Genomic DNA, 60948 nt, shown 5'->3' with positions numbered 1-60948 from the left:
AACGTAGATCGCGTTCACACGGACCAAAATGCTTCTCGACAGTTCCGGCAGCAAAGCGGTACCTCAGCCGTGTAAGCAACAGTTTAGTACATAATCATGAATGTTTTCAATTGTATTTGTCCCGGTACCCACTCGATATCGCGTTCACCCTGCGAAATACAACTTCGTGCGCCGACCTTTTAAGCAGCCTATTACAGCGCACATGGCTACAGCTGTCGTTTAATTATTTTTAACTGTTTCTTTAGATGGTCAGCACCACTAGCCACCAATAGACCATAGCGCAGCTGTGTACATTGAATGCGCGGTCGCCTATTTCAAACCTTCAAGGCGCTCGTTCAACATGTCTATTCCCTGCTGATTAATCTCGTCAAAGTATGGAAGCCCCGACTTGATTTTCTCGTAGTAGGCTTTCAGGTCAGGATACTTCTCCCTCCGAAGAGCTGGAAGCTGCGAAATAGAAAAGGCGACAAGTCGGTATAATATTCCAGAGAAGGAAAAATATTTCTCTGATCTAAATATGAATCTCGAAAAATATCTCTGTACACTAATTCTTGGCCGATTTCTATTATTATGCAGACCACAACAATGGCAATCATCTGCACACTGCCAAACAAAGTTATAAAGTCTACGCTGTTATCGACTGTACTGTTTTCATGTATCACACATTACGCTATAATAAATTGCAGTAATTTTGCAGCAATGCTTGTGCAGAGGGACTTTCTTAATAATGGGCAGCAACGCGGCGGCCATTAGCTTAGCATTGTGTGGAAAAGAATGATTTTTCATGCATTAGGACATGGCGTATGCATGTATAAGCACGGCCAGTATTCTGATTAGGATGTTGGCAAACCGCTAGCCAGATGTATGAAGAGTCTGACGACCATATCTTTGCCTGGGCATATGCAATTATGTGACCAATACAACCTGTAGTATTTGCTTACACAATTAAGTCACTGTTCCTCCGCACCCCCTCCCCCCCCCCTCCCCCCCCGAAGAGCTCACATAGTCGAGGCGAACTACATTTAGGAGCATCTATTGTAAGATTGATGACTGGTCGATCGGCCAATTCGTCTCGCTGCAAAGTCTACCTAGAAAGTATAATGAGGATATTGTCACCAACACACGTAGCAAGCAGCACAACAACCGAGCTGGCCCTTTTTTAATCAAGCGAAACTCGAGAGAGACGAGGATGACGCTTAGCCACGTGCCAAGACATTCGGCCACTTGGTGGCGCCAGAAGATGGTCAGCGGTGTGGCATTGCCCCCCTTCCAAGGGGCATCGACCCGATGCCGCAAGCGTAGGGGAATAGTAGAAAAGCCGGGCAAGTTATACGGGAAAGTCTCTGGCTCTGGTTCGGACCCTGAAATGGCTTAACGAATGTAATATGGCCTCATTCTGGCAACGTGAACTATTTAAGATTGTGGCTGCCGAGAGGAGCGGACAGTGCCTTGTGGTAGCACCTCGTAGTTCACCGCGCTGAGGCGGTGGAGCTCCTCGTAAGGTCCAAAGTATCGTCGCAGAAGCTTTTCAGAGCGCCCTCGCAACCGTATTGGACTCCATACCCAGACTTGGTCGCCGGGCGTGTAAGTCACCTCTCGGTGTCGCAGGTTGCAGCGCTGGGCGTCGTGTACTTGTTGGTGCCGATCGAATTCGCTGTCAGGCAAGCTGGCGTGCAGCTTCTGCGTCACGAATAAATTGGTCAGCCCCCACGATAGTGGAGGGAGCAGAATCTGGAAGAAGCATGGCATCCAGCATAGTGAAGGGTTCGCGTCCATGAACCAAATGAAATGGAGTGAAGCATGTTTCCTGGAGTGCAGTGTTGTATGCGAACGTGATGTATGGCAGAATTCGGTCCCAGTTCCCATGATCGTCATCTACATACATAGAAATCATATCGGCAATTGTCTTGTTAAGCCGCTCAGTCAGTCCATTAGTTTGAGGATGATAGGCCGTTGTCTTGCGGTGGGTGGTGCCACTGAGTCGAAGTACCTCACTAGTGAGTGCCGACGTAAACGGGGTTCCTCTGTAAGTTGAAGACGACTGTTGGCGCACCATGACGGAGTACAATGTTGTGAATGAAGAAATGCGCAACTTCATCTGCGGTACCACGGGGAATGGCCTTGGTCTCACAGTAGCGGCTGAGGTAGTCAGTGGCAACCGCTATGTACCTGTTACCCATGGAGGACTTCGGAAATGGACCGCGTAAGTGCATGCCGACCTGTTGAAATGGGAATTTCGGGAGATCGATAGACTGTAAGAGCCCAGCTGGTTTAATGGGTGGTGTCTTCCACCGCTGGCACTCACGGCAGGAACGGACGTAGCGGTGCACAACGGCAGCTAGCCTGGGCCAGTAGTAATTTCGGCGTATCCGTGCCAATGTGCGAGAAAACCCGAGATGGCCGGAAGAAAGGCCATCGTGGCACGCACGAAGAATTTTTCATGTAACGTTGTGGGTACTACAAGCAGATAGGCAGTTTCTGTTGGACCGTAGTTCTTTTTGTAGAGCACACCATCGCGCAGGCAAAATGACGACAGTCCGCGCCTGAAGAGCTGAGGAGGAGATGACATGGTTCCTTCGAGGTATTCAATGAGGGGCAAAAGTTCAGTCAACCCGCTGCTTTCGGGAAAAGGTGGACGTTGCAATAACACCGAGGAAAGCGGAATCGTCGTCGCAGCCGTCCGCGTGGCAGGGAGTAGGGGCGCGGGACAGACAGTCAGCATCACTGTGTTTCTTGCCGGACTTGTGCACGATTTTACCGTCAAATTCTTGCAACCGAAGGCTCCATCGAGCAAGCCGACCCGATTGATCTTTTAGGTTTGCCAGCCAATATAGAGAGTGATGGTCGCTCACGACACGAAACGGACGACCGTACAAGTGCGGACGAAATTTCATGACTGCTCACACAACAGCGAGGCACTCCTTTTCGGTAGTTGAATAATTAACTTCGGAACGGGACAAAGTGCGACTGGCGTAAGCAATGACACATTTTGCACCGTCCTGCCACTGAACAAGCACCGCACCGAGGCCAACGTTACTGGCATCCGTGTGCAGTTCCGTGGCGGCCTCTTCGTCGAAGCGGCCAAGTATTGGCGTACATTGGAGACGAGACTTGAGTTCCGTGAAAGCGTTTTCCTAGTCGGGGCCCCAAAAGAACGGCTCGGCGTCTTTTGTCAGGAGGGTCAGAGGCTCAGCAATCTTGCAGAAATTGTTAACAAAGCGACGATAGTACGCGCAGAGACCAAGAAATCGACACAAGCTTCGTTTATCCGCTGGTTTGGGGAATGAAGAGACAGCGGCCGTCTTCTCTGGGTCTGGGCTAACACCTCGAGCGCTGACAATGAGGCCGAGAAATTTCAGCTCGTTAAAAGCAAAGTGGCATTTTTCGGGTTTTAGAGAGAGACCGGCAGATCGGATGGCCTCGAAGACAGCGCGCAAACGTTTCAGGTGCTCGTCGAACGCGTCCGAGAAAATCACAACGTCGTCGAGATATACGAGGCATGCCTGCCACTTCAGACCAGAGAGTACAGTGTCCATCATTCGTTGAAATGTGGCAGGGGCCGAACACAGGCCAAACGGGAGCACTTTAAATTCATACAAATCGTCCGGCGTAATAAAAGCGGTCTTCTGACGGTCTCGCTCGTCAACCTCTATTTGCCAAAATCCACTGCGGAGGTCAAGGGACGAAAAGTAAGTGGCATGGCGAAGGGGATCGAGGGAATCGTCTATGTGTGGCAGGGGGTACGCATCCTTTTTCGTGACGTTGTTGAGGCGTCTGTAATCCACGCAGAACCTCAAGGTTCCATCCTTCTTCTCGACGAGGACAACAGGCGAAGACCAGGGGCTCGTCGACGGTTGGACATCGTCGTCCTGGAGCATTTCTGTTACTTGGCGGCGGATGGCATCACGTTCTTTTGAAGACACCCGGTAAGGACGCTGACATAGTGGACGTTGGTCATCGGCAAATATAATTAGGTGCTTCGTTAGTGGCGTCTGTCGGACCTTGGAGGTTGATGCAAAACAATCGCATAACGAATTGACAAGATTCTCTGTGCAGCGTTTCTCACTGGGCAAGAGATGCGGGTTCACATCAGTCTGAATGGCTGTAGACGTCGCATTGTCGAGGTCTGACATGTTGGATAAAGCGTACTGGCCCGTACATTCTCCAAGTTCTTCAAAATAGGCGACCGTCGTGTTTGCCGTCAAATGTTGGGGTTCACATGTGAAGTTTGTCACTAGCACTTCGGTTGGCCACGGACAAGTTCGACGAGGCCTCGAGCTACACAAACTTGTCGAGTTAGAAGCAGTGACATGTTAGCTTCAGCCATGCCACGCGTGCCGGTGCTGTGATCACATTCGACTGTGACGAACTTGCTCGCACGCGGAGAGATCGTTATATGGTCATCACAGACGCGCAACATCGTTTTCCGGAAGTCCGTGTTGCTATCAACGGTTCGCTTGGTTGAAAACGATACCATGAGCTGCTCCCGAAGGTCTATAACAGCACCATAGTCTTGAAGAAAATCCATGCCGAGAATCAGATCTTTGCAGCACTCTTGTAATACGGCGAATGTGCCAGTGAAATTAAAACCGCAGATCTCTATGCGGCAAGCGCACATGCCAATCGGCGTCATTACATGACCACCGGCGTTACGCACCATTGGCCCAGACCAAGGCATCAAAACCTTACGAAGTGTCGTGGCTAGCTGGCTGCTCATGACGGAGAAATCGGCGCCGGTATCCACGAATGCGGTCACATCACAACTGTCGGCGGTTACAAAAATTTTCCCGGAAACAATGCGTTCGCAGCACGTCGGTAAGTTCAACGGATCGGGTCGTCGCCGTTCAGGCCGTCGCGTCAAATCGTCGGGTGGAGGCTGTTTAATCTGAGACGTAGCGGCGGCCCCACCCCCGGAGGCCGCCGTGTTTAGTTTTCCCGGTGAGGGGACGTGCCTCTGAATTTCCCAGAGGAGGAGTACCGACTGGGCGAAGCAAAACGCCTCGGAGATATCGATCGCGACTGCCGTTGTGGTGACGTTGGGTGCATCTCGTTAGCAGCCAGGTACTCCTCAATCTCCTGTGGTCTTTCGTCATAGCGGGGTGGAGGCGCGTTTAGTGGAAATCCTCGCAAGCCTATTCTACGGTATGGGCAATTGCGAAGAATGTGACCAGGTTCGCTGCAGTGATAACAGAGCGGCCGTCTGTTCGGCGTGCGCCACAAGTGCGCCTTGCTGATAGCGGGACGCTGGTATTACTGCGGCTCGACGGGGCGCAGATCTTGTTGCTGCTCGACGGGGCGCATGTAGCGAGGCGGTGGTCCGACAACGGACGGAATGGGTCTGGCTCGGGGGCAGGTCGACGTAAGACAGCACTATAAGTCATAATGTATGGCTCCGGTTGTGGTGCTGCTAGTGGTGGTGGCTGCACCGCTCGCCGAATTTCATCACGGATGACGCCCCCGGTAGAATAATTATTTGCAGAATGAGCATTCAAGTGGAGGTTTTGCAGCTCTTCGCGGACAATGCTCCTCACAAGCTTCCGCAATGCCTCGTCCCTGGCTGCTGGCACGGACGCGCAGCAGGGTGTGGCCGCTACGCTTGCCTGACGGCCGTATTGGGTACTCCGTTCCTGCAGGGAACGTTCTATGCTGGTAGCTTCTCTCGCGAAATCTGCGACAGTTCTTGGGGGGTCTCGAATGAGGCCAGCGAACAACTGCTCCTTCCCCACACGCATGAGGTGCCGTACCGTCGTTGCCTCGGGCATGGTAGGGTCGGCCGGATTGAAAAGCCGCGTCATGTCCTCGACAAACATGGCCACACTCTCATTTGACTGTGAGACCTTGAACGAACTGCAATCTCTGCGTTTTCTTTGCGCGCACTCGAGCTGAATGTGGTAAGTAACTTACGGCGAAAGGCTGCCCAGTTGACAAAGGACGCCTCGTGGTTCTCAAAACACGTCATGGCCGTGTCTTGCAGCGCGAAGTACACATTCATTAGCTTCCGCTCGTCGCCCCATTGGTTAAATGCAGCCACACGGTCAAAACTGGCCAACCAGTCTTCCACATCCTCTAACCGGTCACCATAAAATGATGGCGGTGATCGCGGTGCGAGAAGGACGAACGGTGGGGCGTTGCTGGAAGGCTGACTTGTCTGGCTGCTCGTCGTGGATGTCATGGTTCGTAGCGGGGTGGACAGTGGTTCGAACTCAGGTTGTAGGCCTCGGAGGCGACGGCTGGCTTTATAAACAGGAGTCGCGTCCACGCGTTGATGAGCAACGTCAATATATATATATATATATATATATATATATATATATATTATGTATTGTGAAGAGGAAGAAGTACACGAGGAACATTCCAGGCAGTGACATCGTGATCGCTGCGCGTGTTGGACCTGACTGTGTTCGCTGTCGCTGTGCTCGCCGCTGATCTGCCAAGACCTGCTGATCGAGTTCTGCTGATCTGCTCAATAAACCCCCATCTTATATTTGGTGGAGCTGTCGTTTAAGATCTATCCTGTCGCCCTGGAACTCCGCAGCCGCACATTACCATCTCCTGCGATGCCTGAGGACGTTAACCACCAAGCCGTACAAGTTGGCTCGCCATGATCTGTCCCGGCACCCTCCGCCAGCGAGATCCCGCCGCCTTCAGCGGCACTGACGACCATGACGTCGAGGACAGGCTCACATCCCATGAGCGAGTGAGCACTTATAACAAATGGGACGCGGAAACGAAGTTATGCAACGTGATTTTCTACCTTACCGACGTAGCAAATCATGGTTTCGGAACCATGAAGCGATTCCATTATGGTCCGTGTTCAAAGTCAGCTTCTCTGAAGTTTTCGGCCGTCTGGCTGTGAGGAAACTCCGCTCTGAACAACGCTTGCGTGCGTGGTCTCAGCAGGTTGGCGAGAATTTCACGAGTTATATCGAGGACGTCGTCGACTTGTGCAAGCGCGTGAACGCACAGATGTGAGAGGCCGACAAGATCAAGCACATTCTGCAAGGCATTGATGACGACGCCTTCCAGATGCTGACTGCTCGAGATATCCGCACCGTCGCACAAGTGGTCCCACTGTGTCGAAGTTATGATGAACTGCGCAAACAAAGGGCCATGACTCGCGCGAACACCATGCACTCTGAGTCGCTTGCTGGCCTGACAGATGCAGCTGAATATTCTGCGCTGCTGACACAAATCACGAACTTCATTCGGGAAGAAGTTGCTCGACAGCTTTCCCTTATGTCCTGCCATGAAGAGCCTTCCTCACACTTAGCTCCCAGGTTGCGCCAGATTATTATGCAACGTGATTATTATGCAACAAGTAGCTGAATCTCTTCCTCCAGCCCCTCAATCCATGCTTGTCGCAGCCCCGTTTACAAATGCCGCTGTTGCTGCCCGATCACCACCTACATATGCTTCGCCGCAACCTGTCTACGTTCAGCCGCACCCAGTCCTGCTCGAGAATTTGCGCAGTTTATTCGACCGGCTCCAAGAGCGCGAAATCCCTGGCGCACGACAGATAACCGGCCAATTTGTTACACTTGCGGGCTTGCTGGATATATTTCTTGTTATTGTCGAAACCGTCTCCCAGTGTCGGCACCACCTACTCATGGTTCTGGGTGCTGGTTTTCGACGCCTCACTATTCCGCGCCTGCTGAGCCTCCAGTCAGCCGTCATTTTTCCCCAGACCGCTCAGCCATGTCCGACCGCCGTTCACCGTCGCCGCGACGCCGCTCTATCTCTCCGATGCGACGTCTACAGAACGCTTCACGTGAGGAAAACTAGAGGCCGCAGTTCCTGAGGCGAGAACTGTGACCCCGTCGAACTTCCCAAGTCCCCATCTGTCGCCGGCCAACCTTAGTGAAGTTTTCGTCGAAGGCGTTGCTGTCATGGCTCTAATTGGCACTGGTGCTGAGATGTCTGTTATGGACGCAAAACTATGTATCTCTTTAAAGAAAGTGAAGACGCCAATTGCAGGACGTTCGTTGCGAATGGCCAGCGCTTAGCATATCAAGCCTTTAGCAGCGTGCACCGCTCGAGTAGTTATCCAGAATTGCCTTTATACAATCGAGTTCGTAGTGCTGCCAAGTTGCTCCCACTGTAATTTTAGGCTGGGATTTCCTGTCGCGTCACGCTGCTATTATCGATTGTGCTCTAGCTGAAGTGGGGTTCTCGACTTTGCCCGATGCCTTACCAGACGCTGATCCACGAAATTCCTGTGCTAAAGCCCTCGTCGCCGAAGATATCGACCTTCCTCCCTGCTCTTCTGTGCTTGCTCGTGTCGCTTGTGCCTCTTTTAGCAATGAGACCGTTCTGTTCACACCAGCCCATACTTTCCTGCGCCGCAAGTGCCTTCCATTGCCCTACGCCGTGCTCGCTATTTCCACTGGTCTTTACACGTTATGGGTCTCTAACCCATTTAACTCCTCTTCTGCTTTGCGCCATGGTGAATGCCTCGGCAGCATCCAGCCAATCGCATCTCTTGTGATCTCTGAGGAACCCGGCGATGCGCCGAAATCTGCCGTGACTGCGCTCAGCCCCCCTTCACCTGTGCCCACTCCCCCCTCTACAGACTTGTTCCTCCGTTCCATCCACGGCGATCTTCCTCCAGCGCAGCGCACTCAGCTTTTGAACCTACTACATCAATTTCCCTCCTCTTTCGACTCTCATCAAAGTTATTTGGGTCAAACTTCTACAGTCACTCATGGCATCGACACCGGCACCCACGCACCACTGCGACAGCGCCCCTATCGTGTTTCTCCAACCGAACGCCAGGCGATTGAAGAGCAAGTCGACCTAATGATTCAGAAAGGCGTGATTCAGCCCTCAAGCAGCCCTTGGGCGGCACCTGTTGTCCTCGTAAAAAAGAAAGATGGTTCTATCCGCTTCTGTGTCGTTTATCGCCGCCTGAATAAGATTACGCGAGAGGACGTCTACCCTCTCCCACGCATCGACGACGCTCTCGATTGTTTGCAAGGCGCCGACCTCTTTTCTTCCCTGGATTTACGTTCCGGGTACTGGCAAGTTCCCCTGGCAGCGGCTGATCGCCCCAGAACTGGCTTTGTAACACCCGACGGCTTGTAGGAATTTACAGTTATGCCGTCTGGCCCTTGTAATGCTCCGGCAACATTTGAGCGGATGATGGACACCATTTTGCGTGGCCTAAAGTGGAAGACGTGCCTCTGCTTTCCCGACGACACTGTCGTCATTTCTCCTGACTTTTACATACAACTCTACCGTCTGAAGCACGTTTTTACCTGCCTATCTGATGCCGGACTTCAGCTGAATTTGAAAAAAAAACGCTATTTTGCCGCTCGCCAGCTCACCATTCTTGGCCACGTTGTCTCCAAAGAAGGTGTACCTCCATATCCTGCCAACCTTCGTGCCGTAGCAGCCTTTCCCAAACCGACTTCCATTAAAGATCTACGTAGCTTCCTCTGGCTGTGCTCTTACTTTCGCCGCTTTATTAGAAATTTTGCTTCAATTGCTGCTCTCTTGACCGACCTTCTGTCCTGCAGTTCCGACCTTTCGTCGTGGTCGCCAAAGTGCGACGATGCCTTCAATACTTTACGCCGCATCCTCACGGCACCGCCTGTCCTACGTCACTTCGATCCCACAGCGCCTACTCAGGTCCACCCGGACGCCAGTGGTATTGGTCTTGGCCCTGTGTTCGCTCAGCGCAAATCAGGTTATACTGAATACGTGGTTGCCTATGATAGCCGAACATTCACGAAGGCTGAATTCAATTACTTTGTCACTGAAAAAGAGTGCTTAGCGATTATTTGGGCTCTTACTAAATTCCGCCATTACCTCTATGGCTGCCCTTTTGACGTAGTGACGGACCACCATGCGCTTTGCTGGCTTTCTTCACTGAAAGATCCGTCCGGCAGACTGGCAAGATGGGCTCTTCGCCTTCGGGAATATGATATCGGCATTGTTTACCGCTCCGGCCGCAAGCATCACGACGCTGATGCACTTTCCCGCTGCCCCCTTACAGCTGAGGTCGCGAGCCTTTCCTCTTCCGACAATTCCCCGCTATCTCTTCACATCAACGACATGCCGTCAGGGCAGCTTCCAGATCCTTGGATAAATTCTCTCTAGATTTTATCTCCAATCCTACAGCTGCTTCTCCATCGCGTGCTCTCTGCCGCCATGCTTCCCACTTTGCCAATCGCAACTACTGCGCAGATGGCCGCAAGTGGTTGCTAGTTATTCCCCGGCAGCTACGTTCGCAAATATGTGGCTATTTCCACGCTGACCCACAATCCGGTCACGCGGGCGTCTTCAAGACATAAACTCTCTCCGGCTGCGTTACTACTGGCGGGGTATGTACACCTTCGTAAACAAGTACATTCGCTCATGCCTCACCAGTCAGCGTCGCAAGCCATCTGAACAACATTCCTCTGGAGAGTTGCTGCCGCTACCCAACCCACCACGCCCTTTCGACCGCGTCGGCATTGATTTGGACGGGCCGCTTCCCTACACTGCAGCCTGCAACCGCTGGGCTATTGTAGCCGTTTATCATCTGACGAGGTATGCAGAAACCGCCGCACTTCCATCTGCCACAGCGTCAGAAGTAGCTTCCTTCATTTTGCAGCGACTTGTTCTTCGCCATGGCGCATCTCGAGAGCTGCTCAGCGACAGAGGACACGTTTTTTTGAGTGACGTTGTGAAAGCCTTGCTCACCAAGTGCAACATTATTCATGGAACAACCTCTGCCTATCACCCCCGAATAATGACCTCACTGAGCGTTTCAATCATACCCTTGGCGACATGCGCTCTATATACGTCTCCTTCAACCACTCAAACTGGTACCTCGTCTTTCTGTATGTCACTTACGCTTACAATACCGCAACGCCGTCTACTACTGGCTTCTCTCCTTTTTTATTTCTTCTCTACGGCCGTCACCCCTCTGCTACAATTGACACCATACTCCCGTATCAGCCAGACATATCAGAGTACACTCCTGCGTCTCAGGCAGCCCAGCATGCGGAAGACTGTCGACAAATTGCCCGCGCATTCACGGCTAACACCAAATACCGCCATAAATCCAACCACGACAACCAACACTCAGCACCGGACTTCTCGTTTGGCACTCTTGTGTGGCTGTGGATACCATCCAATGCTCCTGGACTGTCTTTAAAATTTCTTGCTAAATACCATGGCCCATACCGAGTTCTGGAGCGCACCTCTCCGGTTAATTATGTGGTGGAACCTCTTACGCCGTGTCATGATCTACGCCGGCGCGGACGCGAGGTTGTTCACGCCCAGCGCCTTAAACCCTATTACAACCCTGCCGTCTTGCTCACGCCGTAAGTTGCCAGGATGTCTCCTCTTCGTCTCGCGGGTAATTGTGAAGCGGAAGGAGTGCAAGAGGAACATTCCAGGCAGTGGCATCGTGATCGCTGCGCGTGTTGGACCTGACTGTGTTCGCTGTCGCCGTGCTCGCCGCTGATCTGCCCAGTCCTGCTGCCCAGACAGGCTGATCCACCTGTCCAGTTGACGTGGCTGACTCACGCTTAGGAATGCAACAACTAACATTCATTTAGTTCCTGGTGATAATAATAAAGCGGGGATGGCTGTAACAGCTGCCGCTATTGTTTGTCAGTTAACCTAGTAAGCTGCGTTGCCCCACTGAAGACTGTGTCGGCCTCATATTATACAGCTTCACTGGGATAAACTTTTTATTTGGCTGACTTGCGCCCGCAAACAGCGAAAAACTGAGCAATCGTCGGCAGCGATAGCAGCAAGCGTGTTCGGCGGTAGTCGATCTACGAATTCCTGTAGCGCACGCCGCCAACGCCCAATTTAAAGGTGGCAAAAAAGCATCTAGAAAAAGCCGCAAACGGTGTCTAGAATAACATGGAACATTGTAGAAACACACGCGAGTGGCAGAAATCTTCTAGATTCCTCTCGACGCATCTTGTGCGACAAAGAAAACGATAAAGCGTCATCTCGCGGCAACGAGCATGAACAAACAAAGAATACAGAAACGATTCGCGTGATGGAATCACAACGATAAGGCCGCATGCCCGCGGCTATCGAAAAAGAATAAATAAAGATTTGAATAGTTCGCAACAATACATTTATTATGGGTTGTGTTTTTGTGCAGTCCTAACTGCTTTGAAGTAAACCTCCTCAAAAGACGCCTTCGTTTGATGTGTACGGCTATACAATCTGAGATATAGCCACATTTGCTATTTCTGTGATTTGGAAATTGCTTTACAGGTCTGCACACATAATCACTGGCTCATTCTAGATCAAGAGCAGAAGCCGTGAATTCCTTTTTTACAAATGTGCATATTGTTGGGCGTGTTGAATAATTTCTGAGCTTTGCTTCTAACAAGTCGAAAAGTTCTCGTCGCGAGTGAAGCAGGATTGTTCTACATTCGGCGCACCTCACGCGCTGGTTTCGGTATCGGCTTGTTTTCTACGGATATTCTAAGCTCAAGAGCTCGAGCTATGACGTCCACTGAGGAACCATAAAAATGAATCAGCCAATATTAGTGAAAGCCTTCAATACTAGTTCTATTATTCTCCCATGTAACCAAAAATAAAAGCGACTTTAATATAACTACTCCTCTTACCCACTTACTAAAACACGCGTAATATTCACCCTTCTGTTTATGTCTCCTCAGTGACCGAATTGTCATATTTTTAAGAACTTTTTAAATAATGTTTATCCATATTAAAAAAAATAATACTCGGACATCACGCGCGTGTGAGATGACAGGGACGACATTAGGGAAAACTGTTGTTGCGATGTTTCTGCAGCTTCAATATATATTTTGTCTCGGGATATTGGGCGCATCTGTTGCTGCGGAAATCGCAGGCACGTGGTTTCCCCAGCGCGCCTATTCTTTTACCGCTGCTGGGTAGCCGCGTCTCTCAACACTCTTTTGTCTGCACGTGGCAGTGAAAGTGGTGCGGATGAGGATGAATGTGCCGAGAAAGCTAAGAGAAAGCTAGCCGTGAGCTGCATTTCAGCATTAAACCTCCTAAACTTGACGTTCGTCTCTAGGCTCCAAAAGGCAATTCCTCCAGTAGCATCCCTTCTACCCTGTAAGCGCTCACGTACAGACAAAAGCGATATCTTCGGTGATGGCGTGGTAACCAATCGAGCACTCTTGGGAGGGGCCTTTTGGGACCAGTCCGATGACATTTACCTCAAAGGATCACTAAATAAAGCTTCCGTTAATTGTTGCCCCGAGTACAAATGTATTGTCTAACTCGTTAAAGTTGTCGTGATACTTGCCCGGGTGCAAAACAAGCAATTATTGACGAGACATTTGAACTTAAACGTCTCTCCGTCACTACAGTCAAACTTGTGGCTTCACTATACCAAAAACGATTGGTTGTCACCGCTTTGAAATGAATGCCAGTGCGGTTTAGAGCGACGGAAACTTTTTACCCAGAAATCTATAGGAGTAGTGGCGACACCAGTGCTTCATTGCTTTTGTCTTTTGTAGTACACATGCTTTCCATTCCGACTATAGGGGGTATTCACGTGACGTCACAGCTGACGTCAGTATGCAGTCGATGCCATATTTGTGTCCTGTTCGAACAAGTACTAGTACGGGGCGGCGGTTAGCTTAGCTGTTAGTGCGCGTCCGTTTGCTCTGCCTCATGCCAGCACCCTTGTTATGAAAACTCAATCGGTATTATGAGTGACAGTTTGATTTATCAGCAAAGTGTGCGCGATGCGGACAGAGACCTGTATGAAACAAAACTTTGGTACCTACCCGTGTGCAGTCGATATGCGCAACTGCACGGTAAGTGTCGGCCTGTGCCCACGCATAGATATGTGCGACATTCATGAATTCCTTGTCCTACGGACGAGCTTCGTCACAAGAAACCAATCGCAAGCCTACTGACCATTTGAAGAATGCAACTACGTTACAAGCGGCTGGGTTAACAGCCGCGGTTGAAGCAGGCGAACTCGCTCTTCGTGTAATTACGTGCGTGCCGTCCAACGTTTATAGCAACTAAACCGCCGAGTTTTTGTAGCTGATATTCTGCATAGAAATGGCATTTGGTAGTCAGTATCATTTATACAAAGCTAGTTTGGTGTATTTGCCTCAATTGATCAGAAGTCGGATGTTTGCATCGTCTGTGGCGGTAAGGAAGCAAAAGAAACCGCTGCCACAGGCCACAGCGATGACACCGGTGGCGCCACCTCGTTGCCTAGCGGGCTCGAAATAACTTTTTGCAACAAAACTCTTGAAATACAGCGCAGTTTTGGCCAAGTTAAACTTGATTTGTTATTAGAAATAAATAAGTTTGTAAAGTTCTTCAAACCTTCTGCAAAACAACTCTGCCCGCCTACGCTCCTTCGCCAAATCTGCATGCGGTCTGCTTTGATTAGCAGACGACACAGACGATGCGAACTTCTGATCGAATGAGGCAAGTACGACAAACACAAAGTTTAGCGAGCCCTCGTTGAAGGATTTTATTGCAGCAAAACACGGCGAGGAGGTGTTGGCGGCACGCTGCATGCATGCACATGACTGGAAGCGATACCGCGCTGCTCTTATACCGGGAATGTGTCGTCCGAGTGCGTGAAGAACAGTCGTGCACGGGTAGTGACAAGAGCTGGCTGCTGGGGCACATCCGGAAGATTCCAGTCCAGCCCATTTTGACATACATTTCTCATATTCCATGATACTTATTGTGCGGTTGAGCCGTGCCAGCCATACGTGACGTCGCATCTCGGTGAGGTATCTCGTTCGAGTGGAGTTGTTCGTGTGTACTTCCGGAACCTTAAAATGCCGAGGTCGTTCGCGCAGCTCTTCAGCTTCCTTTGTTTACACTGTGCACGCGTCTATTACAGTCTACGATAGCTCAATAAACAACATATTGCTGCGGATGCCACTGATTGTAGAACCGCACGACAGCACTTGATACGTACGTTCGCCCTGTTCGTTCCGTGGACACAAAAATGGCCGACTGCGCCTCAATTACCCACAATGCACCGCGCACAGCGCGTCAGTGAATACCCCTTATAATGTTGCTTTTGTTATCAAAGCGTGGTAGCATGTCGAAAAAGATAAAATTCTATTTCTTAAGGGTCACAGCAAATTGCTGGGAAAGATGGGTCTTTTCGGCAGCGTCAGAAGTGGCAACCGTGCAGTTATTGTAAGCGCTTTCCTTGTCTAGAGCAGATAAATAAAATATGGTGCAAGGTGAACACACCGAATGCAAAGGGTTCTACGGCGACAAGGGCAGCGCCAGTTCCATGGATCCCTCATCGATACTACGAATCAGTGAATGGGACTCGAAGTAACGAACTGCTCAAGTTACTATGGGCGCGAAGAGATCAATGTCCGCTCGTATTAGCTGGCAATAACCCCCTCCTGCAATATATACAAGTACCGTTGGAATGGAGAAATTGTCTCACCTCTAAACATATAGTGAGGTGGTCTACAAGGGAGAGGTCAGCCAGAGTTAGATTCTCTCCCACCGCGTAGCCTCCGTTCTTCCCGATGTGGCGGTTGAAGCTGGCCAACACGTTATCTTCGAACGCCGATATTTCTTGAGGCGTCGGCTTCTTGAGGTCGAAGAATCGTGGTTTCTGGGTAAAAGATGACCATCAGAGAACGCAAGTGGCTATAGAAAATGACACTTTTCCTCGCTATGATTTTTAATGCGGCTGCAAGATATCTGTAGTATCGGTGAGTTGAAAGCATATTTTCTTTCATTTACCTAATTTAAAGGCGTTAGCCTGAACGTAGGATAATCCATTCTATGTATTTACCACTGAAAGGAGTTCTATTTTATTCCTCTTGCAACTTGTAGCAGTCAGTGAAATGCTCTGTTCGCGTTAGCGTTACATCACTGCTCCTCTTGTTCCTTTAAAGACTGAAGCTTTAAAGATTTTTATCGCTTTTCTAATCTGCTAGCATGAGAGATGGAAATATGATAAAACTGACTAGCCCCTATAGTCGGCTGAAAGACTTTCCAGCAGAACCTACACGCTTTATTCTGAAATATGTGCGTGAACCAGCTATTTGATTAAACTCAGGAGCGTTTTTTTATTACAGATTTTTTAAATTCTGCCTCGCAATCCCTCCTAAGCACGTGCATGGCTTAACAGCGATGAGGACACCAGAAACGGCTATTTCGTCGCCGCTATTGAAAGTTACTTTCGCACTTATTCCTCAGAGAAGAAAGATAATTGTACTGTACAGACTCGCTGTAAGAGACTGTCACCGAAAGCTATATGAATTTCAGCCTACTCTCTAGACGAAGTATTGCAGAATAATTATAGATAACTTCACCGGGGTAAACCTTCATGGTAGGGTCCTTCCCTCGCTTCGTCAGAAATTCCCTAGGGGAAGTGAGGATGAGAGAGGACTGGCACAGAAAAAATTGTGAGTGTAAGAGAGAAGGGCAAAGATGGCAAAATGAGGGTGAGGGAAGGAAAATACTATGTTATTGAGCTTAACGGTGAGTCACAAAATTTGGGCCTGCCTAGGCCTCTCGTTATACTCGCCGCCTGGTACGCGCAGAATAAAAAAAAAAAAAAAAAAACAAGCGGACGACAACTGATCGAAAGCGACTAAACACAACACTATAGATTAAAGGTTAGGGCACAAACATATTTCACCGTTTTCAACTACTGTCTTAATCTGTTTTTTTTTTTTCCGTGTACAATTATTTTTTCCACCTCACCTTGCTATTCTATAACTTCAATTTTGTAACACTCTATGCATTTATATATCAATATTTAATGCGATAGGGTTAGAACCATAATGCACAGCATAATTGCTACGGCTTAGCACGGCAAGCGAAAGCTTTGCTATGTTTGGTTACGCTGAGCTGCTAAGCCAGGTTCGGCTCAAATAGAGAACCTAGTTTAAAGAGCAGAAGCCTGATTAACCATGGCTACATATTGTTGGCTGTGGTTTAACTCCAACATGACTGCATGCGAATGTCAAGGAAACAACTCCGGAGCACTGGTTCGAGTGCGCGACTCCTCCATGACTGTCTGCGCACTTCAAGGACACCACAGCCGGGTCTAGCCGGTACGAAGGTGTCGACGCCAGTTTAAAGGGAGAGGTTCCACCAGTAGGCGAGCCACATGTGCAGCGATGGCGGTGAGGAGGATGTGTGACATTGTCTGTCAACTGCGTCAAGCAGCACGAAGCAGAAGCATCGAGGCGTCAGCAGAACAGAAGGAAAACCGCTGCCGGTTCCGCGCGTTACACGTACGAATAAAGAACCTAGGGTCGAGGCTCCCTGCGCCACATCTGAGGTCAAGTTGCGGCACCTATGACCATGGCTCAACGAGGCCATTAAAATGTTCACTTTAAAACTTGGTGGTGCCAATGCATTCCCACTTTGGCCGAGATCTGCGAGAAACGTTTTTGGTTGGTCGATTGGACGACATCAGAAAGTCGCGTGGTCTGACTGAGATATGACTGGTCGCCAGAGGGTTTCACGTCATGAAACCTCGTGATATGGCTGCGAACGCATGTGCGCTCGCGTTTGAGAGGTCATGTTGTAATGAAGCCAAAATCGACGCCGCGTCTGGAAAGACAGTCTTAAGTAGCTGAGCTGCATTCACGATGTGCTACGCGTGCTAATAAAATATACAAAAGGACGTAGGACTGCAATGAGAGAAGCCTACAGCCACAAAGATGCTTCTGATGGTGTCTCCTTCCACTTTTATGACGGCTTAGGCACCCCAGTATATTTGTAGCTATCATACAAATACTAGTCATTTTTGGCCATCCCCCGTATTTGTTTATATTTTTGTAGCTTTAATTTCTTCATTTTTACAATACCAGTCCTCCTGCTTTCGACCAAGTTGTCGCTGCTACTCTGTGCATGGCAGTGTTTCGTTGGACCAGAATCAGAACAATGAGCTTTTCTATCCAGTATGCTTTGTGTCTTTCATGCCTTCGGCCTGCTGCTGTGAAGCAATCCGATTTTTTTTTTCACGCATGCTGTGTTGTAGTTTGTCGTACCAACCCTTCGAGGCCTTCCGAGTGTTCAGTGGTGGGCTGGCTCTTCCAATTAAATACTAGAGCGTCTGTCGTACGCTACTGATGAGGCTTCCTCGCCTGAAATTCTTCTTGCAACGGCCTCTGATTGAATACTTACGGGGCCATTCACGTTTTAGGTCGTGGGTTTTCCGGAACGGTCCCTCTTAGCCTCTTTCAGGAGAAATACCAGACTCCAAAATGCCCCTGTCTGCTACAGATGAATGCATTGCATCCCTTATTTTTGTGTCTATTGTTATCTTGAAAAACTTTGGAATACTATATGTAAACACATACAGCACACACGTGGTTTTAAGCAGCCCAACACGAACACAGTTACAAATAACTTGAGCTTATCAGAACTCAATAACAGCGATACCAACCGAGTATAAGAAAACATTTATATTGGGTGGAAACTTACGCTCGGCTTTCAAGGCTATACAGTGGCGATATTAACCGCTTCCATCTGCAAATCAACTTTCGGATCATCGTTCTCGTACATGCATTTCACAGCGTGAGTATTTAGCACTAATTCGCTTAATTAGTACATCTGTTACCTCACCGGTACTCGCTAGCAGACAGTTGTCAGCTGCCACATTATACGAACACCACACGACAAAGTTCGCTTTATATCATCATCAGCCTGACTATACCCACTGCGGGCGAAGGCCTCTCCCATATTTCTCGATTTAACCCGGTTCTGTGCTAGCTGCATCCACTTGACCCCTCGAACTACTTAACCTAATCCGCCCACATAACTTTCTGCCGCCCCCTGCTACGCTTTCCTTCCCTTGAAATCCCGTTTGTTACCCTAAGCGACCATCGGTTGTCCTCTCTTCGCACTACATGTCCTGCCCATGTCGATTTCTTCTTCTTAATGTCCACTAGAATGTCGGTAGCTTGAGTTATTTCTCTGACCCACTCTGCACGCTTCCTATCTGCTAATCTTACCCCTACCAGGTTTCGTTCCATAGTCCTCTGGGTTGTCCTCAACTTAAGTAGAACTTTCTCGGTTAGCCTCAACGTTTCAGCCCCACAGGTAAGATGCAACTGTTGTATACTTTCCTCTTGAGCGATACCGGTAAGCTGCTAGTCATAATCTGCGAGTGCTTGCCAAATGCGCTCCATACGATTCTTATTCTTCTTGCTGTTTCATTTTCATGCTCCGGATCTCCGGTTACTACCTGTCCTAAGTAGACATAATCGCCTACTACTTCCAGTGCTTGGCTACGTAATGTAAACTGCTGTTCCTTCTCGAGGCTGTTGAACATTACTTAGTCTTCTGCATATTGATTTTCAAGCCTACCTTTCTACCTTTCCTTTCTAGGTGATCAATAATTATTTGCAACTCATCCGCCGAGTTGCTTAGCAAGGCAATGTCATCAGCAAATCGCAGATTACTGAGGTACCCTCCATCTACCCTTATCCCTAACTGCTCCCATTCCAAGTCTCTGAATACTACCTCTAAGCAAGCTATGAATAGCACTGGGGAGATTGTGTCTGCTTGCTTAACACTTTTCTTTATGGGAATTTTGTTCCGTTATTTATGCAAAACTATGGTTGCTCAGCCACTATATATATCTTCCAGCAGTTTTACGTACGGCTTGTCTACCCCCTGATTTCGCAATGCCTGCATCACCGCCGAGGTTTCAACTGAGTCAAATGCTTTCTCGTAATCAATGAATGCTCTGTATAAGGCTGGTTATATTCCGAGCATTTTTATATCACCTGATTGATGGTATGGATATGATCGATAGTAGAGTACCGTTTCCGAAAACCTGCTTGATCCTTTGCTTGATTGCAGTCTAAGGTTGTCCTTATTCTATTAGCAATTACATTAGTAAATACCTTATATGTAACAGACAGTAAGCTGATTGGTCTGTAATTTTTAAGGTCCTTAGAGTCCCCTTTCTTATGAATGAGTATAATGTTTGCATTCTTCCATGGTTCCGGTAGCGTCGATGACACCAGTCACTGCGTATACAGGGTGGCCAGTTTTTCTAGCACGATACCCCCCGTCCTCCAGCATATCTGTAGTTGTCTGACCTTCTCCAGCTGATTTCTCCGTTTTCATAGTTTCTAATGCTTTCTTGACCTCGTCCTTCGTCACTGGTGGAACGTCTAACTGTTTTTCCCTAACGCCAATCTCGTCACGGTCCTGACTACTTTGGCTACTGTAGAGATCTTTAAAGAAATCCTCGTCTATTTTGACTATCGTGTCCATATTCGTGATGACGTTTCCCGCCTTGTCCCTTATCGCATAAATCTGGTTTTTGCCTATTCCCACTTTCGTCTTTACCGCTTTAAGGTTTCTCTGTTCTTTACAGCATGCTCAATTTTCTCCATGTGATACTTCCTTATATCGGCCACCTTGCGCTTATTGATTAGCTTTGATATCTTGGCCAGTTCGATCTGGTCTGTTGGATTGGAAGCTTTCATACTCTTGCGTTTTTTAATCAAATCTTTCGCCTCCTTAGACAGCTTACCGGTATCCTCTCTAACTCTCCTACCGCCTACTTCTACCACACACTCAGTAATGATATCTCTGAAATTATTGTTCATTGCTACCAGGGTAATGTCGCCATCCTCGTTTAGAACTGAATATCTATTCTGTAGTGAGATTCTGAACTCTTCTGCCTTCCCCTTCACTGCTAATTCGTTGATGGATTTCTTTCTTACTAATCTGTTGTGTTCTTTCTTCAGGTTTAGGCTAATTCGGGATCTCACAATCCTGTGGTCGCCGCATCGCACTTTCCCGATTACCTCTACATCTTGCATAATGACGAGGGTTGAACACATTGTGAAGTCAATTTCATTTTTAGTCTCCCCGTTAGGACTTTTACATGTCCATTTCCGGTTCTTCCATTTGCTGAAGAAGGTATTCATGATTCTTAAGCTATTGCGCTCTGCAAACTCAACTAGTCACCACTCCCACCCTGCTATACTCCTAGAACCCATGCCATAGACACCTGCTGCCTGGTCTCCTGTCTGCTTTTTTCCTACCTTGGCACTGAAGTCGCTCATTAGTACAGTATACTGCGTCTTTACTTTTCGCATTGCCGATTCTACATCTTCGTAGAAGCTTTCAACTGCCTGGTCATCATAACTACATGTAGGTGCGTATGCCTGTACAACCTTCAGTTTATACCGCTTATTAAGCCTAATTATGATGCCTGCCACCCTCTAAATAATACTATAGAATTCATCTATATTACCCGCTATATACGTATTGACAAGGAAACCTACTCCTAGTTGTCGTCTTTCTGGTAAACCTCGATAACACAGTGCATGCCCATCCTTCAGTACAGTATATGCCTCATTCGGCCTCCTAACCTCACTAAGCCCTATGGCATCCCATTTCATACCCTCTAGTTCCTCTAACAGAACTGCTAAACTAGCTTCACTAGCTAGGGTTCTAGCGTTAAACGTTGCCAGGTTGTAGTTTCCAATGGCGGCCTGTCCAGCGGAGACAGAGATTCTTAGCACCCCCTGTTGCGACACAGGTCTGACCGCCGCCGTGGTCAGTTGTTCCGCAGCCGTTGGTGACTGAGGGCCGGGGTTTTATGGAGTTTATCATGAGAGGTTGCGGCCAATTACTGCACCAGGGTGACCAACTCCTGGTAATGATTGAAACCAGCGGAAAGACGGAGACAAAGAGAGAAGCACACAACACAACGCTGGACTAACAACTGAGTTTATTGCTAAGAAACAGACATTCTTATATAGAGTCATATATACGTTTAATAGAGTCGAGGTTTCCTGTTCATGTAATTAAAGGGATCTCTGAAAAACTGCTGAAGGCAGTAAAGACGAAGCAAACGAAGCTGAAAGATAAAATAAAAAAAGCAAGATCGAAGTCATGCCTTATGTGCACACGCTTTCACACAACATAAAGAAGGTCGCCAATGGCCAAGGTGTGCAACTAGTTTATTCCGCTCCACTTAAATTGGCTAGTTTGTGCAGGAGAATTAGCAATAAGGCAAAGTCACAGTGCACGGTGAACCACGAGAAGTTTGTATCCTGTGAAACTCAAGTTGTTTACTGCATTCCATTATCATGCGGGAATATGTACGTCGGACAGACAGGTCGGTGCCTAAATGGCCGACTTCGTGAGCATGAAAGATCCCTACTTTCCGATGAACGGGCCAATTTGCCGAACGACTGCAGGAGCATAAATGCATAAACACCGGTCCTCTTGGATGCGAGGCGGCCTACAAAAGCCTACATAAGCCTAAATAAGGCCTGCAAAAGCGCCCATATGTGGCTCTGTAGCGGCCTGTGTCACACCAGATCCATAGTTCAAGTAGTGGCTGATTCCCATCTCTCGATTCAAGTGCAAAGAAGGTATCAGATTTCGCGGCTGCAGCAAATTCGGCCATCTCATCTGGCATAATGACGTCCACAGCGCTCCGACGAGTCACTGCCCGGGCATGTTGCCCGCCAGCTGTCATCTGCTTGAAGGCTGCTCGTGATTTTTCTTTTATCTCAAACATGAAAATATCGCCTGCGGCGGATTTTCCGGCCACCAAGGTGTTTAATCCGGACGCATCAATGACGCGATTGTTATAAGTGCTAATGTTACGAATGGAGGGTGTCGGGGGGGGGGGGGGGGGGCAGATAAGTTTACAAACGAAGCGTGAGGTTGGGAAAGGGCCAAAGATAGAAAGAGTTGGGCGAAGCGGAAAGGTGAAATTGAGGGAGTTTGTCCGTCTCTGCTGCAGATCGCTGGACGCATTAGTGCAAAGATATTTCTAGGAAATCATTGCGCATTAAGTAGAGGACAGAAGAGAGAAGAAATGCACCTACACGTGCGCAAACTTAGAATTACGAAACAGAAAAGCCACAGGCACCGAGTAAGAGCTGTGCCGATGTTTTTACAGCCATATTAAAATAGGCCTCGCCTGTGCGCTCAGGCCACCAAGGCGCTACATGATAAAAAAAAAAACTTATGACTCGAAGCATGAAACGAGATTAAATCCGCGTACTCTGAGTGTGGCGCATGATACATCCTAGCAGTGGCTCGAACAGGAGGGCATGCAAAGCCCTTCCTGAATGACATGATTAGGGGAGCGTCACAATTTTCTAGTCATTTACGTTGACTATTGGTCTTTGCATTGCAGAACACGGACACATAACAAGTAAAAGAAACAAAAATGACGTCATTTTCAGGGTTTTAGTGCAGTACCCAGGCATTATTATGACATGCTGGGGCTACCACAGAACGACGGTCAAGGGGAGAGAGCTGATGCAAGACGCTACCGACGTCGGACTGAACCTAATCACGGATCCGGCCTTTCCCACCAGGATCGGCACATCTGTTACGAGAGACACAACTCCGGACCTTACCTTCGTCAAAACTGACGGAGGATCAAGAGAAGCGAAATGGAGAAACACGGGCCAAGAGCTGGGCAGCGATCACTACATCGTGGAGGTCGCCGTACCGCTCGAAGGCCAAGGCAACACCGGCATAAGGAAGCATCGCATTACGGACTGGGACGCCTTTCGAAAGGCGCTATCCGCGGTGCAAGTGGACATTACGGACATCGAGCAATGGGCGGCCAACGTCGTTGAGACGACGGAAGGAGCCACCAAAGAGCTAGAGACGGACGAACGGATAGACAAGATTGACAGTCGGCTGGCCCACCTGATAGAAGCCAAGCAGTCCATAAAGGCGAGGTGGCAGAAGCGACGAACCAACCGAAGTCTAAGGAAGAAGATCGCCGAGCTCAACAGGCAGATCGAGGTCCACTGCAGGGTGCTATGCACCCAACAGTGGAACGAGGCCTGCAACGAAGCCGACGGACAGATGCACAAGGGCAAGACGTGGAACATGCTGCGGCACCTCCTCGACGAAACCAAGACCAAGGGCCACCAACACAACAACCTGGCCAGGATCCTACACAAGGCAATCTGCGAACACGGGGAAGACGAGGTCAAGCGGCGCTTGGACGCCAAGTACCTGCCGACCACCCCCACGGAAAGACACTCGGATTACCAAGGCAAAGAGAACGAGACGCTAGATCGCGACATCCAGACCTGGGAAGTCAGAGTTGCCCTGCAGGATCTCAATGGAAGGTCTGCCGCGGGTCCCGATCGAGTGACCAACAGAGCGCTCAAGAACCTCAACGAAGCGGCCATCGAAACGCTCACGAACTTCTACAACAAGTGCTGGCAAGAAGGAAGGCTACCCAAGCAATGGAAAGCAGCCAAGACGATCCTCATCCCCAAGCCTGGCAAGCCGCCCAACATAGAGAACCTCAGGCCGATCTCGCTCACTTCGTGCGTGGGAAAGGTCCTCGAGCACGTTCTCATGAACAGGTGGCAGCGTTACCTGGAAGAATCGGAGTTTTACCCAAATTTCATCATCGGGTTTCGGAACAAACTCGGGACGCAAGACGCCATGATCTTACTGAAGAACGAGATCATCGACGATACGACGGGCACCAAGGACAACAGAGCCGTACTCGGGCTGGACTTGCAGAGCACCTTTGATAAAGTGAGGCACTCGGCTATCCTGGCCCAAGTATCCAGGCTAAACATGGGCAGGAGGACATACCAGTACATCAAAGACTTCCTGACGGAACGGACCACCGAAATCTGTGCGGGAGACCTGCAGCTCGAAGAGAAGAAGCTGGGCAGCGTCGGAACTCCGCAGGGGTCGGTAATCTCCCCGCTACTCTTCAACCTCGTGATGATCGGGGTGGCCACCCGGCTAGAATGAGTAGCGGGAGTCCGGCACACCATCTACGCCGACGACGTTACGCTATGGGTACCGGGAGGAAGCGACGGACACATCGAGACAACGCTGCAAGAAGCGGTCAACGCCATCGAGGAGCAGCTGGACGGGTCTGGACTGGTTTGCTCTCCGGCCAGGTCAGAACTGCTGGTGATTCCCCCGAAAGGATCGGGCAGGAAAAGAAAGAATATGGAAGTCAAGTACGAGCGTCCCAAGATCACGGTCAAGACGGCGGGAGGACAAGTAATACCGGAGGTCGAGAAGATTCGAGTACTCGGGCTGCTCATCCAGCGAAACCGAGCCAACGGTGAAACGGTCAACAAGCTCACGGGCAAAGCGGCTGCAGCAATGAGACTCATCAAAAGGGTGTCCAACAGAAAAGCGGGGATGAAGGAGGAGAGCCTGACTAGGCTCGTTCAATCCTTCGCAGTTAGCCACATAACGTACGTGGCCGCTTTCCCCAACTGGAGGCCGAGTGAACGTAACAAGATAGACGCCACCATACGCAAGGAGTATAAGGCGGCACTCGGTCTCCTCGGGGGCACGAGCACCGAAAAATTCATGGCGCTGGGAGTCCACAACACGCTGGACGAAATAGCCGAAGCACAGAGAACGGCGCAACTCGAGCGTCTCTCTGAAACGAGAACCGGAAGACAGATACTGCGGGACCTTGGCCTCGAACCGAGGGAAGGCAAGCAGCAGAAAGACGTACCTATACCAGATAGCATCAACAGAAAGCTCAGGGTCTTCCCGATCCCGAAGAACGTGAACCCCGAGCACAACAGGGAGCGGAGGTTGGCGAGGGCCAGGGCTCTCGTAGACCTCCACGCCAGAGAAGAAGGCGCTGCCTACGTGGACGTGGCGGAGTATCGAGGGAACACCAACGCATACGCGGCGGTGGTTGTCGGGGCATCGACGGGTGCAACGAAGACCGCGGTGAGCGTCCGGACTCGAGAAGCGCACCGGGCGGAGGAAGTGGCCATCGCCTTGGCCGTTTCCGACCCCGGATGCACTACAGTGTTGTGTGACTCTAGAACGGCAGTGAAGAACTACGCCAAGGGTAGGGTATGTAGTGAGGCCGCGCGCATACTGCGCAAGGCCGAAGACATCGGACGCAAAAGTCCTGTGGTGATCAAGTGGTTTCCGGCCCCGCATGGGCAGTGACGTGTCGGAACGCGGAAACGTGAACCATAACGAGACGGCCAACTCGGCCACGCGCGGACTAACCAACCGCGCGGCTGCAAGCACGACCGACTCGGAGTCTTGGTCGCGCGCAGTGCCAAGGACACGATGACCACCTTCAACGAAATAGTGAAATGGTACAGACTGAACAGACAGACTATGCCGCCACCTCACCCGGGGCTTACCCGGAAGGAGGCAGTGTTATACAGACAGTTACAGACGGGGTCCCTGCTCACCCCGGTGCTAGCTAAGCACATGTGTCCGAGTGTGCACGCGAGCGACATGTGTAGACTGTGCGCGAAGGAGAGAGCCACCGCGACTCACATCCTTTGGGACTGTAGCGTAAATCCGCGCGAAGCCAGCGAGAAAACGACGATCCCGCCGCAGCTAGAGGCTGCAACGAGGAGCTGTGATCAAGAGACACAACTCAAGGCCGTCCAGCAGGTCTCGGCAGCTCTAGAGAGGCAGCGACCGAGCGAAACCGAGGAGAGGGGTCAGCACCCCCAAGAAGGGGGCGGCGGCCCTCTCGAACCCGCGGAAGTAGCGAGGGACGTAACAAGACCTCAAGGAGCACAACGCACGAGACTGACGTAGTGGCCGCGTCACGGTAAAAGCTTGTCCTCCCTGCTTGGAGGGAGCCTAACCTATTCTGCAGGCATTTTAAATAAAAGTTGTTCTCTCTCTCTCTGCCTAATGAGAAGGACTGATTTGAATTTCTAGAAGACTAAGGCCTCATTGGTGCTCATCAAGAGAGACATGAACCTTCTTAGCCCCGGATGACTGCCGTCATTCCTTGCTGCTGTGGTTTAGTTTTGTTTGTTTGGGTTTTGTCTTTAGTCGGTTACTTAATTTTTATGTCTGGCTGGATGTCTGATGTCTTTATTTTGTCTTTTTTTGGCACATGTATTGTGTAAACATTGACTTAGGATGTACTTATGTTTGCACACATGATTAGTGAACAACTATAGTTAAACCAAGCCCCAACAGTTTATCCTTCTGAACCTCGTTATTATGTATGCGGCTTTGTTATTTTTTGTTGTTATTCTTGTTGTTCGAGTGAATTCTATCTTCCTTTAGCACAGCCGCACATTTGTCATTATTTCATGTTTTCTCCCTCGCCTTCGCTGCATCGTCGGGCGGGAAATTTTACTTTAAGTACAACAAAACCCAGCTACAATTATTTTTAACCTTCGCCAACTTGATAAAAAATTTAAATTTCTCTGCCCCAAGAGAGGTAATTCCGCATTTCTCGAGGTCACAAACGCGGCTTTCGAAACAACGCTCACACCTATGCTTATATTTCACATACTTTAGACGCGAAAACTAGAATTCACGAAAGAACAGTGCGATCCTTTGGAAATCAGTGGAATAAAATACCAACCGACATAACATTAGCTAACCGTTGTGATCCCTTAGTGGTTAAAGCATCAAGCTGCTCAGTCCCAGAATGCGCGATCAAACACTGGCGCAGCGGCCGCTTTTCGATGGAAGCGAAAAGTAAGGCGCCCCTATGTCATTGGACGTTAAAGAACCCCAGGTGGCCGAAATTTCTGGAGTCCTCCACTACGGCGTCTCTCATAGCCTGAGTCGCTGTGGAGTGTAAGCTTCATTAACCAACGCAAATCCTTCCCAGGCCTCACAGAGCAAGGTTAGTATATTTGGGTGCATTCTGTGCTTTAATATTTCTAGCTCCATTGATGTCGGGCTCCCCATTCCAACCACTAGCACGCGATCATCTTTCCGCACAGGTCGGACGTAGCCGATCGAGCATGTTTTACTGTTCTTGCAAAGAACGGGAAACCAGCATAGCAACATCCCACGTATTCTTCAGAAGATATACGGATTCTACCGGCTAGTTTAGTATGCAGCTACGCCTTTAAACGCATGACGCTACAGCATTCACTCCTTCGGCCCGCTGCACCTCTTGCAAATCGCGGGGCGTGCACATGTTCTATTCTCAACAATGAATCCTTTAATTTGAGTCCCTATTATCTCACACCCATTAGCATACAGTCTACCCAATTAACTTCCTGCACGTTTATCCGGTCGACTGTATGCTAATGATACCCAATTAACGTGGCTGCATCCATGCGAGTCTGAGTCGGGATTCAATTGCCTTATGAACTCGATTTCATCATCAAATGCTTTATAGCTGGCAGCTCCCACCGTAATGTGCTCTCGTGACGTCACACAACCCACCCACCTGTGCGTGACCGGTCATGTCACCTTCCAACTACTGTTTGGGCGATCTGTGCTTGATATGTATAGCCGGCAACGCCGACGACACCGGCGACGCCGTATTTTCTGCACAAAGGGCTCTCACTGTAGAGTTAAAAAGACTAGGACACAATGGGACTGACCCAAACATACTCTGCGTGTCTCTTACGGCACACTAGTCTTAACACAGAGGAGTTAATGGCGGAAAATATGGCGTTGTCGTCTTTAAAGTCGCTAGAAAAAATTCACGAGCGTGATTCGTTGCGAGTGCAATTGGCAGGTAAGGTGGCCGAGCACTAACTGTTTTTCAAGTTCTTGGACCTCACAAAGACACATACAACGCAGATAATAGAAGCGTGCAATATGGGTATCTTCTATGAGGTAGGAGCAACTGCGGTGCCGTTGAATTCTGATTCAGATAAGCTAACTGTAGTCTACGGAGCCCTCTTTGTACGGCTACAGAAAGCCAGCCGTTATACCTCTGCGTGGCAGTACTGTACCTAATGTGGCAGCTTATGACTGATTGTAATGAGTATGCGTGACAGATAGAGGCATAAATTAAGAAATTAGTGTTTAAGCGATAGTAAGGTGCATATTTGCGAATAAGTATATGCAAAATAAGCTGCAGGCGGTAGATATTTACACTGTGGCGCCATGTCCTTGAACAAGAGCTTGAATCTTCTGAAACATTTTGGAGCTCTTCTTAAATTTTACTTTGCGTCATGCCGGTTTGCAGAGTTAAGGTAAGGTTTCAGATTCCATATTCAAGTAGCCACGAAAGTGTGCGCTACACACAGACGCGTCATGCCGCAGCCCCTGGAAGAGATAATTGGGCGGTTAAGGACCTGCACAGAGGACTTACGAAGAACCTGAAGAAGTGGGGCTGTATAGTGCTGGTCACGGTTGCCAGCACCTGGTCCATCTGGGCTCGCAACTTGGGGCAGGTTGGGTAGAGCGGAGACGATGGGGCATAATTGTTCAAGAGATAGACAATCGCTGAGCTGCGGTTTCACAAAGCTTGCTGAGAAATAACGGTGGCAATCGCAGTTATCATAGTTGTGCAGTAATAACGTTTGCAAAGGGCGAAACTTCAAAAAATGGATCGTAATAATGGGCCTTAACGACGAACTGAATAAAGCATGTGAACGTATTCAGCATCTTGACTACACCACGATGAGCATTTCATTCGCACACACTCAAAAGAACCAGTTTGCACCGTTACAAAAGTAACAAAAACAGGACCATAATGAGACATTATTGCAATAATTCACAAATAAAAAATGAGCATAGACAGTGATAATTTGCAACTGTTCTTCAACCGATTAAAGGATAACAAATATGCTACAACCATTTCATGAACTGGAAAAGTAGAAGGATAATAGAGAAATATATAGAACACCGGCGCTTATCGTAGCCACATTTTGTTGCCGATTTGTGTAGAAATATTTAAAGAAATGGTTTCTCAGTAGCGCGACGGATATTATTGTATAAATCTAAACTTTTCTGAACATTATGTTGTAATGCTTGCAGCTTGTAGTCAGTGCGAATAGGGTGAATCAGCCATGTGTCTCTGTTGAGAGTATCTACTAGGTGGTCATCTTGTTTAACAGCGCAGTAACGTCTACCATTGACCTGAACGATGAAGGCAAATAAAATGAAGTTACGGACTCAGACATACTCTGAATGTTTCAAAAGAATGTAATGAATTGCCTAAATACCAAATTATGACATTTCGGCAAACATCTTACTTTTGGGTTAGATATATATATTTTTGTTCTACATTGGTTTTAGTATTTGCGAGGAATACTAATGAACAGTAGTTTATTTGTGAAACAAATAACGCTTTGCAAGTAGGAAGCCTTATTTTAGTGGGAGGAAACGTGCGACATAGGTCATTGCACCTGCCACCGAAGGAGATTATTAGCTCTCAGGTATGCGCCTATTACATATGGTCCTGTGGAGAAAATGGCACATGGTTTTAAAAGCGGAACAGAGTAAGGTTAGGTTTGTTTCGCATGCCTCCAATGCCGCCGTTTCAATGTTTTTAACTAGTGCTCTGCGTGAAAAATGGATCCGTACAATTTGAGGCGATAGTCGAGTTCATGATGAGCGGCGAATGACGCAACCTTGAGAAATGAAAGAGGCTATCAGTAGTGGTAATAATGGAAAAGCATTAAATATAATCTCAATTCGCACAGGCAACTTCGTAGGCATTCAAGTCTACAAACACAGCGCCCTAATGTTATCTCTTGGTTGAACATTTACGGAGTTTTATTCCGTAATAGACTTGGTGCGAAGAAATACTAAGGAGAGCGACGTGTCCGCCAGGACCGACACCAAGATTTGAGTATGTAAAAGCGTTACTGAAAGCTAGCAACAACTACCACGCTTAATTAAATAATTCAAATGAAAACTTCAGGCTCGATCCATGAACACATTTCACAAAATGAAATTCACGTGGAAAACACAACATCTTATCTTTGAGCCCGAATACATTTATAAAATGCCCGTCGGTAACATTCCGACGGGAATTCGAAGAAGACATCAGACCCACCACATGCCCGAAGTGTTCCTCACCATCTTCAGAAGTGGATGTTCTCCACCTGCTGTGGACTTGTGCAGGGACAAGAGCATCAAGGATAAAGATACTGCCGAAAGAGGCAGGATACCGCAACAAGGGAAGAGAACTTCTCCAAATGGCTCACTGACAACAATAAGAGCAGAAGCCCTCTCCGGTTCCTGACGGGCAATAATTTACACGGGTTTTTATATTATGCCTTATGGCAAGCTTGCGTAATAAAAAAATAATAATAATAATTCTACCATCACCTTTCGTAAAGGATGAAGCCATCGTCGTCAATGGTCGGCGCCTTATGGTAAGGGTTGAGCTGTGGAGAAATTAGTATGCTGTATTTAGTGACCCCAGCTTATTCCGAGCTGTTTAAGACAATAATAAACTTCTAGTAGTCAATTCATCCGCAGTTTCGTCACATTTATTTCAAATATCTCTGCCGATAAAACAAATACGGACAGAACTGTTTATGAGACGGCTAAAAAAGACTAAGGCAACCCGGCAAAACGTTTTATACTGTCACTTGGTCCTAGGGATGACATAACTGCAGTCTTCTAATAAAAGTCGAATAGATTGAAAATGACATAACTTATTTCCTTTTTTGCTATTGCACATTCTCTCAAGTACAACTCCACCCTTACAAAAATGGATATTGAATTTCTGTTACCCACGTAATGTGTTTTTGACGAGTCATCAACCACTCAAAGGAGATTCAAGATTAGATGTGTTTTAACATCATATCCGCAGCAGACTTTCCTTTGAGATCACACATGAAGTTTTGTGCTTGGAAAACGCAACAGTATTTTTGGGTAGGATCTAATGTGGAAATACATTGACTTTATCAAATGAGGAAATGTATACATCACTAAGTGAATATATATTATTTCTTTGTAAACTGCACACTTTCAGAGCCCTATGTTTTCATTTCTGATTAGCATATGTAGGATGTTGCCTAAGAAACAATTTTTATCTGTTTTAACATGAGATCCGCAACAGACTTTCATTTGAGATTACGCAAGAAGTTTTGTACTTGGAAAACAAAACAGTATTTTTGTATAGGAGCTAATGTGGAAATACATTGACTTTCTCAAATGAGGAAAATTATACATCACTAAGCGAATGTATATTCTTTACTATGTTTTCATTTCTGTTTAGCATGCACTGTAAAAACAAAAACAACTTTTTGGACATTTGTTTCATTCAAAACAAGCTTACACCCTGAGTCTTGGGTGTTTGTGCCATTGCAAATCACTTCTTGCGAAGCGAAGGGGTGCTATGTTTGGACAGTATGCTTTAGGGTGTTACGGGCAAGGATATTGTTGTGTACGCGAACCGACGCAATGCCACACCGCCTCCAAGCAAACGGACCCACGGCCGCTCCATTTCCAATGCCTCCTTGCACCTGCGAGCAGGCCGCTTCGGAAAGACCAGCAGGGGTACCCTGCCTGCGCCGACGACGACGCGCGAACGTAACCAGAGCCGTGCGTTGCCTCGGAACTGGACCGTCCTGGGAGCATGTGCGCGACCAGAGCACAAGAAGCAATGCCTTCTTTATAATGCATGATATTTTGCGTGTTTCTTAAGCTTTAGAGCTCCTTCTTGCTCTGCGTATAGATTAGCCGAGCCCTCAGTCATCGCAACGCTTCCCGAAATGTTTAGATACAAATAAGATTTAGTTACCAGTAAAATAGTGTTGGCGCTGCTGCGCTTGCCGGTATTGAAGCTTGCTCGCACTTTTTTTCCTTAAAGGTTCGTGCTACAGCTCCGTGTTCAGCGAAAATTACGCCCAAGGTAGCAACCACCGAAGAGCCAGCGCTGATAAATTTGCCAGCGATGCCAAACTCAACATGTTAAAATGACTGCAGTGGACAAAATAGTGCGCATAGGTATCTAGAACATTAGATGAAAGTTCTAATGGTCAAGAAGTTGTAATTGTTAGAGCAGCCGCAATGGCCTGTACACTTCGAAACATGCTTCGAAACATTGTCCCAATCTTATGAATGCAGTCCAGACATAAGAAGCAAATACGTTACAGACATTACCAGTTCCCCGAGTGGCCGAGTGGTTAGAGTAGAAAGCTACGGAGTAAGAGGTACCGAGTTCGAATCGCGCCAGAGGTGCAGTTTTTTTTTCGCTTAGTTTTAATTTTTTTTTTATTTTTTAGCTTTTTTTAATGTAGTTGAGGTGCTTCGCTACGTTTTAGCTTTTACTTTTTATCCAAAAGTGCTCATTCGTCAACACTCATGAATAACACACAAGAAATGCACACATTAGGTACCAACCAGAAACACGGTGGCCAACTTTCTTGTGAAACTCATCAAAAACGCATCAAGAAAATGTATATAAATGTTAATGTGCATGATGAGGAATGTAATTACCATTTAATCAGAAACTCATTAAGCTTTTTTGTAAGGGCATGACAACCCCACCAGGGTGGCGAAGTGGTTAGGGCGTTCGACTAGTGTGCCCTAGGGCGCGGGATCGAATCCCGGCCTAGGCGGCCGCTTTTCTGTGGGAACAAAAAGCTAACCGCGCCTGTGCTGTTCGATGTCAATGTACATTAAAAAAACCCAGGTGGTCTAAATTTCCGGAGCCCTCCACTACGGCGTCTCTTATAGCCTGAGTCACTTTGGGACGTTAAGCCCCTCAAACCAAACCAAACCAAATAACCACATGACAGAATTTTAGCCGCGAAAACAAAAATGACTTGCAAACACATAGATCGCTACGATGATGATGCTGTAATGAAAAAAGGCGACAGTCGCTAGGCATCACATACTCAAGAGCTCTAAAGAAAAGGTTTGCCGCGTGAAAGCTAGAATGGCGAGTTGGCACATGACTTAAACGAAACCCGCGTGCTACGAACTGTCTGTAGAGTAGAAGACGCATACACACATGGAAGATTTTATTGCATCTCCTTACTCTTCAGGAAGACAAAAGTTATAGAAAAATGAGAAAACAGTAAAAAAAGGAACAAAACGAAAAGAAAAGCAAAATCTGGGACAAAAAGAAAACGAAAACACTTTTATCTTGTCATATGCCAAGGTGCGACATGCGTGCGCACCCCATTGATGGCGCTGACGACGAAAACTTCGGAATATTTAAGCTCATTATGGCAAGATGTGAGAAACAGAACTTTTCCTCGCTTTCTCTTCCTTCTTGGTATTTGTTTCCTGCTTTCTTCGGTTTCCCTTTGGTTTATTTTTTTTTCTGATTCAACAAGAATTTAGTAGTTAGCGTTGCTTGTGTGTGTGTGTGTGCTTACGTGCTTGCGGGCGTGTGTGTGTGTGTGTGTGCCTGAGTGCGGGTGTGCGTGTGCGTGTGTGAGATAGAGAGAGAGAAAGAGGGAGAGAGGCTGACACAGCCCTGGAAACTAGTCAGGATTTCTATATTGAAGGCCAGTCGCAACAGTATAACAGGTCCAGCACGACCCCCACAGAATATCTGCTCAGGCGACAGATTCTTTGCGTTAGCACCACGTAGGTATGTTGTTAAATGAATGAATAGAAACCACGTTATTTAGGAGAAAAACATCCTGGTCACCCTTACCTGTGAAGAAGTCCACGGAGTTACGGAGTTCGCTATTAAAATAAAGGCTCCAAACATTATTTTCCGGCAGGGGTAACAAAATGCAGATATGTAAACAAAGCTTTTCTTCAGAGTACGGAGCTCTGCCGTACTCATAAATGACAAACAGTTTTCTTTGTGGAAAAGTAAGATATATGACATAAGTTCACAACAAGCACCTAATGAGTGCAATAAAACATGCGCTCTGAAATTCATTCCTGTCCTTATAGAAACGACTGCGCGCGCCCCTAAGTGTTAAATCAATATCAAGAAGCATGAGAAGAATTTTACCACAATTGTTTGCTCAAAGCATTATCGCTGCAACTGCGGTTAGCAAGGTGCCGAGGCTTGAGGCAGGAAAGAGAAGGCTAGCTGACCAGTGAACCTTTTACCTACAAATATTTTTATTCGTCACGAAAAATACTCATGTTAATACCAGTCATGTCAGCAGACGTTCTCCATTCCTGTATTGACCACACAAAAGTGTGGGATCACGGCTGTGTTGCTTTACGCTGCCGTCCGTTGCAAACGGTTTAAATCCCCCACGCCACTGGAAAGAACGGAGACGCTGACTGTAACTTCTACAACAGACTGTACACACATTGCACGCATAGCTACGTCGCAAAGCACACTTGGTTGCCGCGTGATTCCGTTCTTTAAACGGTGAGGTCCTCTGAGCAGCGTCACCCGGCGAGCGACAGATAGCGGACATAATGTAAAAATGAATTAGAGCACATTTTTAAAGCATGTCATTCTAGTTGGATTGACAATAATTACCTGAGCACTGAGCAAATAAAACATCTGTTCGAGTCCCGTTATGCACCTTTATTTATAATTTTTTTTAGCGCAACGTTAAAATAAGCTACGAAGATCTTTCCTGGTTGGGTGTTCCCATGTTGCATTATGTGATGTTTTTAATTCTTAATAACCGCAAAAACCAGCCATGAACACAGTCACTAGGTGACGGCAGGACAACGGTAACACTATTAAATTATCTTCACCGTAATCATTCTTTGCCTTCAGTGAGTGTATATTGCCTTTAGGTTGCGTACAGAGACACCTCTCGGTAACAACGCCTTTTAACCCGCTGAGAGGCAACCAGTGAGGAGAAAGAAGTTGCGGGACCCTAACATTGAGAAAACGGAATTACGCCTGGTTGTCGGCCTGGAACAAAACCTTATGTTTGCTTGGTTATTTATTCTTGCGGGGCTACGTCTGCATAATTAGGTTTGGATTGAGGGATTTAGTTTCAAAGCGACGCAGGCTATGCTACAGATGCCGCAGTGAACGGCTGCTGAAATTTCGATCACCTGGGGTTCTTTAACGTGCAGTAACATCGTGCAGGACACTGGCGAGTTCCTTTTCGCCTCCATAGAACCGCGGCCGCTGCAGCCGGGACTCGATCCTGCACAGTCTTCACAAATTAAATCGGTTTGCGGCCGCAATGTCTGGACGTTTTGAAGAAACTCACGTCGTATAAATGAAGGGTGGCCATTCATGTCTTCTATGATTCGCAAGGCGTCGATCATCTATCTTCCAGCCCGCGAGGAACCTCTGTCTATTATTCGAGTGCTCATCAAACCGATGCAATCTAGCCACAAGCCACGGGCATACCTTGATTGGCCTTTGCCAAGACATTAAGAAAATTCGCTATCTTCCCCTTGCCCAGCCACAAAAAAGTTCTCAAATTTTCCGCCTTAACAATCGGCCAGAACATTAAATCGGCTGCAACAAACTCCACGTCTTGTGCTTTGTATACTGAAAAAGAGGCGGCTGTTTGTATATTGCGACAGCTATTAACTTGACCTGAATGACGGTCAAGTTAATAGCTACAAAACGCCTCTACTACTGGCACTAACAACATAGAAGAGAAAATGATATCTGTGCATTCGTTAGGACCGTCTTACTAATGTTCTCTTAAATTATGCGATGCGTAGAAAACGTATTTTTGAAGCTCCTAATCACCGACGCATTCCTTTGGGTAATCGTGTCTCACCTTCAGGTACTCTGGTGCCAGGTGGTCCCAGTAGTACATGTTCAAGTTGCGCAGCTCCAGGTCGACACCCACATGCCTGGCAACCATGCGCACGAATCCGCATGGCGGGCTGCCAGTATGGTTGTACAACGCCACCGGCATAGCGCCGCCGTCAACGAGCAGTAGTCCGATAGAATAACAGGCAGGGGATCTGAATCCACTGAATCCGCCTCTGCACAGCTGTGAACGCGTAACACTTATTTTCACTTCGGGTTGAAATTGATCAAACTCTCGTCATGTAGATAGATCCTTTTTAGTTGCTTCAAGACCCAATTCTAGCTCCTGCGCCAAGACTGCTCGTCCCGACTACTGCGGTTTCCAAACACACAAGTACAGGTTTTCCCTCTGACTTTAATCCTAGCGCCAGCGGAAATAATCTGAGCACCGACTGATATAATCTAAGCGCCATGTAATTTAATTCGAATGCCAAGCATTTCATTATAGCACCAGCACATTTAATCCAAGCGCCAACTCGAATAATGTCCGCGCCAACCAATTTAATCCGAGTGCCAACGCAATTAATACAAGCGCCAGCGAATTTAATCCGGGTGCCAAGCAATTTAATCCACATGTGGAAAATGAATGTGGTGGAGGGCTCCAAAGCATGAAACATGAATTCCAGAAATAAATAGAAATTGAGATCACATTCCAGACCATGCGACGAGTAAGCGAAGCGTTAGCTTATGGGATGACTTTCGTCAATAATATGACAAACCCACAATATCGGCACTGAAATACTGAAGGGTCCCAGAGCTGTGGCTTACTGGCTCTATATTCCAAGAGGACAATTTATCCCACAAATGTGCGCACTGCTGATTACAGAATATATACAGAATTAAAATGTCTTCGATGAAACACAATTATTTTATCACACAAATAAAAAATGTTTTAATCAACCGTATCTAATTTAGCTATATGTAATTTCATCAGCCAAACGTTACACAGCCAATGCCAAAAAGTTCCAAAGCAGAGGGCAAGTTTTCCGCCTCCGTTTGCTCGGTGCCGAATTGACGTCTGTTTTTGCGCTATGCTAGGAGGATGGATGAAAGCACAGACACGTGAATTCACTATTAGAAATAGGTGTACTTTATTTTGCAAGAAATAGAAATGTTTTCTCAAGAGCATAAAACAAAAACTGCTAGAAACGCAGAAGACAAGAGATTTCAAAGCAGGCGCCAATCTTAACGTTTCCGTTGTGTGTGCCGCGTTGTCGTCTGGATTTGCACGACGGAGTAGAGCCGGACGGTGGTGGTGCGTACTCGTATATTATAGGCAGGTGGTAGTCTGCGTGTTTTCATTAATTTTGCATGAACTTTAACGCGCATTATTTTCTTCCATGGAAGCTGATGAGCAGTGCCCTGACATCCTAGTCGGGCACCGAAAACGGGGACCGCCGTTCAAGCCTCCAGGTGCACCAAGAAGAAAGAACAGCGAAGTCTCCGAGCATGACAGGGCCAGAATTCTCGAAGTGTCGAGGCGTGGAGGAGATGTGAAAAAATTGGCAGACACGCTGGGCATCAATTTAAAGACGGCGAGATCCATTGCAGCGAGCGATAGAGAAGCGTTGAAGAAAGGCGGAACATCGAAGAAATTCGGAAATGAGGAAGTAATGGCTCTAAAGATTATTGTGGATAACAACCCTGCTTTCACGCTAAAGCAAATAAAGCAAGCAGTGGAAGAAGAATTGCCGGGAATCGCCATCAGCACAAGTAGCATTGATCGCCTACTGGATTCGCACGGTTACGCTATGAAGTTGATGACTCAGAGGCCGATTGACAGCAACAGGGACGACGTGAAACGCAGCCGCAAAACATACGCGCAATGGTTGCAGTGTGAAGGACCTCGCTTGTGCAGGTTTTACATCGATGAGACCAACTATAACATATGGTGTTCAAGGAGCTTCGGCCGCGCAGTGAAGGGACAGCCTGCGATGCAGACGACGACTGGCACCAAAGGAGCAAACCTTAACATTCTCGCCTGCATGTGCGCAAATGGTGTCATTCATTGGACGGCCGTAGACAATGTTCGCTGGGTCGTTTTCAATGAATTTTTGAGCGACATATCAGCCCGTGTCGAAAGTGAAGAACCTGGTTCTGAAGTGGTTTTTATTTTTGACAACGCTCCAGCTCACAGTTGTGCAGCACAGGCGGGCCTGGCCAGTCAGACGCACTTGATCAAGCGGCTGCCTCCTTACAGTCCATTTTTCAACCCTATAGAGGAAGTCTTTTCGAAGTTCAAGTCGGAAGTCAAAGCTTTCCTTAGCGAGCGGAGAGACCTGGTGCTAAATACTCCTCCCGGAATGACTAAAAAGGACCATCGGCGCAGTTTGTTGCTCGACGCTGCCCGACACTCTATGCAGCAAATACAAAGGGTAAAGTGTGCTGCTTTTGACCGCCATAACTTTTCTTTTATACGGGCAGCTTTGCATGAAGACGATATGTAAAACGTTCTGAGTTACACTTAGACCTGCCTAGTGTCTCCTAGAAAATAAAATTGTATTTCAGTCGGCTACTTCAGTGCTTGTACGTGCTTATAGTTTTTTGGCAACCTACGCTGCTAGGATTGCCGCCCAGGCAAATTAAGTACTGCTGCTAAGGTGACCATGCATAGTGAGAAGCCAGTAGCTATTCCTGGCCTTGGTTGTAAGCTCCGCTGTACATAGTTTCATTCACTCTACCGTCGCTGCCAGACTGAAAGTAGGGGCGCGCTCTCTCTTTCCATGGTAACGTTACTCTAAGTCTTCACGCCGAAACCAACTGTGCGTTACACTGATCCTTTTCTGCTAGTGGTGTTAAATCATGATTAGAAACCCAAATACATTTCTGCACCGGTTGCGATTTATAAAAACAGCCGGCTGTTGTGTGAAGACCGCACTTGCCATCAGCATGCTGATTCAGTGCATAAGGCAACCCATGATAAGCAGTGCTTAACCAAACAATTAGAAGATGAGAGGTATATTTATTCACTTGCCATGCGTCTAAGCTAAAAGCTGCAAGAGACGTGTCACAAACCGCATTTTTTTTTTTTCAGCTGCACATATGGTTCTTGGTTGTTGCAAAAATATAAGAACAAAGCGAAATAGTGCATGCAGATGTGACGCTTACTCGTCGCATGGTCTGGAATGTGATCTCAATTACTATTTATTTCTGGAATTCATGTTATGTGCTTTGGAGCCCTCCACCACATTCATTTTCCACATGTGGATTAAATTGGTTGGCACCCGGATTAAATTCGCTGGCGCTTGTATTAATTGCGTTGGCACTCGGATTAAATTGGTTGGCGCGGACATTATTCGAGTCGGCGCTTGGATTAAATATGCTGGCGCTATGATTAGATACTTGGCACTCGAATTATATTGCATGGCGCTTAGATTATATCAGTCGGCACTCAGATTATTTCCGCTGGCGCTAGGATTAAATTCAGAAGGAAAACCTGTAGTTGTTTTGAAAACAGCTGCCTGCAGAGAGAGACTCCATGTCGCAACTAGGGAGCGAGCGACCGGCATTCCGCGAAAGAAACGGCCGCTGGACATCCTCACCTGCTTCCTCTCCCTTTCCCTCAAGCCGACTAGATTGACTAGATTGCGAACTGCACCGTTCGCACAGCCCTCGTGACCAGCGCTGTCGCAGAGAGCAACGTTACTTTGGCCGAGAGTGCGTAACTACATACAGGCGAGGCGGAACCTGGGCGTTACACTTGGCGGCCCCAGCTGCACTCCGACCCCGTTTTTTCGCATCGGACAAAGAGAAATAAAGCGTCCTAGTTGTCGGCTTTCAGTGCAGTACCTGGAGGCTATATGCAAAGCAAAATGCATGCGTACGACATTCTCACTTCTGGAAGCAAACTTATCGTTCTCGTGAGGCACGAAAATGTTACATACGAACAGCGGTTTAATACGTACGCGTTGCTAACATTACGGAAATATTCGACCTAGAGGTGCCGTCGCTCCGATAGTAGGAATCGGCAGGCAGCGGCGCTCAAGCACGCGGCGTATGTCTGCTTCCGAGTTTATGCTGGGTTTGTTGGCGATGAAAACGTGCCTTATGCAATGCATTAGCGATTTACTGTTTAGAGTGTTCCAATATTGCAGAAAAAAAATCCGTAAATTTCGCCAATGCAGCAAAAAAAGATATATATATATATATATATATATATATATATATATATATATATATATATATATATATATATATATATATATATATATATTGTGTAAGAAGGCCACGTCGAGACGGCAAGGTCGAGACGCCAAGGCAACGGATGCCGTGTCTGGCGTTTTATTCCGATGGACAGAACCCAAGCGCGTGCCGGAGCCAGCGCCGCGGGACGATGACGATGGTATATACAAGAGGAAGAAGAAGATCATGGTATGTACAAATGAACGAAGATCCGTGAAGGGCTCACACAATCTGCCCGGGGGGTCGGAAGCGGCCAGCCTGGCCGCTCCTAATCAACCGATGTACCGCGGCGCACAAACGGCTTCAAGCGAGATACATGAACAATTTCAGCTCCACGGTGGCGTCGGTCGGCGGGGGGATCAACAGGTGTGACTTGGCAGTTTACTGGGGACGTTTGGTTGATGACCTTGTAGGGACCAACATAGCGGCGCTGAAATTTATCACTAAGGCGAGGGGTGCGCAGTGGTGTATAGAGCAGTACTTCGTCACCAGGACGAAAAGAGACCACGCGATGCTTCGAATCGTAGTGACTCTTGCGGTCTTGCTGGCACGCTTTTGTGTTGAGGCGGGCAAGATGACGGGATCGGGTCACACGGGATAAGAACTGGGCTGGTAATGATGAGGAGTAATCGGGCGTAGAGAAGAAGGAAGTGTCGAGGATTGTAGTGGGAGGACGGCCGAAAACTAGAAAAAAATGGGGAGTAACCGGTAGTCCGCTGTACTGCAGTATTATAGGCGAATGTGACGAATGGTAGAACAGTATCCCAATTTCGATGATCCGGTGTCATGTACATGGATATCATGTTCGATAGGGTGCGATGAAATCGCTCAGTCAGTCCGTTAGTCTGGGGATGGTAGCTTGAGGTTTTCTTATGGAGGGTGGATGAGGCCCGAAGAACTTCGGATACGACTGTCGATAAGAAGGCCGTCCCGCGGTCACTTAGAAGCACCCGAGGAGCGCCATGACGCAATACAATTGACCGCAAAAAGAAATTAGCTACTTCTTCAGCGGAACCAGTCGGTACAGGGGCCGTCTCAGCATAGCTTGTAAGGTGGTCGACAGCTGTTATAATCCAATGGTTACCCCCGTCGGAGAGAGGTAGGGGGCCATATAAGTCGATGCCGACTACGTCGAATAGCGTGGCGGGACATGGAAGAGGCTGTAGGAGGCCAGCGGGCGGAGAAGTCGGCCGCTTGCGACGTTGGCACAGATGGCAGGAAGCGACGTATTTAGCTATGGTAGAAGATAGGCCAGGCCAAAAGAATCGTCTTTTCACGCAGTCATATGTTTTGTTAAAACCAAGGTGACCGGCAGTGGCGTCATCGTGGAAAGCCGCCAGTATACGTGGGCGAAGCGCACGCGGCACGACTGGGAGCCAACGAGTTCCATCAGGGCAATATACGTAGCGGCGTAGTATGCCATCTTCGAGCTTGAAATTGCGAAGCTGTCGGCGAAGCCTAGCATTGGGCGGGTTCGAAGCGCCGATAAGCCGGTCGATGATGGGCCGGCAGTAGCAATCAGCTAATTGCTGCGAGCGGAGTGCGTGTTTGTGCTCAGAATCGTCAAAAGAAACTGCTGTGATATGCGTCGGGGGAAGAGATGGTCGGCTGTGGTCAGAGGTAGAAATGCTTTGCGAAGAAAAACAGCAGGCTGATTCCGTAAGTGGGCAGCGAGAAAGAGCGTCGGCGTCTTGGTGTTGGCGACCCGATTTATAAACGACGTCGAAACTGTATTCTTGCAGGCGTAGAGTCCAGCGGCCAAGTCGGCCTGTCAAATTTTTCAGTGAAGACAACCAGCAAAGAGCATGGTGATCGGTCACAACTGTAAAGTGCCGACCATAGAGGTAGGGGCGAAACTTTTGAACAGCCCAGACGACGGCAAGACATTCCTGTTCGGTAATGGTGTAGTTTTTCTCAGCTGGAGTCAAGGTCCGACTGGCGAAGGCAATCACTTTCTCACGCGAAGTTGCATCGCGCTGCAGAAGGACAGCGCCAAGACCGTGACCACTGGCATCAGTGTGCAGGATGGTAGGAGCGCTGTCGCTGAAGTGGCCAAGAACGGGATCTGATGTGAGGGCGTGCTTTAGGTCGGTAAAAGCAGTGTTGCACTGTTCAGTCCACACGAAAGAGCTTCGCGCTTTAAGTAGTTCATGAAGTGGCGCCGCAATAGTTGCGAAATGCCTTATGAAATGCCGGAAATATGACGCCAGGCCGAGGAAACTACGCAAATCTGTAGTCCGTTGTGGGCGAGGAAAGTTCAAGACCGCGCTGATTTTATCAGGGTCTGGACGAATGCCATCATGGCTAACCAGATGTCCGAATATTTTAATTTCCTTTTGTGCAAAGTGGCACTTCTTGGTGTTGAGCTGAAGGCCCGCTGAAGAAAGACACGTCAGGACTTCATTCAGGCGCGTGAGATGGTCGTTAAAAGTTGCCGAAAAGATAACAATGTCGCCCAAGTAACATAAACAGGTTCTCCATTTTAGGCCACGAAGTACCATATCAATCATTCTTTCAAATGTCGCTGGTGCGTTACACAGGCCGAAGGGCATAACATTAAACTCATAAAGTCCATCGGGAGTTGCGAAAGCGGTTTTTTCTTTGTCGCTCTCATGCATAGGTATTTGCCAATAACCTGAGCGGAGATCCAAGGTCGAAAAATATTCGGCGCCTTGTAGAGAGTCAAGGGCGTCATCTATTCGCGGCATATGGTAGACATCTTTACGGGTAATTTTGTTGAGTGCGCGATAATCAACACAAAATCGTACCAATCCGTCCTTTTTTTTAACTAATACTACTGGGGAGGACCATGGGCTTGTTGACGGATGAATAATATCGCGACGGAGCATGTCATTCACATTTTCTTCGATTACTTTTCGTTCCGAGAGAGAAACCCGATAAGGTCGTCGGCGTACGATCGAGTTACCTTCAGTAATGATGCGGTGGTGTGCAACACTAGTCCGTCCCAGTGGTGGGGAAGTGGCGTCAAAAATGGCTTGATGGGCTTGAAGCAATTCCAGCAATTCTTTGCGTTGGTGCGGCATGAGGTCCGGACTGATTGTCTTCGACAGCATGAGAAGAGAGACGTGCGATGAATCACGTTGCTGAGGTAGCGGGGCGGTGAGCACCATCATGGACATAGGGTGAGCATCCACTATGCATGGCAGGGAAGTTCCTTTGGTCAGCACGAGGGATTCACGGGATGTGTTCGTGGCAGCTACTATCGCTGAGCCGCTGCGGAATCGTACAAGACTTGATGGGAAGGCAATTCCACGTGCAAGATGACGATGAGATGGTGCGATGAGTACATCCCCGTCAGTGATGTGTTCTGACACAACGGTAACAAGCTTTTCGCACTGTGGAGGCAATACAGTATCAACTGCGGCAATGAGGGAATGACGTCCTTCAGAAATGTCAGATGAAAAATCACTGTCTGTCATATGAATGACACGGTCGCCACAAGAAATTAACGCTGAAGCGGTCGACAAAAAATCCCATCCAAAAATCATCTGATGCGCACACGGTGAAAGCACAGCAAACTGCACATGGTGGCGGACGCCGTCTATAACAATTCGAACTGTACACTTTGCTGAAGGATGTAGAGGGACGTCATTTGCTCCACGAAGTTGAGGTCCATCGTATGGTGTCGTTACCTTCCGCAAACGGTGGCACAAATCAGCGCGAATAACAGAAATTGCAGCCCCTGTGTCAATCAAAGCTTCGACCGGTCATCCTTCAGCTGAAACGTAAATCATATTGTACGGGCGATGAGGAGGACTTTTGGTTAGTTCGCAGAGTGCAGTTTCACCTCCGGAAACTGCATCGCTTAGTTTTCCGAGTGACGGATAGGAACAGTTGTTGCTGGTCGAAGTGGAGAGACAGAGCGGCGGTATGGGGAAAGGGACCGGCGTCGGGATACATGGGCACCACTTGGTTCAGACGAGGATACCGGCGGTGGAGAGGATCGACGAGGTGGGCCGGGATTAGGTCGTCGCTGATAATATGAGGGTACGTCACTTTCGAAGGCGCCGTAACCACGCCGCTCGTTCTGAATGCGTCGACGACAGAAGCGGGATATATGTCCTCGTATTCCACAGTAGTAGCACACTGGGCGAGAGGGGCGCCAAGGTGCGTAGTAGGGTGGCATAGGCTGAGCCGTCGTCACGGCGTGATGTGGTTGTAGGGCGATGCCAGTTGGGGCGGCGGAACAAAAGGAGGGGGTGATGCTGTGACGTGCGCGTAAGTCGATGCTGGGCGGGGTGCAGGAGGGTCGGACGCCATAGGTCGGGTGATGGTTGCAAGCTCCTCTTTAATGATGTTGCGGAGACCGGCGTCATTAGAAGGTACGGAAGAATGATCGCACCCATGTCGACAGACAGGCTTGAGGGCTTGGATGATGGCTCCAAGCCCTCCCGGATGATGGCTCGAATCAGTGCCCGTAGATCCAGGTCAGCAGAGGTCGGGCCAGCAGCAATGCCGGGCTGCAATCGGGAGGACTGCAGCTGGTCGATGCGTTGGCAGGTCGCAATAATGGCGTCAACAGTGGAAGGATTCTGGGCAATCAGGGTATTATAAGCCACAGAATTAATTCCTTTGAAGATGTGGTGTACGCGTTCAGGTTCCGGCATGGTGGGACTAATACGCCGGCAAAGTGCAAGTATGGCCTCTATGTAAGACGCGTACGGCTCATCGGGACCTTGGAGGCGAGAGGCGAGCTTGTTCTTCGCGACCTCAGTCCTAACTGCTGGGTCCGCGAAATATTGGCGGAACTGCTGCTTGAATGTGGTCCAGTTAGTGGTGTGGGGTTCGCGGTTAATAAACCAGGTTCTGGCGACCTCAATGAGGTAGAAAGAAACGTTCAGAAATTTTAGAGCATCGTCCCACCGGTTGTAGTTACTGCATCGTTCATAGGTGTCCAGCCAGTCATCGACGTCTTCATCGCGACGACCAGCGAACAGCGGCGGGTCGCGTTGTCGTGTGGGCACAGTCGGAGGGGGTGGTGCAGCCGAGGTAGAGGGTCCTGCTGATTCGTGGGTACTCTCGGTAGACATAACGATGGTGGCAGGTGGTAAGCAGCGACCGGAACGCAGCTCCAGCGAGAGGCAGGGCACAAAACGGCAAGGGGATCAAGTCTTACCTCCACCACTTGTGGAAGAAGGCCACGTCGAGACGGCAAGGCAACGGATGCCGTGTCTGGCGTTTTATTCCGATGGACAGAACCCAAGCGCGTGCCGAAGCCAGCGCCGCGGGACGATGATGATGGTATATACAAGAGGAAGAAGAAGATCATGGTATGTACAAATGAAAGAAGATCCGTGGAGGGCTCACAATATATATATATATATATATATATATATATATATATATATATATATATATATATATATATATATATATATATATATATATATATATATATAAATAAAGGAAAGAAGCCAACAGTCGGCGAGGCCAAGGAAGCGTTGGGGATGGTACTTAATGTCTTTTTTTAATGTTTATTTGGATAATCACAGAAATTAGTATTGTAACCTGTTTAGGGGAAGATAATTAAACACAAAGTAGAAGAAAAAACAACGTGCCGATGGTGGGAACCGAACCCATGACCTCCGAATAACGCGTCCGGTGCTCTATATATATGCGAGGATTTTAGGAAAACAAGGCAAGAAACCACCCGTCTTTTAGATTTACTGGCATCTCTTGGCAGGCGTTTTGCGTTGTACGGCTCCCACAGGCCTGAACACGACATATCTTATCGTCTTTGCAACAGCGTGCGCATGTCTTATACGAATGACGCAAGCAATTTTAGTGTCAAGCCCACGGAGATACAAGGTTCGTGCTCGGACCTGCAGTACTTTAGAATGAATCGAGGCAGCATGGTTTATTATATTGTACTTGACTCGAAGATTAGGCAGGTTAAATTTAGCACTGGCAGCGTACTGCCCAGCTGGTTGCCGTAGACTGAGTGGACATCAACACTGCCTAGACAACCAGGTACAAGTATTCCCCAATTTTTACGCCGACATTGACAGGAAACCTCGCCGCAGAGGAAAGCTGACTGCTCACGTGTAGAGCGGTGAGAGGATTGAGTTTGCCGACGTCACAACAAGGCGGATGCTTCTTGCGGCAGATAATCTGGCGTTGCAGTGTGAAATGACGCTAAAACCGAGGAAAGTATAAGGAATTTCAGGTGTGTGTGATGTTTATAAATGGTAGATTAGTAGTGTAATTATTTTTCTTCAATGATAATAAATTTTACCATGGGAGAGAACGTTTACACACTTGGCAAAATTTAGGACTATCAGAGAAAGTGCATGCTACGAATCAGTAGCTGCGAAGAATTTGTAAACACTGCGCTTGGTCGCTGTCATGTTCTGGCAAGGAATTTTGAAGGCTGAAGATTTCTTTGTTATTGTGAATAATGTTGAGCAGTGATTCAATCTTATGCGAAGCAAAACATTGGGGTTACTTCCAGGACAGGTTCCGGATATAAAACTAACCTGAACAAAACTGAATACATCTTATAATGCGACTATAAATATGTATTTATTCCCTAAATAAACACGGATGGTTAAGCCCGTACAAAGGTCTTTTACTCCCCTTGCCTGAAACAACGAGTTTGCTCGAAATACAGCACAGACGAAACGAGATTCTGTAAATTTTAATGAGCTACCAGTGTATGTACATTGATCTATGAGTAATATTTAGTGTAACAGGTGCTTCGAAGATTTGTTTCCGAAACATTCGAGCAATTCTCTAAAACGAAATGTGCCTATTACCAATGTTACGAATGCGTAGAATCCTTCAACAGAAAAAAAAAGAAGAAATGAAATACATATGTGGATTTAATGCGCCATGCGACATCGGCTAAATGACGGATGATGTAGGGGCGGGCCTCGGTGTCGTTGACCACGTGGGATTGTTTGACGTGCAGTCAAATCCCACAGCCGAGGAGCGGCTTTCGAAACGGCCGGGATCGAACCCCCGTTCTCGAAATCAGCAGTCGAGCGCCCGACCACTGAAACACCGTGAGAGAGGCTTAACATCAAAAAACATACAAAAACAGAACTACTCAGACAACTTTATCAGGAATACAGAAGTAACTTGTTCAAACTAGATTTTTCTATGCAAATTCAACCGTCGCATATTTCGGCAGTTGCGGTATTCCAAACAGAAACGGAAATATACGATTTTTGAGCGTTTGCATTAGGTTGTATTGACGGCACCAACCTGTTTTGCTTTGACACGGCGCCTAAGGATAGCAGAGCTTCGTTTGAGACACCGCTTGTTGAAGAATCTCAAGCGCCGAAAACCGCGACTTATGATCTCCTCAGCATTATTCACAGCTTACTTAGAGGAAGTATTCAGAGACTTAGAATGGGAGCAGTTAGGGATAAGAGTAGATGGAGAATACCTCAGTAATCTGCGATTTGCTGATGACATTGCCTTGCTAAGTAACTCGGGGGATGAACTGCAAATAATGTTTGATGACCTGGACAGGAAAAGTAGAAAGGTAGGCTTAAAAATCAATATGCAGAAAACTAAGGCAGTGTTCAACAGCCTCGGGAAGGAACAGCAGCTTACATTAGGTAGCGAAATACTGGAAGTAGTAGGCGAATATGTCTACTTAGGACAGGTAGTAACCGCAAATCCGGACCATGAAAAGGAAATAACAAGAAGAATAAGATTGGGATGGAGCGCATTTGGCAAGTACTCGCAGATTATGACTAGCAGCTTACCGGTATTGCTCAAGAGGAAAGTATACAACAGTTGCATCTTACCTGTACTCACCGATGGGGCTGAAACGTGGAGGCTAACCAAGAGAGTTCTACTTAAGTTGAGGACAACCCAGAGGGCTATGGAACGAAAAATGGCAGGGGTAACATTAAGAGATAGAAAGCGTGCAGAGTAGGTCAGAGAAATAACTCAAGTTACCGACGTTCTAGCGGAAATTAAGAAGAAAAAATGGACATGGACAGGACATGTAGTGCGAGGAGAGGATAACCGATGGTCGCTTAGGGTAACAAACTGGATTCCAAGGGAAGGAAAGCGTAGCAGGGGGTTGCAGAAAGTTAGGTGGGCGGATGAGGTTAAGAAGTTCGCAAGGATCAAGTGGATGCAGCTAGCACAGAAGCGGGTTAAGTGGAGAAATATGGGAGAGGCCTTCGCCCCTCAGTGGGTATAGTCAGGCTGATGATGATGGTGACGTCCTATCGTTATGTAAAACCTTCTCAGGTCTAGAGTTCAAACAACTCAAAACGTCCAGGTGCCTAATATAACATTCGCGAAGACCACAAGCAGGAAGAGATCATATCCTGCTGTTCTAGGCCGGCGCAGGAAAGCTGGCAACGAACGCTTTGCATAAGGAACAGAAGGCGAAAACAGAAAAAAATAGAACAACGCTCCTCGTCGGAGAATCAAATCCCGGTCTCCCGTGTGACAGGCAAAAATGCCGGCCACCACACTAACGATTTTGTTTCTTTATTGCATGGATGTACATCAAGCCCGATATAACCAGGTCGCATCCCTCAACCTGTCATACACAGTAGCACCAGCATCGAGATCTCACTTTGCCCACAAATAAAAATTCCGGGAGTCATATAAATGCATCGAGTAAAGGGTACAGGCTGGAGGTCAATCGTGCGCAGCGTATACCCCCCGCTCCATAGCACACTGTTCTCTGAGTAGAGACTTCGATGAGCGTGGTTGCTCTGCGTGGCGATCTGTCATGCGGCTCTTCCACAGGCTAACAAGTCCCATGAGCACAAAAAGATCACGTGAAACCTCAGATTTCTTTATTGCCAATTTCAAAACCTGATTTTGAACTAAGCAATTGAACAAACACAGAACATTGCTTAACAAATCACGCCACCTCAGGCTGCGTGGTCCATTAAAATTTGAGCATGCGTAACAGCGCTTTCAATTTCGGAAGCCACACAGTTCCTGGGTCTTGCGTCTTGAAACCAGCAATATCCCTACCAAGGGATTCTCGAAAATACTGCCTCATTTTTCTGGCATCAATGTCTCCATGGCTGAAAGGCATTCTGAATCGCCAAATACAGGGCGGGCACAAAACCATGATCATGTCCAGAAGCAGTCCAATCATCGCTTTCAATTAGCTAAAATCTAATTCCGAATGCATTCATGGGTAGGTATTTTTATTCGTTGATTGTAGAATGTCCCAAATAAAATAGGCTTCCAAGCAGTCTAATAAAAAATGTGCGATAGATTCCGGCTTGTTGATAGTGAAGCAGTGATTTTCTCAAGGTAAAAAAGATCAATCCTAAGTATAAAAACCCAAGTAACTTCTAGTATATTGCTATGGAGTTTGAAAAATAAAGGTTTGCTCCCCCTGGCACAGGCATATGTTTTACTCGTTTAAGGACTGAATTCCATGGACTTGCACAATACAACGATCTGTACGATGCGATAGGAAGAAAGACATCGCACAAGTCCTTATTAAGTTTCTTGATACAGGACATGAATATTCTAACGAAAATCACCATCATAATAATTTTATTGCCTATTACGCTACCGAGCCTTGTTTTTTTTTTCTTTATTGCCGACTTGGAAAAAATTACGCTAATGATTTTTTCTTTATTACCCGTTGATGTAACGCACGAATAAAACACGCAGAAGACTTTATCACTTTAAAGTCAACTCAAGGATATGTACTTGGCGACTTTTTAAAAGGGGTGCTGATTTGCTATCAAACCCTGGCAACCGGGGGCTCACTCAAGGCCTTGTACACTTCTCGGACATAGACATGTTTTCTACAAAGTACTTTGCAGGTGTGGCATGAATATCTGCATTTCAAACCGCCATTCTGGTCTTCTATATACTACGCATTCAAAGCAACAATATACCTGATCACACGACACATCACCTGTACCATGAAATGGCAGGAACCGAATTCCAAAAGGCATTAAAGGAAAGAGTGTTCGGTGCTCACTTTATGACGCCCCAGAAGACTGTGTCCAGCAATCGAGCAAAATATGCTGAATTGTTGCTAGCTTGCTGCATATATAGAAATATATAGCTTAATCACTGGTCAAGTCTTAATCACGGCTTAACGCGGTTATAGGCGAGTCGATGAGGCATGGTAAGGTACAATGCTGCAGACTCCACAGGACGGAGCCAAGGAGGCAACACATACAACCCATGCCTTAACAGGGAGTATGCAAAAGGAACATTTTTGCAGCTGCGGTAACGTGCGTACTCTTCACTCTCTTCAACGCATTTTGTTTCGTGCCTAATGCAGATACTAAGCGATATACGGGAATTCATTGAGTACTATAAATCAACCAGACCATTTGCGATTACTTCCTCGGGGCGGTAGTAAGAGAGCCAAACGAAACATGGGACCCAAGTGAACGAAAAGTTTCCACGACTTCCCGTAAAACTAACAGTCCTACCGCCTTTGGTAAGACAAGAAATGAAACATTATAATCGGGCATTATGTCACGCGGTGGTACTACATTCGTCGTCCGCAATAAACTATCCCTCTATTCTTTGACAAGGATAAACCTTAACACTATCTGCTTGAGAAACGAACGTGAAAGGTCGCGACATCCGGTTCGAAGCTCATGAAACAAATTTATGCGACTTGTGTGCTCCCATCCCGATTCCTAGATAAAAACAGCGAAACTTCTGTGCAGTTTCTGCATAAACATCCGGCACATAGACAACATTTGCAATGTACAGAACATATTCGGGAACCAAGGCAAGTTAGGCCGTGTCTATTGAGCAAAGATGGAAAAATCGCGTCCTTAATACCTCATCGCTTGTGTCCTAACCCTTCCTGTTTCCGTTGCCCCGTGTGCTTTTGTATCGCGATAGTGCTCCAGCGGGACTCCTAAGTACTTGTTAACCGTGCCAATTACTCTAATTTATTCTATCTGACCTGGCTCAGATTCCCATTCATCATGCCAGAAACCTAAGCATTTGTTCTAGCATATGTTCATGCCAGTCCCCATATAGAAAGACTTGTGTATTTCGTGTCTTTCATCCTCTGTTCATCAGAACAAAACACTGAAACGTCACCAGCGCATGATCTCTCTTTCACTTCGGAAGTGAAGAAACAAAAAAATGGCGGTGGTTTAGCTTCGGTCGAACCTAGTGTGAAGCGACAGCTGAAGCATGGTTACATATGGAATCGATGCAAGTTGCGCCCGCTGTTTTTTTTCGTTCATTTTTGCGGCTGTCGGTGTTGACGCAGAAGTAGCGGCGCACCTATGACCTATGACCTTGACCTTTGTTGGGAATATAGCTACCCAAAGTGGTTGTGGCTTAAGTTCCGATTTGACCTCGAAGCTGTTGAAAAGTCATCAGAAGCACACGATGACCTTTCATTACCTCACGTAGTGAAGCTATCGCTTCAAAACTCGCTGATATTTTCGACTCGCATAACCTTTAAACAGAATGGCTCAAGGTATATCGCACACAGCAAAGCAGACGTTTTGCAGCCTTGTCGAAGAGATGATATAACTGCTATATACATACTTAGTTTTTTCTTGATAGTTAGCGAGTAGAACAGTTCGCGTAAGCTATTTTACTCAACAACTAAGTATTCTTTTCATATTATTGTATTAAACTTTTGTAATAAGGATACTGCGGGCCACCCTGTCTCAATCCCTTTCAAGAATAAATTGAAGCACTTCGATTCGTCCATACATCCTGTCACAGCGTTCTATAGAACCCGAGCTGCATGAATGTTGGTTTAATAATATCCCGCATGCCTGATCCGGCTCTAGTGTAATAACCTTATTACCGATTGAAGGCATTTAGCAAGCACATTCATAAACATCTTGTAGTCAACGCTATTGCCTGATATGCTTCTGTAGAAAGTACATCTTTACGTCATCAGGTATTGTGGTGAGCACAACATGGCTCTCCATGAAAGACAGCTGCACTTGTTTACGTTCATAAATTTCAGTTATAACACGGTGAATGTATAATGTTATTTCTTGCGTAAACAAAAAAAAAACGTTTTAAAGGACGCACCCATACCATTAGGTCCAGGGGCTTTTCCAGCAGTCAAGTCGTTGATGGCGTTTTCTATTTCACAAGCAGTAGTAGAAGTTTCAAGCCGTTCTTTCTCGATTTCTGCCAGTCTTGGCAGCAGCAGAGGGAAGCCCGCCATGAACCCTTTAAAGCCTCTGCATCAGTGTTCAGTAACACTCAGCAAACGCTTTTCTATTTTTTCCTGTTCCTTCGTGATTGCTACTTCGAATCGCGTTAATTTTATTTTATGCCTAACGCCTTTCGTCACTGACCGCGTGCTCGTTCGGCCAGCCAAGGCCACTCAGCTGGGGTTCTTATCACTGCTCCTTCATTTCTTTCAGGGACAAAAGCCCCAAGTTCACTTTTTACTTTTTTAATGTTTTTAGTAAACAGCCCGGGTATCGTACACTCTGCGATTACAAGATAGTAAAATATAATTTCAATCTCACGCTTCCATTGTTTGAATTTGTACTGTATCGCGCACGCCTCATCGTTTGCGCATAGACTAATATAAAATTAAAACTTGTCCCAAAAAATAACGCTGCTCACAGGGATTTACTTTTTCATTATTCGCTTTTACAGTACTTCATTTTAGATAATTTCATCTTGAACTTCCATGACAGCCGACTGAATTTTGAATTTTTACGTTTGGTGGCGAGTACAAACATAACTAGGTTATGTTCACCAAAACTCACATATTTAACAGTACAATTATCATATAGTGGCACCAGTCCAACGGAGACATAGATATAGTATAATCTCGTGTGACAATCTCCCTCAAATTGTGTAAATTGGGCGGCGTTTCCGCTAAGTCCATTGCCAACATTGTCTAAGTCATGCTTCTGCATATGATTGCAAATTTTCAACGTGCTTTTATCCCACCCAGGTACTATTTGACGGTATCTTCTGGTATGCATATACAGTTGAAGTCACCAAGTAGCACTGCATTTCTCTCACATTGTAGAAAATTTTCACCTAAATCAAAAACGTTTTACGTTAGCAAGCTTTGTTCGGAGAATGGACCACATATATCTCCAGAGTGACGTAAGGCGTTGAATGCGACGGTTCCGATGCCTTTTAGCAATATGGCGAACGCGTTCAGACTCCATCGGTAAGAGAAGAGAGGACAGCTGTAAGAAAGAAAAAAGGATAGTGAAAGATTGAGGGGAGGACAGGAAAGGGCGACTGCCGATTTACCTCGGGTGGGTCAGTGTGGGCCAAAGTGGTGTGTTGCCTTTGCCGAGGGGCCTTAAAGGTCCAAACAATCGCCATCGGCTCAACCACCAGAATCAGATTATGACTAGCAGCTTACCGGTATCGCTCAAGAGGAAAGTATACAAGAGTTGCATCTTACCTGTACTTACCTGTGGGGCTGAAACGTGGAGGCTAACCAAGAGGGTTCTACTTAAGTTGAGGACAACGCAGATGCCATATAACGAAAAATGGTAGGGTGACATCAAGATACAGGAAGCGTGCAGAGTGGATCAGAGAAATAACTCAAGTTACTGACATTCTAGTGGAAATCAAGATGAAGAAATGGGCATGGGCAGGACATGTAGTGCGAAGAGAGGATAGCCAATGGTCGCTTAGGGTGACAAACTGGATTCCGAGGGAAGGAAAGTGTAGCAGAGGGCGGCAGAAATTTGGGTAGGGGATGAGGTTAAGAAGTTCGCAGGGGTTAAGTGGATGCAGCTAGCACAGAACTGGGTTAGTTGGAGAATTATGGGAGAGGCCTTCACCCTGCAGTGGGTATAGTCAGGCTGCTGCTGCTGCTGCTGCTGATGATGATGATGATGATGATGATGATGAGCATGGTGGAGACGAGCTAAAAAGCGGCTTTTAGCAGCTTGACTGTACCTCGTTCCCTACAAACAGCAGCGTGTGACGCTGTGCAAAATACCCAGCCACAACCTAACAAACAGCACAGAAATGTTTGGGCATAACATATCAATAGACGTTCTAATGATGACAAAAATAACGCAGGAAGTACGATCGATATCCAGCCACAACCTAATAAACAGCACAAAAATGTCTGGGCATAACATATCAAAGACTGTATCTAATGATGACAAACATAACGAAGGAATTACGATGCACAGGTACAAAGAAAACAACAAAAAATGAAAATTCTACTCATATATACATAATAAAACAGCTCTCAGAGTGATGGTACAAAAAACAAGTTACTGACACTAAGAAACATAATATAAAAGGAAAATGTAATGAGCACTGTAGTTCTTCGGAAAAATACAAAAATAGCTTAACAAACAGGTGGTCACATTGCAGTCAGACATGATTAAAATTGAATTGAAATGGTTGACAACAGTTACTTGTGGCGCTAGGGTGATTTTACGTTAGAACGCGGCACTCTTCACAAAGGTATCTGTAAGGCGTTGCACGCTCAGCTCGAAGATGTCAATGTTAATATTTAGGTACATGTTTAATAAGTGAGGGGTATTATAACGTAGAGTTCGAATAGCGAAATTTGTGCGATAAGGATGGATCTCCCAGTGTTCCGGATTTCGTGTGGGATGACGGGAGGTTTCTTTGATGGAAAGTTCTGCTAAGCTCGGTAGAATATTACTCTTAGAAAGTTCTAGAAACTCGACTAATATCTGAAGCCCAAAATGTGGATAAAGCTCAGTGAAAGGTTTGTTCCCTGATTGTTGACTAGATGAGGATAAAAGATAAGCAACGTCATTGCTTTCTTGAGCATGTGGACAAAGGCCGGAATAGCAAAGTGATGACCTTGTCTTAGCTAATTCACTCCCGTGCTTTGTCATCAGTGGACGGTCAACAACGTTTCGAATTGCAGTCGTTTATTATTGTACAAAAGGTCCCACTGGACCTCAACTCCACAGGTTGCTAATTTCTGTCATGAACAAAGTTGAAGCCTGTGGGTTCAGGATTGTTCGTCTAGTAAGTGACAACCATGAGGTGAACCTGAACTGCATGAAGTTGCAAAGAAATGGCCTGCTCACTTACCGTATCGAACACCCCTGTGACCGCAGCAGGTTTCTTTTCCTTAGCTTTGACACGTGCCACGTGTTGAGGAATGGGAGGTCACAGTTTCTGTCGCGCGACCTTGGCCGGAGGGGTGAAATTTCCGCTTCTCCTGTAAAGAACCTCTATGAGCTGCAGAAGGGCCTGTCAGTAAAGCCTGTTCGGTATCTGAGCAGGAAGCACGTATATCTGACAAACACAGAAAAAAATGAACGTGGCAAGAGCCGTCCAACTCATGTCTCCAAGTGTCACTGCTGCACTGGAACACCTCAAGGAGCAGGCTGGGCACACTTGCGCCTTATTATTTTCAGCCGCAAGCCCAACAAATACGTTCATGCAGAACATTTATTGTTTGTTCCTGCTACATGATACCAGCACGACGACGCAGCACACACGCCACAATTTTTGGGACGCTTGTCAATTTGATGACAGGGCTGACCCGCGTCTTAAATGGCTTGAGGTAACTTTCCCCATGTATCTAGAAGAAGGGCTAAAAAAATTATCAAAGGTGGTGTTGAAATGGGTTGTTGGTTGACGGCCATAAACTAAGAAGATTGGGCTGTAGCCAGTGGTGCGTTGAATGGCGGAATTATAGGCATAGGTAACGAAAGGCAAAATGATGTCCCAGTTCTTATGGTCAGGACTGATGTACAGACAAGGTGCGGTGAAAGCCTTCGATAAGGTCATTGGTTTCAGGATGATAACTTGATGTCTTGTGGACGGTGTTGGTAGCGTGGAGTACTTCCGCCAGGACTTGGGAAAGAAATGTCTTCCCACGGTCTCTAATCAAGATATGGAGAGTACCAAGGCGCAAGACGATCGCTCCCAGGAAAAACTCAGCAACTTCAGAAGCGGCACTGGAGTAAAGAGGGGCTATTCCAGCGTACCGCGTCAGATGGACAATGGCGGTTACAACCCATCGATGACCGGCCGGAGTGAGAGGCAGGGGGCCGGTCACAATAATGAGTCACAATAACCTCATAAAGATTTCTCATACTAACCTCGTACAATTTTTATTATTTCTCATATATTTCTTATATGATGAATGAGTTTAGTATGAGATTATATGAGATTTGTATGAGATTAGTATGAGTTTAGTATGAGAATTTTTTTTGAGGTTATTTTGACTCATAGGGTTTTTTTACTAGGGATAACAGCATCTACTCGGCAGCAGGGGGCTAAAACGTACTCAATTATACGATATGTAGGACTCACCAGGCTGATGAAGACGGGGGCGAGCTTCTTCTTAGCCGGCGCAGACCGACCACATGGCGTGCCCAAAATTTTCCGCAGCTGCTGGGTGAATGTTGACCAGTCAGGGATGTTGTCCTCGTGATTGTGAAACCACGTCTTTGCAACGTCAGTCAAATAGAAGACAGTGTTGCATAGCTTGTGGGAGTCCTCGCAGCTGTTGAACGAACTCACTCTGGTGTAATTTGCAAGCCCGTCTTCGACATCGTCACCGCGAAGGCCGGCAAAGAGCTGGGGATCACGTTGGTGGCTGTTGGCGATCCAGGCAGGGGCCGCCACAACAGTAGGGGCAGCTGCCGGGAGCGGGCAGGTTCCGTTGCCCTGGTTCATACCGAATGGCTGTGAGGGCAAGCGAAGGCCGAAATGGAACTCCAGGAGGAACAGTAAACAGGTCTAAAGCGAGACTTGGGATACTAAGGGCACCTCCGCCACTTGTGAGCCACCGGTCGAACAAACGTCTTTATTCTAGCCAAAATCTGGAACTCTGCATGTGAGCTCCCGAACACTGGGGAATGATAACAATGTCATGGAGGAAGAAAAAGTTTTTTTCTTCCTCCATGGACAATGCTGCGTACGTACAGGTCAAAGAGGTGAAAGATCTGTTACCGCGTTCACAATATCACAACGTATTTTTCATTTTAAAGAATGGAGTATTTTATACCCTCTACTATAAAAGAGAGTTATACCCTCTACTATAAATGCCTTTTTTTTCGAGTAAACCTGTTCTGACTCACAATTGACTATTTATAAAAAAAAATATATATAATCATCTTTGCGCAGTGATATCTGCATGCAGGTCGTTCCGTAACTGACAGCAATGACAGCATGGCGCATTTCTTGTGCACGACAATTATTTAGTGTGTATTTGTGCTTTGTATGTGTCATTTCTATTTTTCACTGTGTATGTGTCATTTCATGCGGCGTCTGTCCACATTAGTATTGCAGGAAGTACGTGGAAGGGTGCCCTGTTTCTTACCATCTCAATATAACCTGCTTTAAATTCTCAAATAATGAAAAAAAAAGCATGGCATATATGCGCATTTTCTGGCGCCACCTCTAACTTCCGTTCACAGGCGATAGCCCTAACTCTCAAAAACGTTAAGGAATGAACGCTGGATCGGGCACCTAACGGGGATAGAACAATTTGAGAAGCCTTACATTTGAGTAGGCGTGCTCTCTCACATCGGCGCAGTAGACGACGCGCGAGTGCATTGCACAGCAGTAGCGGAGTACGACGCATGTATAAAATGGGCTCGTTGCAAAGCGCGACAAGTGCTTCAGGGTTCCCTTTCAGAAACGTTTGGATCGTACTTGGTAAAACACTACTGCCGTCGAAAAATCGGCGACCGAACAGCTGGAAACGCAGCCGCGGCTGGCGTATCCATGACCGACCTTGATCCTACTCTGGTGGAGGCGCGTGGCAGCGAAATGCCGTACTAGCGCTGACGGCCGGCTCCCATTGTTATCCACTCCTTTTCCCAGCCACCTTCTAACAATTTATAATTGAACATCCACAGTTTTAAATTGAATTTGGAAGTTTTCTTCTTTCTGCCAAATGTAACGATCACTAACGAATGCTAACTAAAGTTCACATGCTCGCACTTCTAACACATTGGTTTCAACGGGTACATAAATGCGATTGAGTCTAGCATGCGAAGTACCTTGAAAGTGCATATAATTCGCTAAGCTATAAGTGTATGTACCATACCAATGTCTTATAACTTATTCTTGTTAACAATACTCAGAAGCAATTTGTGCCTCGCAGAAAAGTTTTGGTTGCCTTATCCTCTGCTCTGCATACACAGTTGAAGTCACCAAGCAGTAAAAAACCTCATTCACAAGCTAGGTAAGATTCGACATATTTAAATAAGTATTCACCTTCCACACGCTTATTCGGTGCGTAAACACACACTGCTGTCCATGGTATTCCATCAAAAAAGAAATCGCACACTACAACTCCACCCGTTTCACACGTTACCACACCTTCAACAAGGCTGATAGACTTGCGTAATAAAATAATGCATTCGGCAGACATGTGGACCGCATAACATAACATACGTTGTATCAGCTGCGAAAAACTTCCACTATGCGATCTAATTGTTCTTCACTTTCAATTTTTGTTCGTTCTACTGCAAGTAAGTTGATGTCGTTATCTAGCAGTAGTCTATTCAGCTGCTGCTGCCGACAGCGTACTGAAAGGTCCCTTATTTTATTTATTTCAATATACTGCAGGCCTTATGACCCAAGCGGGAGGGGCATACCAGGTAACAATCACACACAGCAAAAACAAAAAAATACAATACACACTAGAATTTGGCGAGAAAAAAGGAATCATAATAGTAATTATTAAAAAAATTTGACAGTCTAACAAATAAAATAGGCAATAACACACAGCACAATTCGGCATGAACAAAGGAAACAGATATAAAGTAGTGAAAAGTTGAGGAGCCTAACCAAACAAATGACCTTCCAGTGCCTTGTTAAAATTACTGCTTTGGAAAAGAAATTCTGGAAGCAAATTCCAATCAGAGATGGTCCGTGGGAAAAAACTGTACTTAAATGAATTTGTTCGGGCAAAGACAGGTTGCAGCATATGTTCCCTAGTGTGTCGTGTTCGTCTGGCAGTAGAAGCGTTGCGACTCGCTGAGAAGTTTGAAAGTCAGCAGGCATTTGAAATACAGAAAGAGGACGCCGATCATTTTACTCACACTCATAAAGCACCGCGACCTAGTGCGGGACCAGAGATTAGCGTCTTGATAAGATGCCTCTTGTAGGGCACAAAACAAAGTCTAAAGTGACCTTTAGTCCCGGGCACCGATCGTGACATCACAGCTGTTCTGAAAACTTCGCCTCCGCTATGCGGATGCGTATATCCTAACGAGGAAACACAGCAGCCCCGTCAGTACACGCTTAGCGTAGGGCACACAGGGCGAAAGGAGAAAAAAGAAAATGAAGGTCTCAGTCGGGGAATCAAACCCCGGTCTACCACGTAACAAGCAAATATACTAATTATAGTAACGAGGATTTTTTCTTTATTGCTTCCTTAACACCAGAGCCACAAAAATCAAAAGAGTGTTTTTAGACGCGAAAAGAACAACTAGGTTTCGGTTATTGTGGGATCATGTTGAAAGTAGCACGAAAAACAAGGACCAAGAGTAGAAGGACACAACACGAGCGCTTTTTCACAACCAAAATTTTATTGAAAAACACGGAATAAATAGCAATCTCACGAAACTAAAACAGAAGAAAATAAACGTGTTAGCATCAAGTACAGAAAAAGTGTACGGCATGATACAGTTGGTCGGGGTGTTTACTAACTAAGATAAGATGTAAAAACAAATACAATAGAGCCTCATAGTCACCAAAGACAACAAGAGTTACCAAGAACGATGAAGGAAGCGACGGGAGAGATTAGTTCCATGTGTGGTCTAGATATGCCTGTTCTTTTTGTGTTTGAGCAATCGACGGCTGGTTTATGCATGTACAGTACTCACGGATTGAAATAGGACACTCGGAGCGCGTGGCCGTCGCTGCATGCAGCGCCGCCCGTGAATGCTCATGGAACCAAGGTGCTGCATTATGGTATAGCGCGAGGGAGAGAACATCCAAAAAGCAGAACTGCTCCTTCCGGTCGCCAATAAGCCGGCCTGTTGTTTACCACACTGCCTTGCATGCAGCGACGGCCACGCGCTCCGAGTGTCCTATTTCAATCCGTGAGTACTGTACTCCCTTGTCCTGATATGTAAAAAGCCTTCGTGATTTAACGCTGAAGTCGGTCCTTATGAGTTGACAATATTTCTGGTTCCTCATAAAGGGGCTTACAATTTTTCTTGCACACCGGCTTACACTGCGGCTTACAATCTTGACATCCCTGGCAATGGTCAACCCAATGCGAGGACTTTGACCTTGATAGCGATTGTTCGTGTTCCATTAGCAGTACATTTACACAACGTCCCGTCTGACCTATGCAGGTCTTTTCACAGGAAACTGGCAGCTCGCATACCACCCGCGTTTTGCAAGGAATGAACCCTGAAGCATGGCATGCTTTAGATCTTTTCTTATATTTTTTTATTCCGTTCCGATTCACCATCATTCTGCCTACTAAGCCACATACTTTCTTGAGCTTGTTTGGAGCGAAAAAGATTACCTTTACACCATAGCGCTTGGCTAAGTTGCTGAGATTGTGTGAAAGTCGATGCTTGTATGGCATCAGGAGCTTTTTATTT

General features: G+C 47.0%; 2 protein-coding genes across 2 annotated transcripts; one reads left to right on the top strand and one right to left on the bottom strand.

Moving 5' to 3' along the window:
* Nucleotides 1–309: 309 nt before the first annotated feature.
* On the bottom strand, nt 310–36392 carry LOC146200763 (glutathione S-transferase 1-1-like). Its single transcript, XM_084592976.1, has 5 exons — nt 36252–36392; nt 30946–31004; nt 28979–29117; nt 15395–15568; nt 310–447 (listed from the first exon to the last, which is right to left on the bottom strand). The coding sequence occupies exons 1-5, from the start codon at nt 36390–36392 to the stop codon at nt 310–312; spliced, it is 651 nt and encodes a 216-aa protein (XP_084449102.1).
* Nucleotides 36393–37720: 1328 nt separating this feature from the next.
* Nucleotides 37721–38733, top strand: LOC146200762 (uncharacterized). Its single transcript, XM_084592975.1, has one exon. It carries the CDS (start codon nt 37900–37902, stop codon nt 38731–38733), a length of 834 nt encoding a protein of 277 aa, XP_084449101.1. The 5' UTR covers nt 37721–37899.
* Nucleotides 38734–60948: the final 22215 nt, after the last annotated feature.

The sequence above is a fragment of the Amblyomma maculatum genome, chromosome 2 (assembly GCF_055883805.1).
Source record: "Amblyomma maculatum isolate TAMU_Amacu chromosome 2, ASM5588380v1, whole genome shotgun sequence".
Classification (NCBI taxonomy): domain Eukaryota; kingdom Metazoa; phylum Arthropoda; class Arachnida; order Ixodida; family Ixodidae; genus Amblyomma; species Amblyomma maculatum.
Note: the sequence above shows the minus strand (reverse complement) of the source record. Positions and strands in the feature narration are given on the sequence as shown.

What these genes read in the sequence shown, in the direction of transcription:
- LOC146200763 (XM_084592976.1), bottom strand. Translation starts at nt 36,392, where the DNA reads ATGCCGGTGGCGTTGTACAACCATACTGGCAGCCCGCCATGCGGATTC. An exon ending in TGGCACCAGAGTACCTGAAG is followed by an intron (nt 31,005 to 36,251) that starts GTGAGACACGAT and finishes ATTTCTCCACAG; the next exon opens with CTCAACCCTTACCATAAGGC. An exon ending in GGCTTCATCCTTTACGAAAG is followed by an intron (nt 29,118 to 30,945) that starts GTGATGGTAGAA and finishes GTGAAACCGCAG; the next exon opens with CTCAGCGATTGTCTATCTCT.
- LOC146200762 (XM_084592975.1), top strand. Translation starts at nt 37,900, where the DNA reads ATGGCTCTAAAGATTATTGTGGATAACAACCCTGCTTTCACGCTAAAG.